At 31.9% G+C, this 72089-nt stretch overlaps 1 protein-coding gene and 1 non-coding gene across 2 annotated transcripts; one reads left to right on the plus strand and one right to left on the minus strand.

Annotated features, from left to right (window-relative positions):
• Positions 1 to 14671: 14671 nt before the first annotated feature.
• On the minus strand, positions 14672 to 44756 carry mab-21 (nucleotidyltransferase mab-21). The gene is made up of 2 exons (XM_075302734.1): positions 43599 to 44756; positions 14672 to 19078 (listed from the first exon to the last, which is right to left on the minus strand). Exons 1-2 carry the CDS (start codon positions 44344 to 44346, stop codon positions 18729 to 18731), a joined length of 1098 nt encoding a protein of 365 aa, XP_075158849.1. The 5' UTR covers positions 44347 to 44756; the 3' UTR covers positions 14672 to 18728.
• Positions 19480 to 19551, plus strand: TRNAW-CCA (transfer RNA tryptophan (anticodon CCA)). Its single transcript has one exon. It is a non-coding gene; the product is annotated as a tRNA-Trp (tRNA).
• Positions 44757 to 72089: the final 27333 nt, after the last annotated feature.

The following is a 72089-nucleotide window of genomic DNA, read 5'->3' on the forward strand; positions in this document are numbered from 1 at the left end:
CAAGTCGATAGCTTGTTTCGTTCGGAAGTTAGCGTGATTTCAACAGACGGACGGACGGACGGACATGCTCAGATCGACTCAGAATTTCACCACGACCCAGAATATATATACTTTATGGGGTCTTAGAGCAATATTTCGATGTGTTACAAACGGAATGACAAAGTTAATATACCCCCCATCCTATGATGGAGGGTATAAAAAGTTTACTTGAATCCAAAGATTTTGATCAGTACCAAAATCCTTGAGGGAAGATTTTGGTACTGATTCCGAGCCAAAAATGCGGTGTCTTCAAAATAAAGATCAATACAAAATAACAATATGATAGAGATTTCATTTATAGAATTTTCATACTCTTTTCGCGGTATATTAATGCTATAGTCAAATTGGGCAAATATTTGACAGCAATCAAAAAAGAATCCATCGCCACAGCCAAACCAACAGACATTTTTAGCTCATATTGGACATATAACATCGTTGTACGATTATTTTCCAACAACCGTATCCAGATATTGGGAAAATGGTGATGGAAAAATGTTTGACACCCATTTTGGTCAAATATTTGCCTAGTGTGACCATAGCCTAATAAATCTATACAAATAGAACCAAATGCCAGTTTTAAAATCCAAATTATGAATGTTACTTCGCAGACAAAAACTTTAAATCAAAGATTCTAAATTCTCAAAACAAGTCTTTGCCTATATTTGAAGCGTTTTTTTTTACCCTACACCAAATGATGGGAGGGGGGGGGGGAGTATATTAACTTTGTCATTCCGTTTGTAACACATCGAAATATTGCTCTAAGACCCCATAAAGTGTATATATTCTAGGTCGTGGTGAAATTCTGAGTCGATCTAAGCATGCCCATCCGTCCGTCCGTCTGTTGAAATCACGCTAACTTCCGAACGAAACAAGCTATGTGACTTCAAACTTGGCACAAGTAGTTGTTATTGATGTAGGTCGGATGGTATTGCAAATGGGCCATATCGGTCCACTTTTACGTATATCCCCCATATAAACGGACCCTCAGATTTGGCTTGCGGAGCCTCTAAGAGAAGCATATTTCATCCGATCCGGCTGAAATTTGGTACATGGTGTTAATATATGGTCTCTAACAATTACGCTAAAATTGGTCCACATCGGTCCATAATTATATATAGCCCCCATATAAACCGATCGCCAGATTTGGCTTGCGGAGCCTCAAAGAGAAGCAAATTTCATCCGATCCTACTGAAATTTGGTACATGGTGTTAGTGTATGATCTTTAACAACCATGCAAAAATTGGTCCACATCGGTAAATAATTATAGATAGCCCCCATATAAACCGATCCCCCGATTTGGCTTGTTAGCCTCTAAGAGAAGCACTTTCATCCGATCTGGCTGAAATTTGGTACATGGTTTTAGTGTATGATCTTTAACAACCATGCAAAAATTGGTTCACATCGGTACATAATTATATATAGCCCTCATATAAACCGATCCCCAGATTTAAAATCCAGAGCCTCACGAATGAGCAAAATTCATCCGATGCGGTTGAAATTTGGTACGTGGTGTTAGAATATGGTCTCTGACAACCATGCAGGAATTGGTCCACATCGGTCCATAATTATATATAGCCCCCATATAAACCGATCGACCGATTTGGCTTTCGGAGCCTCTAAGAGAAGCAAATTTCACCCGATCCGCCTGAAATTTGGTACATGGTGTTAGTGTATGATCTTTAACAACCATGCACAAATTGGTCCACATCGGTGCATAATTATATATAGCCCCCTTATAAACCAATCCCCAGATTTGACCTCCGGAGCCTCATGGAAGAGCAAAATTCACACGATCCGGTTGAAATTTGAACCATTTAAACCGATCTCAAGATTTGACCTCCGGAGCTCTTGGAGGAGCAAAATTCATCCGATCCGTTTGAAAATTGGTGAAATTTGGTACATTGCGCTAGTATATGAGCGCTAACAACCATGCCAAAATTGGCCCGTATCGGTCTATAGTTATATATAGCCGACACCCAAAAATAATCTTCCTAAATTTCATTCCTATAGGAAATTTTGTTAGAATTTTATTTCTATAGAAAATTTTGTCAAAATTTTATTGCTATAGAAAATTTTGTCAAAATTTTATTACTATAGAAAATTTTGTCAAAATTTTATAGCTATAGACAATTTTGTCAGAATTTTATTTCTATAGAAAATTTTGTCAAAATTTTATTTCGATAGAAAATTTTGTCAAAATTTTATTTCGATAGAAAATTTTGTCAAAATTTTATTACTATGGAACTTTTATCAAAATTGTATTTCTATAGGAAAAGTTATCAAAATTTTATTACTATGGAAACTTTTATAAAAATTACATTTCTATAGAAAATTTTGTCAGAATTTTATTTCTATAGAAAATTTTGTCAGAACTTTATTATTCCTATCGAAAATTTTGTCAAAATTTTATTCCTATAGAAAATTTTGTCAAAATTGTATTACTATAGAAAATTTTGTCAAAATTGTATTTCTATAGAAAATTTTGTCAAAATTTTATTACTATAGAAAATTTTGTCAAAATTTTATTACTATAGAAACTTTTGTCAAAATTGTATTTCTATAGAAAATTTTGTCAAAATTTTATTTCTATAGAAAATTTTGTCAAAATTTTATTTCTATAGAAAATTTTGTCAAAATTTTATTTCTATAGAAAATGTTGTCAAAATTTTATTTCTATAGAAAATTTTATCAAAATTTAATTACTATAGAAAATTTTGTCAAAATTTTATTTCTATAGAAAATTTTGTCAAAATTTTATTTTTATAGAAAATTTTGTCAAAATTTTAATTCTATAGAAAATTTTGTCAGAATTTTATTTCTATAGAAAATTTTATCAAAATTTTATTACTATAGAAAATTTTGTGAAAATTTTATTTCTATAGAAAATTTTGTCAAAATTTTATTTCTGTAGAAAATTTTATTTCTATAGAAAATTTTGTGAAAATTTATTTCTATAGAAAATTTTGTCAAAATTTTATTTCTATAGAAAATTTTGTCAAAATTTAATTTTTTAAAATGTTGTCAAAATTTTATTTCTATAGAAAATTGTGTCAAAATTTTATTTCTATAGAAAATTTTGTCAAAATTTTATTTCTATAGAAAAATTTGTCAAAATTTTATTTCTATAGAAAATTTTGTCAAACTGAATTATATACTTATTTAATCGGCCTTTTTGGTTTAATATATACACCGTATGGACTAACTTAAAATTAGAAGACGGTGTTAAGAAGTTTTAAGATACCTTGCCATAGGCAAGTGTTACCGCAACCCAATTAATTCGATTGTGGATGACAGTATTTAGTATAAGTTTCTATGCAATCCATGGTGGAGGGTACATAAGATTCGGCCTGGCCGATCTTACGGATGTATATACTTGTTTTTAATTATTATTAAACAATATATAGGTGAAATTTTTTAGTGTAGTGGCAGCTTAAAACAAAAAGTGAATAGAGTTTTCAATCTAAATATTATTGGAAATTTTTACGATTTTTTAACTTCCATAATTCAAATCAAAAAACTTCTCAAATATAGCAAAGAATCAATTTGGTTTGTGCATAAATTTCAAAAACCAAATACTTTTATCAAACAGATCCCGCATAAATTTGTTGTTGCTATTAAAAAAAAAAAAACTTTGTTTGATATATATTTCAAAGGCAAAGCGTTATGGTCATAAAAACAGTCAAATTTCAAAAAATTTATTTAGGACTGAGATTTCAAAGATAAGATAAACACAAGATGGTTGGACAACTGACCAACTTTTGGATGTTGGATTTGTTTGTATGGATTTTCGGTTAATTAAATAATGGAGTCAGGTTGTCTATCGATCTTTGATATCTAATCAAGTAAATCCAGATACCCACAGAGGGGACCTCCTGCTAATCGCGATTACCATAAAATGGTGATAAACGCTCCAATGGATTGGCAACACCGATCAAGTATTAGATGGGCTTTCATACTGAAAAAACAAAACAAAAAAAACATGAAATCTATGGTAATATATGGATTTTCTTAATCAATTACTGGCAAAACAAAAAGTAACCTAATTAACAGAGACATAAATAGTATTGAAGCGAAAACGAATGAACAAAGATCTAGGAAATATGACAAAGCTCTTTGCTAAGGTGAACACAAATACCAGAATGCGGCCTAGTGTTAAAGTAGAGCAATAAAATATTTCCTTTGAAATAAACAATGACAAGCAGCGGGGTTTCTGATGGTCGAGGTGTATAATTGTAGAAAAATTTGCATACCATTAAACTGGAGACATATTATATTTTAGATATTGTTTTTTCCTGCTTTTGCTGAAATCTATAAAAATATCTATAAGAAAATTATAATTATTTTTTTTTTTAGAAATTATTGTTATTGTAACATCATACCCATATCCGGGAATCTATATAATCGGATTAGTGCCACGGTTGCCACTCAAGCCAAAAATGATCTACCAAAATTTTACCAAAAACAACCAAACAAAAATCTTTTTTTTCAAAATTTTATTTCTATAGAAAATTTTGTCAAAACTTTATTTATATAAAAAATTTTGTCAAACTGTTACTTATATAGAAAATGTTGCCAAATTTTTATTTCTAAGAAAATGTTGTCCAAATTTTATTTCTATAGAAAATTTTGTCAAAATTTTATTTCTATAGAAAATTTTGTCGCAACTTTATTTATATAAAAAATTTTGTCAAAATGTTACTTATATAAAAAATTTTGTAAAATTTTTATATCTGTAGAAATTTTTTTGCAAAATTTTATTTCTATAGAATTTTTTTTTCAAAATTTTATTTCTATAGAAAATTTTGTAAAAATTTTATTTCTATAGTATTTTGTCAAAATTTTATTTATATAGAAAATTTTGTCAAAGTTTTATTTATGTAAAATTAAAATTTTTTTTTTTTTATTTCTATAGAAAATTTTTTCAACATTTTATTTCTATAGAAAATTTTTCCAAAATTTTATTTCTATGGAAAATTTTGCCAAAATTTTATTTCTAAGAAAATTTTGTCAAAATTTTATTTCTATAGAAAATTTTGTCGAAATTTTATTTCTGTAGAAAATTTTCTCAAAATTATATTTCTATAGATTTTTTTTTCAAAATTTTATTTTTATAGAAAATTTTGTCAAAATTTTATTTCTATAGAAAATTTGGCCAAAATTTTATTTTTTTAGCAAATTTTGTTAAAATTTTATTTCTATAGATAATTTTGTTAACATTTTATTTCTATAGAACGTTGTCAAGATTTTATTGCTATAGAGAATTTTGTCAAAATGTTACTTATATAGAAAATTTTGTCACATTTTTATTTCTATAGAAAATTTTATTTCTATAGAAATTTTTTGTCAATATATAATTTCCATAGAAAATTTTGTCAAAATTTTATTTCTATAAAAAATTTTGTCAAAATCTTATTTCTAGATACAATTTTGACATAATTTTATTTCTATAGAAAATTTTGTCAAAATTTTATTTCTATAGATAATTTTGTCAAAACTTTATTTCTATAGAAAATGTTGCCAAAATTTTATTTCTATAGAAATTTTCATCAACATTTTATTTCTATAGAAAATTTTGTCAAAATTTTATTTCTATAGAACATTTTGTCAAAATTTTATTTCTATAGAAAATTTGATTTCAAAATTTTATTTCTATAGAAAATTTGATTTCAAAATTTTATTTCTATAGAACATTTTGTCAAAATTTTATTTCTATAGATAATTTTGTAAAAATTGTATTTCTATAGTTAGGTTAGTTACATACAAAAAAATTTTGTTCTGAATCAATCACGAAATTAATTGATCCAATTAATTTTTTAATTGAAATGTCTTCAATCACAGAAATTATAGTATCAATTAAAAAATTAATTGACAGTCAATTAAAAAATTAATTGACAGTCAATTAAAAAATTAATTGATCCAATTAAAAAATTAATTGATACTATTAATTTGTGTGATTGATTTTTATTTCAATTAAAAATTTTGTTGATTCAATTAAATTTTTAATTGAATATTTTTTAAAACTCAATTAAGATTTTAATTGGAAAAATTTTCTTGAAATTTTTTTCTGTGTAGGTTAAGCTTGTGTGACAAGGGACCTCCTTTTTATAGCCGAGTTCGAACGGCGTTCAACATTGCAGTGAAACCACTTAGAGAAGCTTTGAAACCCTCTGAAATATCACCAGCATTACTGAGGTGGGATAATCCAACGCCGAAAAACTTTTTGGTGTTCGGTCGAAGTAGGAATCGAACCCACGACCTTGTGTATGCAAGGGGGGATGCTAACCATTGCACCACGGTGGCTCGGTGGTGCAATGTTTAATGCCAAAATTTTGTTTCTATAGACAAGTTTGCCAACATTTTATTTCTATATAACATGTTTTCAAAATTTTATTTCTAAGAAAATTTTGTCAAAAATTTATTCTATAGAAAATTTTGCCAACATTTTATTTCTAAAAAAAATTTTTTGTCAACATTTTATTTCTATAGAAAAATTGGCCAAATTTTAATATCTATAGAAAATGTTGTCAAAATTTTATTTCTATAGAAAATTTTGCCACAATTTCATTTTTATAGAAAATTTTACCAAAATTTTATTTCTTTTGAAAATTTAGTCAAAATTTTATTTCTATAGTAAATTTTGTCAAATGTTATTTTTTAGAAAATGTTGTCAAATTTTTATTCTATAGAAAATGTTGTCAAAATTTTAATTCTATAGAAAAATTTGCCAACATTTTATTTCTATAGAAAATTTTGTCAAAATTTTATTTCAATAGAAAATTTTGCCAAAATTTTATTTCTATAGAAAATTTTGTCAAAATTTTATTTCTATAGAAAATTTTGTCAAAATTTATTTCTATAAAAAGTTTTGTCAAATGTTATTTGTTGGAAAATTTTGTCAAAATTTTATTCCTGCAGACAATTTTGCCAACATTTACTACTATAGACAATTTTGCCACAATTTTATTTCTATAGAAAATTTTGTCAAAATTTTATTTCTATAGAAAATTTCGTCAATATTTTATTTCTATAGAAAATTTTGTCAAAATTGTATTTCTATAGAAAATTTCGTCAATATTTTATTTCTATAGAAAATTTTGTCAAAATTTTATTTCTATAGAAAATTTTGTCAAAATTGTATTTCTATAGAAAATTTTGTCAAAATTGTATTTCTATAGAAAATTTTGTCAATATTTTATTTCTATAGAAAATTTTTTCAAAATTTTATTTCTATAGAAAATTTCGTCAATATTTTATTTCTATGGAAAATTTTGTCAAAATTTTATTTCTATTGAAAATTTTGTCAAAATGTTATTTCTTTAGAAAATTTTGTCAAGATTTTATTTCTATAAAAAATTTTGTCGAAATTTTATTTCTGTAGAAAATGTGTGAAGTACCTCTCCATTTGTTTGAAAAATCTTCCAAAACATATACAATTCCTCCAATCAACCAAGCAGTAAACAAGCTACCACTTGTGGTATAATTCTACCAACTGTGGCAACGTGATTAGTTCTTGCACCATTTTTCACAGACCTTTCTCAGAATTCCTCTAAAGGAGAAAAGTTGACGCTAAGAATAAAATCTTCGAATAAGATGCCTTCAACAATTATCCGGATTTAACTGATTTCGAAAACAAAAATGCTCTGATCTAAAGCTATAAAGTCATAAAAATAATTTCTTAACTATTGCATTGATTGGCGCCCATTGAAATTTTACATATAATTAAAATTCTTATCACTTCAATCTTGCGCTATATAATCAAAATCACAAATGAAATAAACGAAACTGCCATATATGGCACTAACATTTGAATTTCATAAATTATTTTAACGTTTTCCCCCATTTCATTGTTATTGCTATTTTATGAGCGTAGAAACAGTGGTTTTGATTGCGCATTGATTAGCAATCAACGCGCCATTTGATGGATAGAAGAACAGGTCGGCCATAGTCGCAAAATAATTAAAATTCCAAGCCTATCCATAGATCGTGTAAGGGAAAAAGTCAAAATCAGACGATCATATTATAGGCTACATTAAATCGAAATTGTAAGTGGTAGGGATGTTTTTGGTAACCCGAATAAAAGCGTCGCCAAAAAAGTAGTGAACATGTTCTTTTTGGATCCAGAAGTGGTGCAAAATTGGCGCTTAAGCGATGAATTTAACATGGGCGTGTAATAGGATGTTGCACTTAATTTCCATTACACCTTAAGGTTTGATTCGAATTCAATGTTAAGGATGTGACTTAAAATTTTTATTGATATTTTGCCGAATAAATTTTTTTTTTTTTAAGATTTTTTGTGCATTCTACGCTTGTCTGAAACTTTTGACCTCAAATATTTTCAAAACTTGACAATTTTTCTGGAATAAATTGAGTTTTTTCTAAAAAATTTAAATAATTTATAATTTAAATAATATTATTAATTCCTTCTCTGTTTTTAACCCATTTGAAACAAAAAAGTTAAAATTACTCATTAAAAATATGAAAAATTAAATGAAAAGAGCACCCTGTGTAGTTAAAATAAAGAAATGCTTTTAAAGTTGTGCCTTTAGAATTAGTTCCAAAACTTTTTTTTGATGGGTAAGTTTGAAACATTTAATTGCTTCCACATTAAAAGGTAGTTTTAGGACAAAATTTTCTGTACAAATACAATTTATACCGAATTTCCTATACAAATATAATGTTGACAAAATTTTCTATAGAAATAAAATGTTAAGAAAGTTTTTAGAGAAATAAAATTTTGACAAAATTTTCTATAGAAATAAATTGTTGACAAAATTTTCTATAGAAATAAAATTTTCTATAGAAATAAAAATTTAATAAAATGTTCAATAGAAATACAATTTTGACAAAATAATCTATAGAAATAAAATGTTAAGAAAGTTTTTACAGAAATAAAATTTTCTATAGAAATAAATTGTTGACAAAATTTTCTATAGAAATAAAATTTTGACAAAATTTTCTATAGAAATAAAATGTTGATAAAATGTTCAATAGAAATACAATTTTGACAAAATAATCTATAGAAATAAAATTTGACAAAATTTTCTATAGAAATAAAATTTTCACAAAATTTTCTATAGAAATAAAATTTTGACAACATCTTCTATAGAAAAAAAATTTTGACATAATTTTCTATAGAAAATTTTTCTATAGAAATAAAATTTTGAAACAATTTCTATAGAAATAAAATTTTGACAAAATTTTCTATAGAAATAAAATTTTGACAAAATTTTCTATAGAAATAAAATTTTGACGGAATTTTCTAAAGAAATACAATTTTGACAACATTTTCTATAGAAATAACATTTTGACAAAATTTTCTATAGAAATAAAATTTAATAAAATGCTCAATAGAAATAAAATTTTGACAAAATTTTCTATAGAAATAAAATTTTGACATAATTTTCTATAGAAATAAAATTCTGATCAAAAATTTCTATAGAAATGAAATTTTGATGAAATTTATATAGAAATAAAATGCTGACAAAATTCTCTATAAAAATAAAATTTTTAGAAAAATTTTTATAGAAATAAAATTTTTACAAAATATTCTATAGAAATAAAATTTTGACAAAATTTTCTATAGAAATAAAATTTTGACATAATTTTCTATAGAAATAAAATTTTGGAAAAAATTTTATATAGAAATAAAATGTTGACAACATTTTCTGTAGAAATAAAATTTTGACACAATTTTCGATAGAAATACAATTTTGACATTTTCTATAGAAATAAAATTTTGAAAAAATTTTCTCAAAAATAACATTTGACAAAATTTTCTATAGATATAAATTTTTGACTACATAAATTTTCTATAGAAATAAAATTTTGACAAAATTTTGTATAGAAATAACATTTTGACAAAATTTTCTATAGAAATAAAATTTTAATAAAATATTTAATAGAAATAAAATTTTGACAAAATTTTCTATAGAAATAAAATTTTGACAAAATTTTCTATAGAAATAAAATTTTGACATAATTTTCTATAGAAATAAAATTTTGACAAAATTTTCTATAGAAATAAAATTTTGACATAATTTTCTATAGAAATAAAATTTTGGACAAAATTTTATATAGAAATAAAATGTTGACAAAATTTTCTATAGAAATAAAAGTTTGACACAATTTTCTGTAGAAAAACAATTTTGACAAAATTTTCTATAGAAATAAAATTTTAATAAAATATTTAATAGAAATAAAATTTTGACAAAATATTCTATAGAAATAAAATTTTAACAAAATTTTTTTATAGAAGTAAAATTTTGACAAAATTTTCTATAAAAATAAAATTTTTACATAATTTTCTATAAAAATAAAATTTTGACAAAATTTTCTATAGAAATAAAATTTTTACATAATTTTCTATTGAAATAAAATTTGGGACAAAATTTTATATAGAAATAAAATGTTGAAAAAATTTTCTATAGAAATAAAATTTTGACACAATTTTTGAAAGAAACACAATTTTGAATTTTCTATAGAAATAAAATTTTGACGTAATTTTCTATAGGAATAAAATTTTGACGAAATTTTGTATAGGAATAAAAATTTTTACAAAATTTTATATAGAAATAAAATTTTGACAAAATTTTCGAAAAAGTAAAATTTTGACAAAGATTTCTATAGAAATAAAATTTTGACAAAATTTTCTATAGAAGTAAAATTTTGACAAAATTTTCTATAGTAATAAAATTTTGACAAAATTTTCTATAAAAATAAAATTTTGACAAAATTTTCTATAGAAATAAAATTTTTAGAAAAATTTTATAGAAATAAAATTTTGACAAAATTTTCTATAGAAATAAAATTTTGACAAAATTTTCTATAGAAATTAAATTTTGACACAATTTTCGAAAAAGTAAAATTTTGACAAAGATTTCTATAGAAATAAAATTTTGACAAAATTTTCTATAGAAGTAAAATTTTGACAAAATTTTCTATAGAAATAAAATTTTGACAAAATTTTCTATAGAAATAAAATTTTGACAAAATTTTCTATAGAAATAAAATTTTGACAAAATTTGCTATAGAAATAAAATTTTGACAAAATTTGCTATAGAAATAAAATTTTGACAAAATTTTCTATAGAAATAAAATTTTGACAAAATTTTCCATAGAAATAAAATTTTGACAAAATTTTCTATAGAAATAAAATTTTGACAAAATTTTCTATAGGATTAAAATTTTGACGTAATTTTCTATAAGAATAAAATTTTTTACAAAGTTTTATATAGAAATAAAATTTTGACAAAATTTTCTATAAAAATAAAATTTGGACAAAATTGTCTATAAAAATAAAATTTTTAGAAAAATTTTATAGAAATAAAATGTTGACAAAATTTTCTATAGAAATAAAATTTTGACAAAATTTTCTATAGGATTAAAATTTTGACGTAATTTTCTATAGGAATAAAATTTTTTACAAAATTTTATATAGAAATAAAAGTTTGACAAAATTTTCTATAAAAATAAAATTTGGACAAAATTGTCTATAAAAATAAAATTTTTAGAAAAATTTTATAGAAATTTTATAGAAATAAATGTTGACAAAAATTTCTATAGAAATAAAATTTTGACACAATTTTCGAAAGAAGTACAATTTTGACAAAATTTTCTATAGAAATAAAATTTTGACAATATTTTCTATAGAAGTAAAATTTTGACAAAATTTTCTATAGAAATAAAATTTTGACAATATTTTCTATAGAAATAAAATTTTGACACAATTTTCGAAAGAAATACAATTTTGACAGAATTTTCTATAGAAATAACATTTTAACAAAATTTTCTATAGAAATAAAATTTTTACAAAATTTTCTATAGAAATGAAATTTTGACAACATTTTCCATAGAAATAAAATTTTGACAACATTTTCTATAGAAATAAAATTTTGACAAATTTTCTAGACAAGTGAAATTTTGACAAATTTTCTAGACAAGTGAAATTTTGACAAAATTTTCTATAGAAATACAATTTTGACAAAATTTTCTAAAGAAATAACATTTTGACAAAATTTTCTATAGAAATAAAAATTTTCACAAAATTTTCTATATAAATAAAATTTTAATAAAATGTTCTATAGAAGTAAAATTTTGACCAAAAATTTTTAAAATAACTAAAAAAATATGATCGACAACTTTAAAGAAAGATTTATTTAAATTTAGTAGATTTGTGGTAAAATTTTCTCCAAATTTTGATAGATTAAATTTAGATTTTGACACGACTGGCAGCCGTGGTATGAGCCCGTAAATAAACAGAAGTCGACTGTTCGACACCTGAAGAAGTGGTTGGTTCAAGTGCATGTAAAAATGTATACATTTTAATGATATATTTGTGTCGGTTCTCTAATCCCGAAATATTAAAGGCAACCCTCGTAGATCTAAATAAACCAAACAATCATTTCAAGTAAACCGTTAATTTCAATCCTTGATATTAACAGGTTTACTTAATACAAAATTTTTCGTTGCATATTTTCATATTTTAGTGGCACAAAAGTGTCAATGCTTAAAAATGTGCAAAATTTTCCACTAAAATGGTAGAGCGGTAACACTGGTATATTTTTACCAACCAACCTATAACTCAAACTGAAATTCCAATAAATTTTTGAATAGCAATAACGTTCAATCAATCGATCGATTTGTATAACAATTTGATGAATTAAAACTTCCATTTCATAAATTGCCTTCGATTTGTAATCGTTTTTGTCGCAGTTGAAAAATTTTTCTACAGAAATAAAATGTTGACAAAATTTTCTATAGAAATACAATTTTGACAAAATTTTCTATAGAAATAAAATGTTTAAAATATTTTTATAGAAATAAAATTTTGATAAAATATTCTATAGAAATAAAATTTTGACAAAATTTATATTGAAATAAAATGTTGACAAAATTTATATTGAAATAAAATGTTGACAAAATTTTCTACAGAAATAAAATTTGGACAAAATTTTCTATAGAAATAAAATTTTGACAAAATTTTCTATAGAAATAAAATTTTGACAAAATTTTCTATAGAAATAAAATTTTGATGAAACGTTCAAAAGAAATAAAATTTTGATAAAATGCTCTCTAGAAATAAAAATTCGACAAATTTTTCTATAGAAATAAAATTTCGACAAAATTTTGTATAGAAATAACATTTTGGCAAAATTTTCTATAATAAAATTTTGACAAAATTTTATATAGAAATAAAATTTTGGCAAAATTTTTTTCAGAAATAAATTTTGACAAAATATTCTATAGAAATAAAATTTAAAAAAAAAATCTATAGAAATAAAATGCTCTATAGAAACAAAAATGTGACAAAATTTTCTATATAGGTAACATTTTCACAAAATTTTCTATAGAAATAAAATTTTGAGAAAATTTTCTATAGAAATAAAATTTTGACAAAATTTTCTGTAGAAATAAAAATTTGATAAAATTTTCTTTAGAAATAAAGTTTGGACAAAATTTTCTATAGAAATAAAATTTTCAGAAAAATTTTTATAGATATAAAATCTTGACAAAATGTTCTATAGAAATAAAATTTTGATGAAAGTTTCTGTAGAAATAAAATTTTGACCAAAAACTATTTAAAATAACTAAAAAATATGATCGAAAACTTTAAAAAAAAATTTTTTTGATAGATTATTTTTGACACGACTGGCAACCGTGATATGAGACCGAAAATAAACAAAAGTCTACTGTTCGACACCTGTATACATTTTAATGGAGAATATTTTGATATATTTGTGTCGGTTCTCTAATCCCGAAATATTAAAGGCAACCCTCGTAGATCTAAATAAACCAAACAATCATTTCAAGTAAACCGTTAATTTCAATCCTTGATATTAACAGGTTTACTTAATACAAAATTTTTCGTTGCATATTTTCATATTTTAGTGGCACAAAAATATCAATGCTTAAAAATGTGCAAAATTTTCCACTAAAGTGGTAGAGCGGTAACACTGGTATATTTTTTTACCATCCAACCTATAACTCAAAATGAAATTCCAATAGATTTTTGAATAACAATAACGTTCAATCAATCGATCGATTTGTATAACAATTTGATGAATTAAAACTCCCATTTCATAAATTGCCTTCGATTTGTAATCGTTTTTGTCGCAGTCCCATAAATGTAATCATCATAGCAAATAATTAAATTTCATCGAATGTTCACATTTCAAACCATTTTTTTATGTACACTTTATGACCATTGTTAAATGACTTCGTTCCCGTGTAGGTGGGTGGTTGGGATGAGGGCTGGATACCGTTTGTAGCAGAAATGTTCCAACTGTGAAATAATTTAAATGCTAGACATGACCGTTTGAAGCCATGAAAGACAAGACATGAGACATAACATAACAATGGTAATAAACCACTCAATATGAGACGATAACGAGACAACGATGATAATGATGATTCAAGAAAAAAAAAGCTCCTACACAGCTTTTCCTCCATAAGTGGATGGACTAAATAAATGGATGAATGATGAGCCATTATGGGGGTAAACAAATAAATTATTAAACGTTTAACTCCTCTGGACACGTACATTGGTGCCGCCACCGTCAACGCTAGTCCAACATAAGACGAGTGTCACATGTGTGCTTGTATGTTTGTGATTGAAAATAAAACGCACTTGTTTTAAAATTTTTTCAAAATATTTCCATACGAATATTTATTTTGGTAGTTTTGTAGGGTTTCGCATTTTTTCTGGTCTTTGTTTTTTTTTGTTTGTTTATAATAATCATTATTTTCAATAATATTTCTATGATCTATACAAAGTACTTATGCTTTTTAATTTTTGCAAAATAAATAATAAATCATTCTAATAGTTATAGTAAGCAGTATACGTTTTCTTTTGTTTTTACTTATATGTATTTTTATTATGTATAATTTTTATATATTAATAATTTTGATTTATTTTTGTTATCATTTGCTTTAGTGTTGAGAAAATTTTTGCATCAAAACTTTTCTGAAAAAAAAAAATATCGTATACATTTATTTATTTGGATTCCTATTTAGGATTGGCAAAATATTTCTTTCTTATATTTGAAATAAAAATTAAAATTTGTAAATTTCTTAAATTAAACGTTTGTATATAATTTTATTTATAATTTTAAATTTAATGTTTTTTTTTGACATTTTCTAAATAATAATTTTTGGATTTCATTTACAAGGAAATTTGTTTAGGTAAAACTTATAAATACATTTTCAAACGAGAGCTTCGAACATTTGTTAAGAAAATACAGTGTTGTTATAAAACAGGAGCTTTACATAAAAAAATTAAATAAAATGTAACGAACTCCATGTGAGGTTTTGGCTGAAAATAAGAAAAATGGTTTCAAAAATTTGTTTGTACAACCAGATAAGGAATATGATCACCCCAAACCTATTTCAATGGCATAATGTTAATTTTTCACGGAGAACATGGAACATTTTTGTCTCAAAGAAAAATTTTTTTCTTATCCAACATAATAAAAATGAGAGAAATAATTTCTGAGAAATTACTAGTTAACCTAATGGATAGAAGGTATAGTATTTTTATCATTCCGTTGTATATATTAATAATAAAGGGGACATTGTACGGCCGTCTATAGCAATTACACTGCAGCCATATTTTTTCAATTAAAATTTAAAATTCAATTAAAAATATTAATTGATTAAATTATTTTTTTTTTTTTCATATTAGTATGCCTATTAAATCGAATTTTGAATTTGTATTAACAAAGAAATTAATTTTTCAGCCAAAATAAAAATTAATTGAATTTGAATCAATTACATTTTTAATTGGATCAATTAATTTTTTTATTGGTCAGGCATATTTAAATTCACCCAAAATTTTACTATTTATCCGCCTCCACACCATGTTTTATATAATGTCCCCATAAAGACAAAACTCACAATTTGGTTTCACTAAAATATTGAACAAATCGGAATTTATCTGATATCGAAATTTAACTATATCCAAATACATATGGATATAATTCCCATATTGCAAATTTTGCTTCATATACATCGAGAAGTCGCTACATTTGTCGATTGTTAGAAGTACCTCATACGAGAGTAATTGCCTAGTGCAAGACTTGGTGTTTCCTGGTAAAAATCCACGACTTAGTATTGGCATATCGCCAATAGAAGATAAAATATAAAATATTCTGAGGCAGTAAGCAAAAAGTTTGGGTGGATTTTATCGGATTAGCCACGTTTGCCATCAAGACTCATGACCATCGCGCCAATAAATTCTCGTTAATGTTGAAATTTCAGAACGGACTCTTCTCGATCAACGACTACAGGCAAAAACTAATTTAACGAATTTCAACGCTAGTTTGATGAGCTACGAAGGATACGGATTCAAAAATTCGCGATCTTGTAAACAGCAGTCGATGGGAAGAATTCAAGGATCTTCAACGAAATTAATTGATGACTGCCGCATTTCTTCACTTCGATCAACATAAGAGGTTTTCATCGCAAGAATTTTTTTATAAGCGAAAAAGCGTGATAATATCGGATTTGAAAGCAATTTAATTTAAACTTCTTATTAAGTATGTGTTTTTGGATTATTTTAGAAAAATTTTAGTAGCAAATGTGCTCCGAAGAAGGTTCCATCGGCCTTCCACCATGGCCACCGTTTTATGCGATTTACCAGCAAAAACAACACATTTGTAATACACAAAGAAAAAATACTTTCAACCCCTGAACGAAATTTTAGACAAACGATATTCGCTTTAAATACCCTGCAAAAAAATGTGGAAGTTCTTCTAAAGGCACAACTTTAAAAGCACTTCCAGAAATGTTCTCCCAAAGAAGTTCTTTGTTTTAACTGCACAGGAAGTTCATTTGAGTCAATTTTTTAAAACTCGCTTTTTTCATATTTTTAATGGGAAATTTAAATTTTTTTATTTCAAATTGATTAAAAACAGACCAAGGATTTATAAAATGATACAAAGTACTTAAAATTTAAAATGTTAAATCCATTCTCGAAAACTTGCGAGTTTTTAAAAATACTTGATGTCAACATTTCAGACAAACGTTAGAATGCATTAAAAATCATAAAAAATTAAAATTTAAAATTCGCATAACACCTTAAGAAGTGATGCCAATTCAGTGCAACGGCTGTTGAAATGGTGGACATCCGTCCTATGACAAGCCCATGTTAAATTCATCGCTTCTGCGCCAATTTTGCACCACTTCATGATCCAAAAAGAACATTTTCACTACTTTTTTGGCGACGCTTTTTTTGCTGGGTATATCTTTAATTTCCCTTCGAATTTATAACAAGCATATCGATGAATTTCTTAAATCTATTTTATTTACTTTAAAAAAATCTGTTATTTTAAAAATAAAAGGAAATTTAATTTGTTTAAAATGTTGTTACTGAGAAAAGAAAACTGGTCATTCAGTGTACAGACAGAGTTGTATTCTATTGAACTATTAAGCTGATATGATGTTGATTTATAAAAACGCTAAATTTTTCAAACAAAAAATGACTATTCCACCATGAAATAGAGTTCACACACACAGAGTTTTCTTTTATGGGGAACACAATTTATGAAAAGCAAACTTTTCTATTAACGCAAAAAATTTTTTTTAAATCACTTTTCATAAATGTATGTTTATTGGCTATTATGGAAAATATTTTTTAAGAAAGGGTAATTTTGTTTGTCTAAAATTTCTTTTCGGAGAAAAGTATTTTTGCTTTGGCCGCATACCAAATTCAAGTGGTACAGCGTCATAAATAATCACAGCAGTAAATATTTATTACTATTTGAGCATTTCATACATTAATAATGCAAGATTTCAATTGTTTTCTGTGATTGTTTTTAAACAGCTGATGACCCTGTTTTCTTTTAGTCCGTCTTAGGGTATCCAGTACTAAAAAAAAAAAAACAGCCCTAATTTTCATTTCTCTTAAATTTTGTCTGGGAGTAACGAATTATTCTTTTTCGTGTATTTTTATTCGATTTATAATATGGGTATTTTTACGATTTATATCCGTGTGGTTTACTTTTTAAGCAGCCAAACCATGTATTGAAGTGAGACGAATTTAATAGACGGAAATTAAATTAAATTTGCTTCAGTTCACTTCAATTTAACTTTAGTTTATTTTTAATAAAATATATAAAACTAATTTAAGTTAACCGTTTGTAATGTGAATTTTGCATGAATATCTCAAAGTCTGTATTTTCCCAACAAACGCAACTCTGCTCTCTCGTAAAAGAAATGCTCTCAAGTTGACAATCAAAGAGTTCACAATGGCTCTTCATGTCAACTTAACGGTTCACTGGTTTCTAAAATGTCTTTATAACTTAAATGGCTACTACATCAGACAGTTGTGTGTATTTCTAAAACAAAAAAGAAACTAAAATTTTAACCCATACTACATACAATAAAAAACGTGTACTGTATAAAATACAATACAATTATATAAATCAACTAAATACTACATAAAGTTTAAGTTATAAATTAAATAAGCTTACAGAGATATTTTATGTTTTTTTGCTTTTGTTGTTTTGTTATTTGGGTGATTTGTTTTAACTATTTTACAATTAAACATTACTAACATGTGTTATTAATCTTTGTATATTTATTTGTGGTGGTTGTCAGGTTTTATGTCTTTAAGTTCAGTCCCCTTCTCCCACCCATAAGCAACCATGCAACCACATACACAGACACACTCACTGCAAACAATTGCTGGTCGCTTACAGCTCCTCTAAACATCGCACATTGGTCAGCATGATACGTGTTAAGCGCCAAACTTGTTTGGCGGCATTTTCCAAAGCACCCGGCGATTTACCTTTGAACAAATCCATGTTGGGCAAAAAATAGTGGGGACAACGCCGGCATTGTAGACACGAAATCAATTGCAAAAAGATGCCATTGATGCGATCGGCAATGCAATTCTCTTCCCATTCCATTTCACGTGGATGTTTCTCACACTCATACAACAGTAGAGTCTTCAGGTGATATGAGGTGACAGGATTGCCGGGTAAATCCAAATGACGATCACGCAGGGTTTTCAAAATACTTAAGCATCGTCGTCGACTGGCACCTGAAATTATAATGGAGAGGTAATTTCAATTAATATTTATAGCAATAAATTGGACACATTCAAATAAATGAAATGTAAATAAAACCCATATTCATATAAACAAATATTGCACATAAGCCAGTAGAGAATGAAACCTCCTATCCCCACTTCCCTCTGTGATGTGGTTTGATTTTTATTGAAATTATACCCTTACTCACTTAGCTAAATAAAACAAAAACAAATCAAACATTGCTCACTACAAAATTCTGTTACTCTCCCTCTCTACACCATACCATTCTCATTGTATAGAATTCTATTTTTAATCACTAATATGAGAACCCAATCGTTGTTTTTTTTCTGGTTTGTGTGTTGTATTCTTGTGGTGGATTTATATACAGCATTTGGTTAACGGTATTTTAAGAGACTCCGTGGCGCAACGGTAGCGCGTCTGACTCCAGATCAGAAGGTTGCGTGTTCAAATCACGTCGGGGTCAAAATTGATTTTTTTAATATATATATTTTTTTGTTTTTAATTTTTAGCAATATTTTTTTTTACCTAACAAAAATCTCAATTTGGTATATTATAGATTTTTTATTGTATAAAAAAAAAAGAAAATCTTTTATCTGAAAAAAAAAAATAAAATTATATTGAAATTATGTAATTTAATTCTTTGTATTCTCATAAAAAAAATTAACAAATACTAAAGAAAAAAATACATTTTCGCCACAATGTCTCTGTAGTTCATTTTCATTATTTTTGGATGGAAATTTCAGTACTATAGTTATTTTTTCAATATGGGAACAATGTTAAAAATTAAATGCAGTTTGAATAATTTAGAATTCATATTTTAAATGGATTCATTTTGTTTCTTTCGACAATAATCATTGACACGACAATAATAATCTTTGATATGGAAATATTTTCAAATAAGATTAAGGTTATAATAGGAAAATTAATAGGAACACAGAAATTTCCAATTAAAAATTTGATTGATGTTCAAATCGTACGCAATTAAACAAATAATTAATACTATTAACTTTATAATCAAATTAAAAATAAAGTGAATTAAGAAAATGATTGCGATAATTAATATTTTTAATTAAAATATTAATTATCCCAATTAACATTTTCATTAAATAAAAAAAAATATTTCCAAAAACAAAATAAAATATTTCCAATAAAAAAAAAATACTCCCAATATTTCCAATATTTCCTTTTATAATGTATAGATAAATATAGATTAAAACATATTGTTAATATCTCTGATGAAAAATTTTATTTGTAGCAATATCTAAAAGATAAAATCTCATTGAAGCATTGTAATTATATTGAGAAATAAAGACGAATTCAAAAAATTGAAAAAAAATTCCAAAAAAAAAAACAGTTTTCATCGGAAAACTCAGAAGAAAGTAAAATTACAAAAAAATTATTGAAACTAAATGAAAAATAATTATAACTAAATAAGAAACAATTGAGTGTCTCGTTTAAAATATCAACTAAATTTTTACTTGAATTAATTGAAAGTGCCGGAAGAAATCCATTAATTTTTTAATCAAGTTTATTATTTTTTAGCAATTTCAATTGATTTCGTGATTGAATCAGAAAAACAAAAAATGTTGTGAAAGTACAAACTGTTATGAGAAAACTATTTAATCTAAAAGTAAAATAATTACAAATAAATAAATTATAATACAATCAATTATTGATTGCTTCAATTAAAACAAATTGAATTAGTTGTTAATTAATAATTAATTAATTGGAATTATCGAAGATATTAAATAATGTTTAATCGATTAAAGCAACTTCAATTACAAACTTAATGGGATCAATTAATTTCGTGATTGAGTGAGAAACAAATTTGTTCTATGTATATTTGAATTTTTTATGTTTAATTCAAAAATTCAATATTATTTCTTTAAATCAAACTTATTTTCAATAAGAAGTTAGCCCAAAATGAATCATCTCCCCCCGCCAGATCTATACTAAAAGCAATGGAAATTCGAGTTAGCCGTCGACGATACATATGTCGGACTTGTGAGAATTGATATATGACACAAAAAAAAAAAAATTCTGATTCAATCATGAAATTAATTGATCCAATTAATTTTTTAATTGAAATGTCTTCAATCACAGAAATGATAGTATCAATTAAAAAATTAATTGACAGTCAATTAAAAAATTAATTGATACTATTAATTTGTGTGATTGATTTTTAACTCAATTAAAACATTTGTTGAATCAATTAATTTTAATTGAATATTTTTTAAAACGTAATTAAGATTTTAATTGGAAAAATTTTTAGTGAATTTTTTTTTCTGTGTGGCCCCGACGCCCCTTGGAAGAGCAAAATTCACCAGATTTGACCTTCGGAGCCCCTTGGAAGAGCAAAATTCACCCGATCCGGTTGAAATTTGGTACGTGGTGTTCGCATATGGTCTCTAACAACCATGAAAAAATTGATCCATAAAAATTGGTCTTAATTATATATAACCCCCATTTAAACCGATCCTTAGATTTGACTTCCGGAGCTCTTGTAGGAGCAAAATTCATCCGATCCGGTTGAAATTAGGTACGTGGTGAAATTTGGTACATTGGGCTAGTACTTGGCCGTTAACAACCATGCCAAAATTGGTCCGTATCGGTCTATAGTTATATATAGCCGATCCACAAAAATAATCTACCAAAATTTTATTTCTATAGAAAATTTTGTCAAAATTTTATTACTATAGAAAATGTTGTCAGAATTGTATTTTATAAAAAATTTTGTCAACATTTTATTTCAGTAGAAAATTTTGTCAAAATTTTATTACTATACAAAATTTTGTCAAGATTTTATTTCTATAGAAAAATTTGTCAAAATTTTATTGCTATAGAAAGTTTTGTCAAAATTTTATTTCTATTAAAAATTTTGTCAAACTGAATTATATACGTATTTAGCCGACCTTTTTATACCCTGCACCACACTGTGGAACAGGATATTATAAGTTAGTGCATATGTTTGCAACACCCAGAAGGAGACGAGATAAACATATGGTGTCTTTGGTAAAAATGCTCAGGGTGGGCTCCTGAGTCGATATAGCCATGTCCGTCTGTCCGTGAACACATTTTTGTAATCAAAGTCTAGGTCGCAGTTTTAGTCCAATCGACTTCAAATTTGGCGCAAGTATGTGTTTTGGCTCAGAATAGATCCCTATTGATTTTGGAAGAAATCGGTTCAGATTTAGATATAGCTCCCATATATATATTTCGCCCGATATGGACTTATATGGCCCCAGAAGCCAAAGTTTTGCCCTAATTTGCTTAAAATTTTGCACAAGAAGAACAATTAGTACTATAGTCATGCTAACCATTGCACCACGGAGCCCGCCTTGCATACACAAGGTCGTGGGTTCGATTCTTGCTTCGACCGAACCCCAAAAAGTTTTTCTGCGGTGGGATAATCCACCGCAGAAAAACTTTTTGGTAGTAATGCTGGTGACATTTCTGAGGGTTTCAAAAGCTTCTCTAGGTGGTTTCAATGCAATGTGGAACGCCGTTCGGACTCGGCTATAAAAAGGAGGTCCCTTGTCATTGAGCTTAACGTGGAATCGGGCAGCACTCAGTGATAAGAGAGAAGTTCACCACTGTGCTATCACAATGGACTGTATAGTATAAGTGAGCCTGATGCATCGGGCTGCCACCTAACCAAAGCTAACCTAAGATTGCCAAATTTTATTGAAATCGGTTCAGATTTAGATATAGCTCCCATATATATCTTTCGCCCGATATGCACTAATACGCTCCCAGAAGCCAGAGTTTTACCGCAATTTGGTTGAAATTTTGCACAGGGAGTAGAATTAGCATTGTAGCTATGCGTGCCCAATTTGGTTGAAATCGGTTCAGATTTAGATATAGCTCCCATATATATGTTTTTCTGATTTCGACAAAAATGGTCAACAAATGGTAACATTTTCCCTTTTAAAATCGCCTCTGCTTAGTCGAAAACTTGTAAAAAGGACTGTAATTTTCCTTATCATCAAATACATATATATCGAGCGATAATCATAAAAAAACTTTTGCAAAGTTTCTTTAAAATTACTTTAAATGTTTCCCATATATTTTTTTACTAACATTGTGTTCCACCCTAGTGCATTAGCCGACTTAAATTTTGAGTCTATAGATTTTGTAGAAGTCTATCAAATTCTGTCCAGATCGAGTGATATTTAAATGTATGTATTTGGGACAAACCTTTATATATAGCCCCCAACATATTTGATGGATGTGATATGGTATCGAAATGGTATGGTGATATGGTATGGTCGGCCCCGCCCGACTTTAGACTTTCCTTACTTGTTTTTGTTTAATATATACCCCGTATGGACTAACTTACAATTGAGAAGACGATGTTAAGAAGTTTTAAGATATTTTGCCATCAGCAAGTGTTGCCGCAACCCAATTACTTCGATTGTGGATGACAGTCTTTGGTACAAGTTTCTATGCAATCCATGGTGGAGAGCACATAAGATTCGGCCTGGCCGAATTTACGGCCGTATATACTTGTTTATATTAGATTTCACCACAACTACGAATTATGTAAGGAATAAGGGAATCAGTGGAAATTTTAATTTCTTATTGCAATCTCTCCCAACACCATATATTTAAAACATTTTTTAAGATAAGATTTCCTTTTGCAGTGTTAGTGGGATTTACCCCCAAAAATTGCATGAATAAAATCATCACATGATAGGCGAGGGTATTTTTTTTGTTTGCACATAAAATTTATTGCAGTCTATGGAACACTGTGCGTCACACTCTATATTCTAGAGTCTAGAATCTATCATAGCCAACATGTATATAGTGGTCAGCCATATTTAGTCACACGGCTTTATTTCTGGTAGATCCCCAATATAGAAGAAATACAGCAAAAGTGAACTGTTTAGACTGTAGATCGTTGTATCAACTTGCAAATGATTTCATTTATCAGTGATTACTTTTGAAAGAAAATTGAAAGCAACCCCTCGAAAATATGAAAATGGAATGGTCATTAAGGGGAGATGGGAAAGTTTTAGCTAAAAATATTGATATTGATAATATTTATAACTCAAGTATGAGGTTAAAAATAGCAGTATTACCCTTCTAAATCAGGGCAATTTGCAGAAAACAAAACAAAATATTCACGTATGTCAGATTAAAAATACTTTGGGGTCTAGCATTAAATTGGACTAAGCAACTGTTGAAGTATTTTATTCGTAATCATAAGTGTTGATTTAATTAAGAAACCTAAACACAACTAGCACGATTTGTCATATAATAGATAGAGTAAGCAACAAATAAAAATTAATTATGCATTTGCAGTACTCGTATGTGTTTGTTATACCCTCCACCATAGGATGGGGGTATATTAACTTTGTCATTCCGTTTGTAACACATCGAAATATTGCTCTAAGACCCCATAAAGTATATATATTCTGGGTCGTGGTGAAATTCTGAGTCGATCTGAGCATGTCCGTCCGTCCGTCCGTCTGTTGAAATCACGCTAACTTCCGAACGAAACAAGCTATCGACTTGAAACTTGGCACAAGTAGTTGTTATTGATGTAGGTCGGTATTGGTATTGAAAATGGGCCATATCGATCCACTTTTACGTATAGCCCCCATATAAACGGACCCCCAAATTTGGCTTGCAATTGCTCTAAGAGAAGCAAATTTCATCCGATCCGGCTGAAATTTGGTACATGGTGTTATGATATGGTCTCTAACAACCATGCAAAAATTGGTCCATATCGGTCCACTTTTACGTATAGCCCCCATACAAACGGACCCCCAAGTTTGGCTTGCGATTGCTCTAAGAGAAGCAAATTTCATCCGATCCGGCTGAAATTTGGTACATGGTGTTAGTATATGGTCTCTACCAACCATGCAAAAATTGGTCCACATCGGTCCATAATTATATATAGCACCCATAAAAACCGATCCCCCGATTTGGCTTGCGGAGCCTCTAAGAGAAGAAAATTTCATCCGATCCGGCTGAAATTTGGACCATGGTGTTGGTATATGCTCTCTAATGACCATGCAAAAATTGGTCCACATCGGCCCATAATTATATATAGCCCCCATATAAACCGATCCCCAGATTTGACCTCCGGAGCCTCTTAGAGGAGCAAAAGTCATCCGACCCGATTGAAATTCGGTCCGTGGTGTTAGTATATTGTCTCTAACAACCATGCCAAAATTGGTCCATATCGGTCCATAATTATATATAGCCCCCATATAAGCCGATCCCCAGATTTGACCTCCGGAGCCTCTTAGAGGAGCAAAATTCATCCGATCCGGGTGAAATTGTGTACGTGGTGTTAGTATATGGTCTCTAACAACCATGCAAGAATTGGTCCATATCGGTCCATAATTATATATAGCCCCAATATAAATCGATCCCCAGATTTGTCCTCCGGAGCCTCTTGGAGGAGCAAAATTCATCCGATCCGGTTGAAATTTGGTACGTGGTGTTAGTATATGGTCTCCAACAAACACGCAAGAATTGGTCCGTATCGGTCCATAATTATATATAGCCCCCATATAAATCGATCCCCAGATTTGTCCTCCGGAGCCTCTTGGTGGAGCAAAACTCATCCGATCCGATTGAAATTTGGAACATGTTGTTAGAATGTGGTCTCTAACAAACACGCAAGAATTGGTCCATAATTATATATAGCCCCATATGTACCGTTCCCCAGATTTGATCTCCAGAGCCTCTTAGAGGAGCAAAATTCATCCAATCCGGTTGAAATTTGCAACGTGGTGTTAGTATAAGGCCGCTAATAACCATGCCAAAATTGGTCCATATCGGTCTATAGTTATTTATAAGCGATCCCCAATCACACAAAAATTAGTCCTTATCGGTTCATAATCATGGTTGCCACTCGAGCCACAAATAATATACCGAAATTTTATTTTTATAGAAAACATTGTCAAAATGTTATTTCTATAGAAAATTTTGTAAAAATTTTATTTCTATTGAAAATTTTGTCAAAATTTTATTTCTATAGAAAATTTTTCCAAATTTTACTTTTATAGAAAATGTTGTCAAAATATTATTTTGTCAAAATTTTATTTCTATAGAAACTTTAAACTTAATTATATACGTAGTTAATTAGTTTAATATATACCACGTATGGACTATGTGGTATATATTACGGTGTTAGGAAGTTTTGAGATACCTTGCCATCGGCAAGTGTTACCGCAACACAAGTAATTCGATTGTGGATGACAGTCTTCAGTAGAAGTTTCTACGCAATCCATGGTGGAGGGTACATAATCTTCGGCCTGGCCGAACTTACGGCCGTATATACTTGTTTTTATATTGAATTTATAAATTCTAAACAAAATGACTTGATTTTGCATTAGCCATTCAAGCACCATTTGTGCAATAGTGATAGCCACCTTATAACGACCGAAAAATGTGACATTAACACACAAATTAAATTCGACTGACATGAGAATAAAAATCCAAAGCAGAAGAGCGAACAGCTGGCAAAAAGAACCATATTGACCATAAAGAAAACAAGTTTGTTTCTGTTTTTTTCTTCTTCTTCATCTTTTGTCCAGATTCTCTTATGCGGCTCTAACAAATCACTGTATCGTTTTATAATTCTTCGAAACGATTTCAAACATTTCTTTTCGTTTTAAATGAATGATCAGACACAGAATTCAATCGATATCAGTGTAATCTTCTTTATTCGTTGTCGTTTAGATTACATTTGAATGTTTCACACAGATTTATGAGGACATTTCATGTTAAACTCCCTATCATCTTCCCCCCGAAAATGATTCAAATTCGATATTGGAAGAGCGAAACAAAACAAAAATCCCAATTCCTCATTGAGATTTAAGTTTATCTTTTGTTGATAATCAGTCTTTAATCAGTGGGACAGGTATAAAATATCTTCAATTTTTTTTTGGTATACATATATTTCGAGGACGATGAATGACATTAGGGGTATTATTGTTTGATTGCCTAAGTTGAATTGAATTCATTATTAATTAAGAAAATTATTTTGTATTTATCAATATTTTCAAGGTATCTGTTATCCCTCTAGATAATGGAACGTGGAGAGGTTGCAAAAAATTTGGTTTAAGTATAAGGATTACCGAATGATATACAGTTCACACGCGGTAACGTGAACACCGCTTCACATGAACATGCTTTTTCTTAACAGGTTGGCTGATAAGTCCCCGGTCTAACAAAGAAAAACACATTTTTTTTGTCAAAATTGGTTTTTATTATTCAACATAGTTCCCTTCAAGAGCGATACAACGATTATAACGACCTTCCAATTTTTTGATACCATTTTGGTAGTACTCCATCGGTTTTGCCTCAAAATAGGCATCAGTTTCGGCGTTCACCTCTTCATTGCAGCCAAATTTTTTCCCTGCTAGCATCCTTTTGAAGTGAGAATACGGTGGGTGGGGAAGCAATCTGAAGCCCAATTCATGAATTTTTGTCATCGTTCTCAATGACTTGTGGCACGGTGCGTTGTCTTGGTGGAACAACACTTTTTTCTTCTTCATATGGGACCGTTTTGCCGCGATTTCGACATTCAAACGCTCCACTAACGCCATATAATAGTCACTGATGATGGTTTTTCCCTTCTCAAGATAATCGATAAAAATTATTCCATGCGCATCCCAAAAAACAGAGGCCATTACTTTGCCAGCGGACTTTTGAGTCTTTCCACGCTTCGGAGACGGTTCACCGGTCGCTGTCCACTCAGCCGACTGTCGATTGGACTCAGGAGTGTAGTGATGGAGCCATGTTTCATCCATTGTCACATATCGACGGAAAAACTCGGGTGTATTACGAGTTAACAGCTGCAAACACCGTTCAGAATCATCAACATTTTGTTATTTTTGGTCAAATGTGAGCTCGCGCGGCATCCATTTTGCACAAAGCTTCCGCATATCCAAATATTGATGAATGATATGACCAACACGTTCCTTTGATATGCTATCTTTAAGGTCTCTGCTATCTCGATCAACTTCATTTTACGGTCATTCAAAATCATTTTGTGGATTTTTTGATGTTTTCGTCGGTAACCACCTCTTTCGGGCGTCCACTGCGTTCACCGTCCTCCGTGCTCATTTCACCATGCTTGAATTTCGCATACCAATCAATTATTGTTGATTTCCCTGGGGCAGAGTCCGGAAACTCATTATAAGCCAAGTTTTTGCTTCCACCGTATTTTCCCCTTCAGAAAACAGTATTTGTAATACTCCCGAGTATGGCAATGTTTTGTTCTGAAATTCGCTGAAGTTCGTTAACGTGAACGCTCTTGGTTTTAATTGGTTCATGTTACCGCGAGTGCACCGCAAATATAGACCAACTCGGTTGATGGACATCAGAATTGATTTTTTGGGTTGTTTTGTAATGCTTTTAGAACTTTTTTATACCCACCACCATAGAATGGTGATGGGGCATAATAAGTTTGTCATTCCGTTTGTAACACATCGAAATATCGATTTCCGACTATATAAAGTATATATATTCTTGATCAGGGAGAAATTCTAAGACGATATAAGCATGTCCGTCCGTCTGTCTGTTGTAATCAATCTACAGCCTTCAATAATGGTGCCATCGTCGTGAAATTTGGCACAGATTCGTTGTTTGTTTGCAGTCAGGTCAAGTTCGAAGATGGGCTATATCGGTCCAAGTTTTGATATAGTCCCCATATAAACCGACCTCCCGATTTGGGGTCTTGGGCTTATAAAAACCGTAGTTTTTATCCAATTTACCTGAGGTAAATTGGATAGAGGTATTTTATGACCATCAAAAGGTGTGCCGAAAATGGTGCCAATCGGTCCATGTTTTGCTATAGACCCCGGTTTTCCGATTGTGCTTCTTGGGCGTCTAGAAACTGCATTTTTTAGCCGATTTGCCTGAAATTGAAAATCTAAAGGTATTTTAGGACCACAAATTGGTATGTCGAAAATGGGGTATATCGGCCCATTTTTTGGTATAGCCTCCATATAAACCGATCTCCCTATTTTACTTTTTGGGCGTCTAGAATCTGTATGTACAATCCGATTTGCCTGAAATTGCAAATCTAGAGGTATTTTGGGACCATAAAGAGGTGTGTCAAAAATGGCCCTTATAGGTCCATATTTTGGTATTGCCCCCATATAGGTTGGTCTCCTGATTTTACTTCTTGAATTCGTAGTTTTTACCATATTTGTCTGAAATTGCAGTTCTAGAGTTATTTGAGGACCATAAAGAGGTTTGTCGAAAATGGTCCGTATCGGTCCATGTTTTGGTATAGACCCCATATAGACCGATCTCCCAAATTTACTTCTTGGGCTTCTAGAATCCGTAGTTTTTATCCAATTTGTCTGAATTTGGAATTCTAGAGTTATTTGAGGACCATTAAGAGGTGTCGAAAATGGTGAGTATTGGTTCATGTTTTGGTATAGCCCCCATATAGACCTACCTCCCGAATTCATATCTTGGGCTGCTGGAATCTGTAGTTTTTCTCCACTTTGTCTGAAATTGGAAACCTAGGTATTTTAGGACAGCAAATATATCAGTAGAATATGGTGTGTATCAAGCCATGTTTTTGTATAGCCCCGATATAGACCGATCTCCCGATTTAAATCCTTGGGCTTCTAGAAACCGTAGTTTTTAAACCCTTAAAAAAATCGCTTCTTTAACATATGTTCCAAACATATTTTGCAGGAAGCATATATATTATTGGATACTGCCGCAACATTAATATGTTTGTTTTATGTGAACATATTATATGTTTGGAAGTTTTTTGAGCCCAAAAATATTATATGCTTTGAAGAATTTTTCGCAAAGACGATTGTGCTAATTCCCTAACATACTCGTAATTTTCACATCCACGAAATATTTTAGTTTTTGGCATCTTTTTCTGTAATACAAATAATGTTGAAGAAATTATTCACTTTTATAATTTTTTTAATTTTACCTTTCGCGTGCACGGAGAACCGAACCGAGGACCATACAGTTTGTAAGCCAACACACTATCCACTGGGCTACGTAGCTGTTATGGTCACCAGCAGATAATTATCGTTATAAGTTACATTTATATAGCATAGTTTGCAGCGCCCACGAACCCATGCAAACATACCATTATTTAACAGAAACATACATTTGTTTGCCACGTGGAGCAGTGGTTAGCATGTCTGCCTTGCATGCAAAGGGTCGTGGGTTCAATCCCTGCTCCGACCGAACACTTCTTAATTTACACATTTATATTTATACTATATTAAATTTTTATAATGAAACTTCGAAATGTGGGTTATTAAAGATTTATAGTCAGTAACAGTGCTTGATATAAACGAAATTGACTGATTTTTTGATAAAATATTATTTTTTTATTGCAAAAATAACAATTTTGTAACAAAAAACAGTTTTTGGTACAAAACTTTAAAATTTGGAAGGAATTCAAAAACTCTAACAAAAGAAGAAGGTGGAGTCGAGTATAAACATATATAAATAATTTTATAATATAAACATAAATTTATTTAGGCGTGAACAGTTTTTTACTAGCATTTAACACCATCGCTCTAAAATGCCTTTTATTTATCTTTAATAATTAATTTTAAAGAAAATAAACTTTTTAAATTGTTTTAGCTGCAAAACTCGAACTTAATGCCCGCTTTTATATTTGAAGGTGTCCGTCAACTCCTCATGGACTACTCATTAATAAAGAGGAACTAAACTTTGTTTTTATACATTTTACTGTATAATTTTTCACTATTTCCTCCGTATTTCATTTTACTGTCCCAACTCTAAAAAGAGTATAGTGCCCTTTCGTTATTTTTATGAAGACCACTGATTTCTTTTAACGAACCAAGAAAAAAATTGTGCTCATAATGCCAAAATGATAAACAAACCACATGTCCACACATACATAAAATGCTGCTCTCAAGGCGAATACATATGCTGTTTGTTTTTCAAATGTCTATTCTCTTGGTTCCGAATGTCTATTCTCTTTATTCAAATTAAATAATATTTCGAATTAAGCATATCAAATTTTTGGCCTTATCATAAAACAGTTTTCCGAAACAACATACAAGCGGTTTCACAGAAATTGCTCTCTTTTCTTTCTCTCGCTGCGTTATGTTGATATCTTTCGTCAACCTTCCCGGTTTCCATCTCTGTTTCTTTCTCTATACTTTCTCTCTGTCGCTCTCTGAATGAAATATCACAACATATATATGTTTACTCGAAATTTGTAAATTTATATATGTTTACATTCACACATATTATTTTTATGAAACATTCATGCCTCAAACATAATATATTGTAACATATTAACATAGGTGTCCCAAACATTTAGTGTTAGTTTAGAAACATTACATGTTTGCACTTAAATATATTGTGTTTAAAAATTGTGCCCGAAACAAATTTTGTTTATATCGGAACATATGAAAAACATATTTTTCTAACAGTGTAGAAAAGCGTTGGACTAAGTGTATTGAAGTTTCAGGAGATTATATTGAACAAGTATATACGGCCGTAAGTTCGGCCAGGCCGAATCTTATGTACCTTCCACCATGGATTGCGTAGAAACTTCTACGAAAGACTGTCATCCATAAATTTCAACTCACATGGTTGTTAAATATCATATAAAGGGTGATTCTTTTGAGGTTAGGATTTTCATGCATTAGTATTTGACAGATCACGTGGGATTTCAGACATGGTGTCAAAGAGAAAGATGCTCAGTATGCTTTGACATTTCATCATGAATAGACTTACTAACGAGCAACGCTTGCAAATCATTGAATTTTATTACCAAAATCAGTGTTCGGTTCGAAATGTGTTTCGCGCTTTACGTCCGATTTATGGTCTACATAATCGACCAAGTGAGCAAACAATTAATGCGATTGTGACCAAGTTTCGCACTCAGTTTACTTTATTGGACATTAAACCAACCACACGAATGCGTACATTGCGTACAGAAGAGAATATTGCGTCTGTTTCTGAGAGTGTTGCTGAAGACCGTGAAATGTCGATTCGTCGCCGTTCGCAGCAATTGGGTTTGTGTTATTCGACCACATGGAAGATTTTACGCACAGATCTTGGTGTAAAACCGTATAAAATACAGCTCGTGCAAGAACTGAAGCCGAACGATCTGCCACAACGTCGAATTTTCAGTGAATGGGCCCTAGAAAAGTTGGCAGAAAATCCGCTTTTTTATCGACAAATTTTGTTCAGCGATGAGGCTCATTTCTGGTTGAATGGCTACGTAAATAAGCAAAATTGCCGCATTTGGAGTGAAGAGCAACCAGAAGCCGTTCAAGAACTGCCCATGCATCCCGAAAAATGCACTGTTTGGTGTGGTTTGTACGCTGGTGGAATCATTGGACCGTATTTTTTCAAAGATGCTGTTGGACGCAACGTTACGGTGAATGGCGATCGCTATCGTTCGATGCTAACAAACTTTTTGTTGCCAAAAATGGAAGAACTGAACTTGGTTGACATGTGGTTTCAACAAGATGGCGCTACATGCCACACAGCTCGCGATTCTATGGCCATTTTGAGGGAAAACTTCGGAGAACAATTCATCTCAAGAAATGGACCGGTAAGTTGGCCACCAAGATCATGCGATTTGACGCCTTTAGACTATTTTTTGTGGGGCTACGTCAAGTCTAAAGTCTACAGAAATAAGCCAGCAACTATTCCAGCTTTGGAAGACAACATTTCCGAAGAAATTCGGGCTATTCCGGCCGAAATGCTCGAAAAAGTTGCCCAAAATTGGACTTTCCGAATGGACCACCTAAGACGCAGCCGCGGTCAACATTTAAATGAAATTATCTTCAAAAAGTAAATGTCATGGACCAATCTAACGTTTCAAATAAAGAACCGATGAGATTTTGCAAATTTTATGCGTTTTTTTTTTTTAAAGTTATCAAGCTCTTAACAAATCACCCTTTACTACCACCACGTACCAAATTTCAACCAGATCGGATGAATTTTGCTTCTCCAAAAGGCACCGGAGGTCAAATCTGGGGATCGGTTTATATGGGAGCTATATATTATTATGGACTGATAGGAACCAATTCCTGCATGGTTGTTGGATACTCTATACTAACATCACGTACCAAATTTGAACCGAATGGGAAGAATTTTGCTCTTCCAAGGTGCTCCGGAGGTCAAATCTGGGGATCGGTTTATATGGGGCCTATATATAATTACGGACCGATATCGACCAATTTTTGCATGGGTTTTTGAGGCCATATATTAACATCACGTACCAAATTTCAACTGCATCAGATAAATTTTGGTCTTCCAACAGGCTCCGAAGGTCAAATCTGGTGATCGGTTTATATGGGGGCTATATATAATTATGGACCGATATGGACCAATTTTTGCATGGTTGTTAGAGATCATATACTAACACCATGTACCAAATTTCAGCTAGATCAGATGAAATATGCTTCTCTTAGAGGCTCCGCAAGCCAAATCGGGGGATCAGTTTATATGGGGGCTATATATAATTATGGACCGATGTGAACCAATTTTTGCATGGTTGTTAGAGATCATATACTAACACCATGTACCAAATTTCAGCCGGATCGGATGAAATTTGCTTCTTTTAGAGGCTCCGCAAGCCAAATCGGGGGATCGGTTTATATGGGGGCTATATATAATAATGGACCGATATGGACCAATTTTTGCGTGGTTGTTAGAGACCATATACTAACACCATGTACCAAATTTCAGCCGCATCGGATGAAAATTGCTTCTCTTAGAGGCCTCGCAAGCCAAATTTGGGGGTCCGTTTATATGGGGGCTATACGAAAAAGTGGACCGATATGGCCCATTTGCAATACCATCCGACCTACATCAAAACCAACTACTTGTACCAAGTTTCAAGTCGATAGCTTGTTTCGTTCGGAAGTTAGCGTGATTTCAACAGACGGACATGCTCAGATCGACTCAGAATTTCACCACGACCCAGAATATATATACTTTAGGGGGTCTTAGAACAATATTTCGATGTGTTACAAACGGAATGACAAAGTTAATATACCCCTCCATCCTATGGTGGAGGGTATAAAAATAAAAATATTTTTGAAAAACTAACTATTCTCTTTCATTGATAGGCTAAGAAGTTTCCAAACCGCCCTCGTATATATGGCGTCCATGTTAACCATTGCAACCCGGTACCTCTTTTTTCATTACAATACACCTAATCAATATGGCTCCTAGATTATAATGTTGCTATAATAAAAAATCACCGCTACCTTGATTTTCCAAACAAAAAACTCTATGAAATCATAAGATCGTTGTATCAAATTTAGATCGAAAATTCACTATTACCTCATAGACCCTATAGAGCGAGTGTATATCAAAAACGCATATCTATTTGTACTTCGGTAGATGGGTTTAAGTTTGTCACTCAAAATCTATTATCGCTCGAATTCACATTTAATTTATAAGTCATTATATCAATCGGCGTTTAAAGCCCTCAAATAAATCAATTATGGTTAAGTGTGTCACTGATTAGTGCCAATAAAAACGACAGGCGTAAGTAACGACTGACCAAGCAACCCCACACACACACACAAGATCCAACAAATCGAACGAGTCATTCTATTCTATATTTCATTCTATATCGATTTTTGAGATTTTTCTATTTTGTGGCGAGGGAGATTTCACGCGTACCCTATAATTCACTCAGCACCACTAGTAGGTGTTTTAGGTGTTTTAATAGCCCGGAGACTTAGTATTATGGAAAATCATGAGTATAACATTTCCATAGCCATATCCAGCTGGGGGGCTATTGTAATTGATTTTGTTTTGTCCATATCGGTGCGTCCGTCCGTCCTGCCATTTGTCATCTGTTTTTGGAACCTCTTCTTTTGTTTTTAATCCATGATGATTTCTAATGATGTTGTTGCTAGTTTACAGTCTATCTACGTCTAGCATGGGTATTTAGTTGATTATTTTTGGGGGGTATTTGTAGTTGTCTAAAGTGGACACCTTAATTTGTGATCACTTGTTTTTTTACGATTAAATTGTAGAGGAAATGGACGCACCTGATAAGTCATCATCAGTGTTTAGGCGATAACTAACGCCACTTATTAGAACAACATGTGAACCCATTACATTGAGTGTATTTATTTTCAAATACAATAATGACCGTTGTATCAGCGAAATTGTAAGCGTAATAGCAATACTTTTTTACTTAAGCAGACTGTCACTACCGAGTTAAGCTCAATGTTAAAAACTTTAATATAGATAAAAACAATTTAATTTTGAGGGCCTACCTCAATTAGTTATTAAGCTATATGGGTTTGGTCTAAAAATTTGATTCTTGAATTATGACCAAATGCGCTATTTGGCCTATAACATATGTCGAAGTGTGAGAAAAGATAAAAAATAACAAGTATATACGGCCGTAAGTTCGGCCAGGCCGAATCTTATGTACCCTCCACCATGGATTGCGTAGGAACTTCTACTAAAGGCTGTCATCCACAATCGAATTACTTGGGTTGCGATAACACTTGCCGATGGCAAGGTATCGTAAAACTTTTTAACACTGTCTTCTAAATTGTAAGTTAGTCCATAAGGGGTATATATTAAACAAAAAAAGGCCGATTAAGTACGTATATAATTCAGTTTGACAAAATTTTCTATAGAAATAAAAACTTGACAAAATTTTCTATAGAAATAAAATGTTGACAAAATTTTCTATGGAAGTAAAATGTTGACAAAATTTTATATAGCAATAAAATTTTGACAAAATTTTCTATAGAAATAAAATGTTGACAAAATTTTCTATAGAAATAAAATGTTGACAAAATGTTCTATAGAAATAAAATGTTGACATAATTGTCTATAGAAATAAAATGTTGACAAAATTTTCTACAGAAATAATTTTCTACAGAAATAATTTTTTTACAAAATTTTCTATAGAAATAAAATTTTGACAAAATTTTCTATGGTAATAAAATGTTGACAAACATTGCTATAGAAATAAACTTTTTACAAAACTTTCTATAGAAATGAAATTTTGACAAAACTTTCTATAGTAATAAAATTTGACAATTTTTACATGGCTGTTAGAGGCCATATACTAACGAAATGTACCAAATTTCAACCGCATCGGATGACTTTTGCTCCTCCAAGAGGCTCCGGAGGTCAAATCTGGGGATCGGTTTATATGGGAGCTATATATAATTATGGACCGATATGGACCAATTTTTGCATGGTTGTTAGAGACCATATACTAACACCGCGTACTAAATTTGAATTGGATCGGATGAATTTTGCTCATCCAAGAGGCTCCAGAGTTGAAATCTGGGGATCGGTTTATATGGGAGCTATATATAATTATGGACCGATATGGACCAATTTTTGCATGCTTGTTAGAGACCGTATACTAACATCAGGTACCCAATTTCAAACGGATCGGATGAATTTTGCCCCTCCAAGAGGCTCCGGAGGTCAAATCTGGGGATCGGCTTATATGGGAGCTATATATAATTATGGACCGATATGGACCAGTTTTTGCATGGTTGTTAGAGACCATATACTAACACCACGTACCAAATTTCAATCGGGTAGGATGAAGTTTGCTCCTCCAAGAGGCTCCGGAGGTCAAATCTGGGGATCGGTTTATATGGGAGCTATATATATTTATGGACCGATATGGACCAATTTTTGCATGGTTGTTAGAGACCGTATACTAACATCAGGTACCAAATTTCAACCGGATCGGATGAATTTTGCCCCTCCAAGAGGCTCCGGAGATCAAATCTGGGAATCGGTTTATATGGGGGCTATATATAATTATGGACCGATATGGGCCAATTTTTGCATGGTTGTTAGAGACCGTATACTTAGACCACGTACCAAATTTCAACCGGATCGGATGAATTTTGCTGCTCCGGAAGGCTCCGCAAGCCAAATTTGGGGATCGGTTTATATGGGGGCTATACGTAAACGTGGGCCGATATGGCCCATTTTCAATACCATCCGACCTACATCAATAACAACTACTTGTGCCAAGTTTCAAGTCGATAGCTTGTTTCGTTCGGAAGTTAGCGTGATTTCCACAGACGGACGGACAGCCGGACAGACGGACAGACGGACGGACGGACGGACATGCTTAGATCGACTCAGAATTTCACCACGACCCAGAATATATATACTTTATGGGGTCTTAGAGCAATATTTCGATGTGTTACAAACGGAATGACAAAGTTAATATACCCCCATCCTATGGTGGAGGGTATAAAAATAATAGAGACTTGCAATAGAAAAAATTTCTCAAAATTGCATATTTTGCGTTGATTGTTAAAGAAGTTTATAAAAATACATTTTAGTGCCCACCAATATGGAAAATATTTACAGAGTATTGAGATCGTAGCCTCTACTTAAAAAAAAAACATAGATAAATAAATTGAAACTAAGCGGGGAGTAAAAGTTTGGTGTCGTTTTCGTATGTCCTGTGTAGTGGGCATCGATACTCAAAGGGTTAATATTATTCTATTGGTCATCTCCACAAGTTACCATTATACCAATTAAGTGGCGAAATTCCCTCTGCCTAAAACATTTCCATAATTACTGAAAAAAATTTCCAATATTCATAAATTAGTTCAAGATACTGAAAAAAAGCATGACCGGTTCCAAAGATTATGTCTTTGCTGTAATTATTTTGGGATTGATTCCGAGCTAAAGAAGCGGAGAAATGAAGTAAGGATACATTTAACACATAAATCTCTTTAAAATTTCAGTTTTGCCAACTTGATTCTACAAAGAAAAAAACGACTTCATTACATGAAAGAAATGCGTTTTCTATTCTAAACAAAATTGGCATTCGTTTTTGACGGACATGAAGTCTTTGACTTCACGACAGTAATTTTTTTTCAGTGCAATAGGACGTGTCCTATACAGTGTATACAGGGATTCTTATCACAATAGGTCGAAAAAGAGCGGAAATTACTCTTAAAAATTCATGCAAAAACGACTCGATAACATAGTGAACGAGACGGATTTAGTGGATGGGATAGGAACACGATTTAATTGAATTTAAAGAATATTTTAATCGAAAACAGCATGTGATTCTATATTAAGCTTCCCACAAACAATTTCTAAATAAGATGTTATGGATCGCGTACTAAACTAATGCGAACCATTACAGCCATGGTCGAAACTTCAGACAATCTACCAACATTTGGAGAAAATCGTACCAGAAATTACCAAAAAATATTATTTTGCAAAAAGTTTTGTAAAACTTTTTTCTATAGAAAATTTTTTCAAAATTTTATTTCATTCGTTTTGTTTTGTTATTGTTAGTTTTGTTCTTTAAGCATTGTTGTTGTTTTTTGATTTCAGCTTAAAACCATGTATTGACTAAACTACAAGTGTAGCTTAACCAACAGAGGAAAAGAATGTTTGTCAAATTTATCTGTTGGTTAAGTTACACTGAAATCAAAAAACAACAAATTTTATTTCTATAGAAAATTTTGTAAAAAATATTTCTACATTTCTATTACTTCTATAGAAAATTTTGTCAACATTTTATTTTTATAGAAAATTTTGTCAAAATTTTATACTATAGAAAATTTTGTCAGAAGTTTATTCAATAGAAAATTTTGTCAAATTTATATTTCTATTGAAAATTTTCTCAATATTTTATTTCTATAAAAAATTTTGCGAAAATTTTATTTCTATTGAAAATTTTCTAAATATTTTATTTCTAAAGAAAATTTTTTCATAATTTTATTTCTATAGAAAATTTTGTCAAATTTTTATTTTTATAGAAAATTTTGTCAGAAGTTTATTCTATAGAAAATTTTGTCAAATTTATATTTCTATTGAAAATTTTCTCAATATTTTATTTCTATAAAAAATTTTGCGAAAATTTTATTTCTATTGAAAATTTTCTAAATATTTTATTTCTAAAGAAAATTTTTTTCATAATTTTATTTCTATAGAAAATTTTGTCAAATTTTTATTTTCATAGGAAATTTTGTCAAAAATTTATTTTTATTTATCTACAGTCTAAAGGTGCTCTTGACAATAATCTTCCAATGGAATTTTTGTTGAAATTAGTGAAAAATACGTTTCACTCCAAAAAATACCTTTTTTTGTACTTTCTTAAAAATTGTATTTTCCATCCCTGATACACACACTGATAGTAATAAAAATTCATGGAAACGAATTCGTAAATATAATGATTTTTTGTCATTATTATTCGGAATTTTCTAGTAAATCATACATTTCGTACTATTAACGAAAATTTTCATTGTATTCATAAAAATGTTTTTTTTTTTTTTTTAACAAAAAATATCGTTGACTCAATTTTAATTTAGTTTTAAACAATAGTGCACACCGTAGAAAAGGCTTTAATATTATTAAATTGAGCCAACGAAATAATTTCATAAATATAATGCAATTTTTCGTTAATGCAATGACTTTTTTATTTAATAATGAAACCGTTCGTCCACTCAAAAAAGTGAACCATATATGGCACAGGGTTGGCCTGTCGCAAACTGTGACTTTTGCGACATACGTTTACGATGCTATAATAATACGTATGTCGCAAAAAACGGAAACCTAATGTAGAAAACCTAATTTTGAATAAAAGAAATCGTGAATATTTTTTTATTTAATTTAGTTTGGCTCCTCGAAAAGGCAAACAAATTGGCTCTAAAAAGCAAAAAGTGATTTTATAAAATTCTCTCTAAACAGCTGTTAACTTATACAAGACTTAAGTAGTGGTTTTCCTTTCTTCCAGTTTCTGCAGAAATTTGTGAAAGGTTAATTACTTGTATCTTTCGCCCGATATGGATTTAATTGGCTCTAGAGTCTAGAATTTTTTCTTCAAATTTTGTACAAAGAGTACATTGGATGGTCAAATATGCTAAAGTTTGTTTAAATCGGTTCAGATTTATCTCCCATATATATCTTTCGCCCGATTTAGATTTATGTAACAACCGGAGACCACATTTTCATTTCGGTTTACTTGAAATTTTTTATTTTTGGCTTTAGCTTTATATTTGCCATATTTTTTACTTCATTGTGTTTCGTTTCGTTAAATTTAAAATCTAGAGATTTTGTAAAAGTTTAAAAAATGTTTCTTCAAATCGATTCTGATTGAAATATTTGTATATGGGAATGTGAACCTTTTCTTGTAGAAAATACTTAAAGCTATTTGCCTGTTTGTCTTAAGCGCTAGGCTTTTCATTTGTTGTCGATAAATCCCTCAGGTTGTTCCATATATATCTCAGTATCTAAATCTTATCTTATATGGCGATAAGCTGTTTTGATATCATGTTGATGCACACAGAGTTTCATTTCAACTGCTAAGACAAGTGCAACTCGTAGTGTTGAGAGCCAAGTTACTGGCGAAAATATCTCCGTATAATTCACGCCATATTTTTGGCAGTGTTGCCAACTCCGCAAGGCCAAAAAGCACCGAAAATATATTATAAATTCTAACATACCACCTTCCACCACAAAATCGAAAATTAAATGCTACTAATAAAAAAAAAAAAAAAAAAAAAAAAAAAACTTCCGAAGATGTATTATAGAACTTTTGTGAATTGAATTTTAAGAAGTGGGCATTAAGATCGAGTTTAGCTGCTAAAATAGTCATTTTTTCACAATTACTTTTCTTTAATAATTCATTTTAAGGAATAAAAACTTTGTGAAAATTTGCTTTTGGCCATTATAATAAAATTTGCAGTAAATATCCATAATTTTATGCCTTTTTTACTGATATAGTTTTCACTTTAGCGGCAAAACTCGAACTTAGTACTCACCATTATGAACCGCTATTCAAGTATACACTTTCATCAGTTTTAATGCTTTCGTCGAATTCATTTTGATCAGTGATGTATTTCAACTTTCAAAATATTAATATATGGAAGGAGTCTATTGCTTATTTCAGTTGTGCGTGCTTTTGCGAATTTAATACAAACGTTTTTAATGACATCTTTACCAAATTCAAAAATTCGACACTCATCGCTCGACTTTCCTACAGAGTACCCTAAATAACAATATTAATTAAAAAATAATCAATACCAACTTCATAACAATCAAATTCTATATTTGGCAATAAATTTGAGTTTCTTCGGCTCTTGAAAGTCTAATCCTAATTTTTATATCAATTAAACTTAATACTGTTCAAAATGAAAAAAAGCACCAAAAGCACTAAATGAATATGCCAGAAAGGACCAAGTTGGTGCTTTTTTTGAAAAGGCACCAAAATTGCAATTTGGTGGTTTTTAGAAATCAAAAAGCACTAAATTTGGTGCTAAAAGCACCAAATTTTGGGTATAATTCACGCCATTTAGCAACTAGTCTGGATTTATATTTCTCTATTTCACCATTCTTGTTTCTTTTTATGCTGAAAACCCATTTACTTTTGATTGTCGGCGTATTATTTGGTTTGTGAACGAGAATCCATGTTCCTCGAGATACATGGGAACTGTATTCAGAATTTATGGATTCTAACCACTTGTCTTTATCCTTTCTCGTTAAAATTTCTGACATGCAAGATGGCAGATCTTCTTCACCATTTTTAAAGGATTCCTCGTTTTGCAAGAGTTTATTATATTCTCATTTTTCAGACCTTAGGTTAGGTTAGGTTAGGTGACAGCCCGATGTATCAGGCTCGCTTAGACTATTCAGTCCATTGTGATACCACATTGGTGAACTTCTCCCGCTGAGTGCTGCCCGATTGCATGTTAAGCTCAATGACAAGGGGCCTCCTTTTTATAGCCGAGTCCGAACCGCGTTCCACATTGCAGTGAAACCACTTAGAGAAGCTTTGAAACTCTCAGAAATGTCACCAGCATTACTGAGGTGGGATAATCCACCGCTGAAAAACTTGTTGGTGTTCGGTCGAAGCAGGAATCGAACCCACGACCTTGTGTATGCAAGGCGGGCATGCTAACCATTGCACCACGGTGGCTTTCAGACCTTAGTAATTTGAAATCCACTTCTTCATGCTCAGAATCCTCTATTTGATCGGATTGTTGAAGTTGGTGAAAATTTTGAATAGTGTAGTTGTAAGGTGAACAGGTTCCAGGTTTCCTTCATCTTCAAAAGTTACCAGATCTAATTCCGTTGAATTTCTTGGAGAATTAAATATTTTATAATCAATATCGCTATGCAGAAGTACTTTTCTCGACAAATTTTACATTACGACTTCTAAAAATCTGATGATGATTCTCGGTATCCAACATTCTGTAGGCTTTGGATTCGTTGCAATAACTAATAAATATGCATTATTTTCCTCTTGATTGACATTTTGTTTTGCCAGGTCGTTTATCCAGAACATGAGCCTTGCACCCAAATGTTCGCATATGGGATGGCGTTTAGCCGAACTCCATTTTTCAATTGGGTTCATGTTGTCGAGTGCACGAGAAGAGCATCTATTTCTAATGTAAACTGACGTACTTAGGGCTTCTGACAAAAGATACTCAGGCAAATCTGATTCAATTAGAAGGCATCGCGCCATTCCCTGTATTGTCCTATTAGCTCTCTCTGCGAACTCATTTTGTTGCGGAGTGTACTCAACAGAAAATTGTCTTTTTATCCCAAGAGTTTCCAAACACACATTAAATTCTTTGCTAACACCTTTATATAGCTCCCAACAAATTTGAAGGAGTTGAGATGTTATCATAAATTTTGGTGTACATAGTGGTGAAGGATATAATATAGTCGGCCCCGCCCGACTTTAGACTTTACTAACTTATTTTTTATTAAATAACCAAGCATTTGAATCTGGCATTGAAAATGTTCATGGACTATACTATGTATTTTGAAGAAGAAGGTCTCTCCAAGACATGCATTCTGAACGCATCCGCCGCTTCTTCAGGTGTCAAAAACGTTGACCTCTCATTTTATTTGTTACGTACGGGAATAAAAGAAAGTCATTGTCGGATCACTCTGCCCGATCCGATAATCGGTCTATTACAATTTTTTATGGAGTAAATTCTCAAACATTTGAAAAAACTACACTGAAAGAGGAAATGTCTATTCTAATGATGAATTGAAGGTTTCTTTTGACTCAAACAAGTTTTTTTAAAGGCACCTAAAAACAATTAGAGGCAAGCATGCCAAATTCAAGTTTATTTGCTTTTAAATTAAATACTAAGTAACAACTGAACAACAAATTTCGTTTGTTTAATATTGCGTAAATTCTCAAAAATTTGAAAAAAACTACACTGAAAGAAAAACTGTCTATTCTGATGGACGAATTAAAGGTTTCTTTGACTCAAACAAGTTTTTTTTAAGGCACCTAAAAACAATTAGAGGCAAGCAAGCATGCCAGTTGCTTTTAAATTAAATACTATGTAACAACTGAACAACAAATTTCATTTGTCTAATATTTCGGAATTTAGGAATAGGAACGTATTTTTTCTTTGTGTGTATCAACTACCCTGTTTACTCTGTTTTCATAAAATTGGGAATACTTTTTCTTTCGATAAAAAAATAAATTTGCTTAAACCCAACTACCGTCGGTAAATCCAACCTAAATAGTTCCCATTTTAACGAAATCCTATATTCGCAACTTACCTTGCAGCAAACGATTTTCAGCATCTGTGAAACTCAACACCCAAGCATCTCCCTCCATGGCAGAATTTTTACCCTGTAACGCCACACATTCTTTGGAAAGCATATCGAATCCTTCAGTCTTAACTTCAGCCACAATATTTGGATGGGGCCATGGTATACCAGGTATAGGCCAATGTGATGCCGATCTCGGCCATAGACCGGCACATTTGAAAGCTGGGGTAATTTGCACAACAATCCTCTCGCGTATGCGCAACTTAACCTCGGTGGTATCAGCAATCATTTTCACAATATCACGATAGGCACATTTATCACAAGCCTGGGCCACCAATGTTTGAAAGCGGGAACGAATTTTGCGAGCCGATAAATATCCAGAGGCTGTTATAAATTCGACCCACAATGACATGGAACGTTTACGGCCATCGCTTAATTTGAGAACAGCACAACCGGGTAGTGTACCATCATCGACAAAATTCAGGACACCCATTTGATTGAGGTAAATAATGATTTCGAATTCTGTGGGCGATATAACTTCGAGACCCTCGAAACGGCCATTGTAATCGTTAAGGGAGGAAATAAAACGGGGCTCTTGAACCTCAACCTCTTTGAGGACATCCTGAACAATTCGACAGACTTCAAGAATTTGTTTGTGAATTTGAGCTTTGCGAGTCTGAACACGATCTGCACAATATTTATTCATTTGATAGACCATTTTTGATTGGGCCGCTATCATATCCGACGGCACCAGCATGATGGTGTGAGCTGTTTTTTGTTGACTTTTTTTTTTTACAAGAGAATAATCCTAATAGGAACTTTGAAACACTTTGTGAATATTTTTGTTGGTATTTTTTCTCTTTCTTTTACTATTTAGGCCATATAAAATGTGTTTTATTTTGTTACTTTTTCACTTGTTTATCTTTTCAATTTGTTTTAACAAATTTGAGGTAAATTCTATTTTGTGCGTATTAAATTTTCTCAACACTCTTTGCTAAATGTTGCTTAAGGCGATTAAATACAAAACTTTTTTTCTTCTTTGACCAAAAACACTACGATGACGACGAGTTTGAACCAGAAAAACAAACAAAACACGCGACGTCACACACAATTACTTCTTCACCACGTTCACGCGTCGTCAAGTTCTAAATGTTGACTGAGTTTCGTTTGGTTAACTTACCGCAAGAAGACGGCCGAAGACGACAATGCAGACGACGACGACGCCGGTAACGAGGTTGGCGACGGCCACAGCTCTACCACAATGGTTCTTTGCTTTTTCTCTTCTCCTTCATTGCCTGTGTGTGTGCATGCTCTGTGTTTCTTTGCTGCTGCAGACTTCTTGTTGCCTTTTCCATTTCTTAGAGAGACCCTAAGGGTGTGTTAGTGTATTTAGCTCTGGCTCTTTATTTAACCACTCACTGGGCAAAGTGCTTCTGTTTAAACAACAATTCCCAACAAATGGGTGGGGGACCAATGACTGCATATACACACAATGAAACTTCCTACATACATTTCTCTCTTTAACTGAAAACCAGGTGGCCATATTGATTTTAACTGACCGTTAGGGTGTGTAAAAGAGATAGCATTGCATCCCCATTGAAATGGGAGTGAATTGGCATTGTTTGTGGTTGTATCATCATTGTCGTTGTCGTCAACAGCGGGTGGTGGTGGTTGTTTGTATTGTTGTGTTATTCATTTACTTTAATGGCTGTATTTTGTATTTATTTTGCTGGCTATTCTCTTGTTTTTGTGTTTTTATTTTGACTCGTGCCGCTCTTTATAATGGGTGAGAGTTTGTTTGCTTGTGTTTATCTATGAGAATTTGTTTTTTTCTGTTTCTGGAGTTTATTGGGTGGTGGTGTTGGATTGGTTTGCAATTCGTTGTGGTTTGTGGTATTTTTTTGGTATGGTGGGCTATATGCTTGGCGGCAGATAGCGATGGCGCTTAAACTGTGCGGTTTATTAAAGTGTCTTTCTTTTTTATACCCTTCACCACTACTGTGGTACAGGGTATAATAAGTTTGTGCATTTGTATGTAACGCCAAGAAGGAAAAGTCTGAGACTCATCGTTTAGTATACCGATCGTCTTAGAATTAAATTCTGAGTCGATTTAGCGATGTCCGTCTGTCTGTCTGTCCGTCTGTCTGTCTGTTGATGTATTTTTGTGTGCAAAGTACAGCTCGCAGTTTTAGTCCGATTGTCCTAAAATTTGGTACAGGGTCCTGTTTCGGCTCAAAGACGATCCCTATTGATTTTGGAAAAAATCGGTTCAGATTTAGATATAGCTGCCATATATATTTTTCACCGATCTGGTCATAATTGGCGTGTATATCAACCGATCTTCCTCAAATTCCGTACGTCCGAATATTTTATGAGTCTCGAAAAACTTGCAAAATATCAGCCAAATCGGTTCAGATTTAGATATAGCTCCCATATATGGCTTTCGCCCGATTTACACTCATTTGCCCACAGAGGCCAATTTTTTGCTCCGATTTAGTTGAAATTTTGCACAGGGAGTAGAATTAGCATTGTAGCTATGCGTGTCAAATTTGGTTGAAATCGGTTCAGATTTAGATATAGCTCCCATATATAGCTTTCGCCCGATTTACACTCAAATGACCACAGAGGCAAATTTTTTGCTCCGATTTAGTTGAAATTTTGCACAGGGAGTATAATTAGCATTGTAGCTATGCGTGCCAAATTTGGTTGAAATCGGTTCAAATTTAGATATAGCTCCCATATATATGTTTTTCTGATTTCGACAAAAATGGTCAAAATACCAACATTTTCCTTGTAAAATCGCCACTGCTTAGTCGAAAAGTTGTAAAAATGACTCTAATTGTCCTAAAATTTGGTATAGGGTCCTGTTTCGGCTCAAAGACGATCCCTATTGATTTTGGAAAAAATTGGTTCAGATTTAGATATAGCTGCCATATATATTTTTCACTGATCTGGTCATAATTGGCGTATATATCAACCGATCTTCCTCAAATTCCGTACATCCAAATATTTTATGAGTCTCGAAAAACTTGCAAAATATCAGCTAAATCGGTTCAGATTTAGATATAGCTCCCATATATAGCTTTCGCCCGATTTACACTCATATGACCACAGAGGCCAATTTTTTGCCCCGATTTAGTTGAAATTTTGCACAGGGAGTAGAATTAGCATTGTAGCTATGTGTGCCAAATTTGGTTGAAATCGGTTCAGATTTAGATATAACTCCCATATATAGCTTTCGCCCGATTTACACTCAAATGACCACAGAGGCAAATTTTTTGCTCCGATTTAGTTGAAATTTTGCACAGGGAGTATAATTAGCATTGTAGCTATGCGTGCCAAATTTGGTTGAAATCGGTTCAGATTTGGATATAGCTCCCATATATAGCTTTCGCCCGATTTACACTCATATGACCACAGAGGCCAATTTTTTGCCCCGATTTAGTTGAAATTTTTCACAGGGAGTAGAATTAGCATTGTAGCTATGCGTGCCAAATTTGGTTGAAATCGGTTCAGATTTAGATATATCTCCCATATATAGCTTTCGCCCGATTTACACTCATATGACCGTAGAGGCCAATTTTTAACTCCGATTTAGTTGAAATTTTACACAGTAGAATTAGCATTATGGCTATGCGTGCCAAATTTGGTTGAAATCGGTTCAGATTTAGATATAGCTCCCATATATATGTTTTTCTGATTTCGACAAAAATGGTCAAAATACCAACATTTTCCTTGTAAAATCGCCACTGCTTAGTCGAAAAGTTGTAAAAATGACTCTAATTTTCCTAAACTTCTAATGCATATATATCGAGCGATAAATCATAAATAAACTTTTGCGAAGTTTTCTTAAAATTGGTCCAGATTTAAATGTTTCCCATATTTTTTTACTAACATTGTGTTCCACCCTAGTGCATTAGCCGACTTAAATTTTGAGACTATAGATTTTGTAGAAGTCTATCAAATTCTGTCCAGAACGAGTGATATTTAAATGTATATATTTGGGACAAACCTTTATATATAGCCCCAACATATTTGACGGATGAGATATGGTATCGAAAATTTAGATCTACAAATTGGTGCAGGGTATAATATAGTCGGCCCCGCCCGACCTTAGACTTTCCTTACTTGTTTTTATTTACATTAGAGCTTTAATCTGTGTGTATATGGAGAAACAAATATCAAATATTGTTAGGTTAGGTTAGGTTATGTGGCAGCCCGATGTATCAAGCTCACTTAGACTATTCAGTCCATTGTGATACCACAGTGGTGAACTTCTCTCTTATCACTGAGGGCTGCCCGATTCCATGTTAAGCTCAATGACAAGGGACCTCCTTTTTATAGCCGAGTCCGAACGGCGTTCCACATTCCAGTGAAACCACTTAGAGAAGCTTTGAAACCCTCAGAAATGTCACCAGCATTACTGAGGTGGGATAATCCACCGCTGAAAAACTTTTTGGTGTTCGGTCGTAGCAGGAATCGAACCCACGACCTTGTGTATGCAAGGCGGGCATGTTAACCATTGCACCACGGTGGCTCCCAAATATTATGTCCATGAGAAAGAATTTTTGTTAAATTTTAATGGAAAATTTTAAATTTATAAAAGGATTTAAAAGATTGAGGATATTAAAGTTGTAATATATACCAAAACTAAAAATAAATAAGTATATATGGCCGTAAGTCCGGCCAGGCCGAATCTCATGTACCCTCCACCATAAAAAACAGTGAACCCACCAGGAAGAAAACTTTTGATTAATTTTAGAAAATTTTGAATATTTTTAGAAATTTTTAACTAAACAGTATTACAAGCGCTGGCATCGCGCCGATATCACAAAAATAAGTAAATATTTTTCGACAAATTCAAGAAAATTTATTAGACATAAATATTTTTTTCACTTTTTAAAGAAAATTTTGTAGTTTGAAGGAAAAAATTGGGTTCAAAATTGCAAGAATGTCTTTAGTGACATACGAAGTTCATCATGGACGCTTTTGTAGTAAAATTTACAAATTTGAAGAAATAATGAACTATTTTATGGCAAATACGAATTTAGTAAATCCTATCCTTAACTTGTGTATAATTTTTTCCTGTCTTTTAGTTCATTTAACTAACGTACGCAAAAAATTATTAGAGTAAATGAAACTTTCACCAAATATAATAAGTTCATGAACTAAAATATAGTTAAATTGGCTTTAGTGAAATAGTGAGTTCACTTTTTTTTGAGTGAGAAACTTCTACTAAAGATTGTCATCCACAATCGAATTACGTGGGTTGCTGTAACACTTGCCGATGGCAAAGTATCTTAAAACTTCTAAACATCGTCTTCTAAATTGTAAGTTAGTCCATACGGGCTATAGAACTAAAATTTTGACAAAATTTTCTATAGAAATAAAATTTTGACAAAATTTTCTATAGAAATAAAATTTTGACAAAATTTTCTATAGAAATAAAATTTTGACAAAAATTTTCTATAGAAATAATATTTTAACAAAATTGTCTATAGAAATAAAATTTTGACAAAATTTTCTATAGAAATAACATTTTGAAAAAATTTTCTATAGAAATAAAATGTTTACAAAATTTTCTAGAGAAATAAAATTTTGACAAAATTTTCGATAGAAATAAAATTTTGACAAAATTTTCTATAGAAATAAAATTTTGACAAAATGTTCTATAGAAATAAAATTTTGACAAAATTTTCGATAGAAATAAAATTTTGACAAAATTTTCTATACAAATAAAATTTTGACAAAATCTTCTATAGAAATAAAATGTTGACAAAATGTTCTATAGAAATAATATTTTGACAAAATTTTCGATAGAAATAAAATGTTGACAAAATTTTCTATAGAAATAAAATTTTGACAAAATGTTCTATAGAAATAAAATTTTCGATAGAAATAAAATTTTGAGAAAATTTTCTACAGAAATAAAATTTTTACAAAATGTTCTATAGAAATAAAATGTTGACAAAATTTTCTATAGAAATAAAATTTTGACTAAATCTTCTATACAAATAAAATTTTGACACAGCTTACTACAGTAATAAAATTTGGACAAAATTTTCTATAGAAATTTTGGTAGATTATTTTTGGCGATTTGGACCAAGTTTTGTGTGATTGGTCATCGGCTATAATAACTATAGACCGATATGGACCAATTTTTGCAGGGCTGTTAGCGGCCCTAGCTAGCGCACAGTACCAAATTTGAACCGAATCGGATGAATTTTGCTCCTCCAAGGGGCTCCGGTCAAATCTGGAGATCGATTTATATGGGGGCTATATATAATTATGGACCGATATGTACCAATTTTTGCATCGTAGTTAGAGACTATATACTAACAGCACGTACCAAGTTTCAACCGGAACGGATGAATTTTGCTCCTCTAAGACGATATGGAGCAATTTTTGTATGGTTGTTAGTGACCATATACTAACACCACGTACCAAATTTCAATTCCAGAGGTCAAATCGGAGGATCGGTTTATATGGGGGCTATACGTAAAAGTGGACCGATATGGCCCATTTGCAATGCCATCTGACCTACATCAATAAGAACTACTTGTGTCAAGTTTCAAGTCAATAGCTTATTTCGTTCGGAAGCTAGCGTGATTTGAACAGACGGACTGACGGACGGACATGCTTAGATCGACTCAGAATTTCGCCAGGACCCAGAATATATATACTTTATGGGGTCTTAGAGCAACTATCCAATAAAAAATTGGACCAAAACTTTGCAATATAGACATTTCACAAAAAATGGGTATTCGCCATCATCTCTTAACCTACACTGACAATTTTCTCCTAGAACTTCTTGGTATAAATGAAAATTTCTTAAATTGCTAAGTTTTGGTTATTTTTTTGTTCATTTAACTAACGCACGCAAAAAATTATTAAAGTCAAGTAAAGTTTCTAAAAACATAATAATTCCATAAACTAAAATTTAATTAAATTGGCTTTACATATGGGGTTAACTTTTTTTAGTAGCATTTTTTCAGATGTCCATATCAGTTATATCTCAAAAAAGTTTTTCTTTAACATACGTTTAGTTTTTTTTTTTTTTTGTTTTGATTTTATGAGAAGGAAGATATTTGTAAATGGTTGTTAAAAATCGAGAAAAGGCAGACAATTGTACAACACCTTATCGAAAACTATAAAAATGTAATACAATTTAGTTAGTTTATTTTTTTGCATACAAAAGCGGGATTTCAAATGTAAAAAATGAGATTTCGAGTTTTGGTAAAATTTGCAAATTTTAGGGAAATTCGAACTATTTTGTGGGAAATTAAAATTTAGTAAAATTGTGTACTTCGTTTGTGTAAAACTTTTTTCAAGTTTTATTGACCTGATATGTAAGATTATGCAACCTAAATTATAGAACATGTAATTTGCACAACATTAAGGACAAATTTCTTTAAATTAATCCAATTTTAATGAAAACAAAGTTCACAATTTTTGATTTAAATAATTTCTTCTTTAAATTTGTATGTCTTTGAAGTAATACATACAACATTTTCCTTAAATTAAATAAAAACATTTTTTATTAAAAAAATAATCTTTAAATTAGCCGAGATATTGAATCTTTGGATTAAATATAACAAGTATATACGGCTGTATGTTCGGCCAGGCCGAAGCTTATGTACCCTCCACCATGGACTGCGTAGAAACTTCTTCTAAACACTGCCATCCACAATCGAATTACTTGAGTTGGGGTAACGCTTGCCGATGGCAATGTATCTTAAAACCTCCTAACCACTTCTTCTAAATTGTAAGTGAGTCCATAGTGGTATATATTAAATCAAAAAATATAAAAATAAACTTTTGAAAAAATGTTCTATAGAAATAAAATTTTGGTAGAAGTCAAATCTGGAGAACGGTTTATATGGGGGTTATATATAATTATGGACCGATATGCACCAATTCTGCTACGGTTGTTAGAGATCATATACTAATACCATGTTCAAATTTCAACCGGATCGGATGAAATTTGCTTCTCTTAGAGGCTCCCCAAGCCAAATCTGGGGATCGGTTTATATGGGGGCTATATATAATTATGAACCGAGTGGACCAATTTTTGCATGGTTTTTAGAGACCATATACCAAAACCATGTACCAAATTTCAGCCGGATCGGATGAAATATGCTTCTCTTAGAGGCTCCGCAATCCAAATAGGGGGATCGATTTATATGGGGGCTATATATAATTATGGACCGATGTGGACCAATTTTTGTATGGTTGTTAGATACCATATACCAACACCATGTAAAAAATTTCAGCCGGATCGGATGAAATATGCTTCTCTTAGAGGCTCCGCAATCCAAATCGGGGGATCGGTTTATATGGGGGCTATATATAATTATGAATCGATGTGGACCAATTTTTGCATCGTTGTTAGAGACCATATACCAAAACCATGTACCAAATTTCAGCCGGATTGGATGAAATTTGTTTCTCTTTGAGGCTCCGCAAGCCAAATCTGGGGATCGGTTTATATGGGGGCTATATATAATTATGGACCGATGTGGACCAATTTTCGCACGGTAGTTAGAGACCATATACCAACACCATGTACCAAATTTCAGCAAGATCGAATGAAATTCGCTTCTCTTTGAAGCTCCGCAAGCAAAATCTGGTGATCGGTTTATATGGGGCCTATATATAATTATGGACCGATGTAGACCAATTTGTACACGGTTAGGTTAGGTTAGGTTATGTGGCAACACGATGTATCAGGCTCACTTAGACTATTCAGTCCATTGTTATACCACAGTGGTGAACTTCTCTCTTATCACTGAGTGCTGCCCGATTCCATGTTAAGCTCAATGACAAGGGACCTCCTTTTTATAGCCGAGTCCGAACGGCGTTCCACATTCCAGTGAAACCACTTAGAGAAGCTTTGAAACCCTCAGAAATGTCACCAGCATTACTGAGGTCGGATAGTCCACCGCTGAAAAATTTCTTGGTGTTCGGTCGTAGCAGGAATCGAACCCACGACCTTGTGTATGCATGGCGGTTATGCTAACCATTGCACCACGGTGGCTCCGTTAGTTAGAGACCATGCAAATGGTAGTTAGAGACCATGTACAAAATTTCAGCCAGATCGGATGAAATATGCTTCTCTTAGAGGCTCCGCAATCCAAATCTGGGGGTCCGTTTATATGGGGGCTATACGTAATAGTGAACCGCTATGGCCCATTTGCAATACCATCCGACCTACATCAATAACAACTACTTGTGCCAAGTTTCAAGTCAATAGCTTGTTTCGTTCGGAAGTTAGCGTGATTTCAACAGACGGACGGACATGCTTAGATCGACTCAGAATTTCACCAGGACCCAGAATATAAATACTTTATGGGGTCTTAGAGCAATATTTCGATGTGTTACAAACGGAATGACAAAGTTAATATACCCCCATCCTATGGTGGAGGGTATAAAAAGGCCATAAAGAAATGGGCCGCAGTCAAAATGACGAAGGATGACATTAGTGTACAAAAAATAAGGATGACTTACCAGGGTTAAGGATTTTTGTATAGATTCCGAGACAAACATATGGATTCTTTAAAATAAAGGCATTTTTAGGGACTTATCTAGGATTAAATCTAGGATCATTAAAATTATCCCCCATGTTCTGGTTTACGAATTCACAAAAAGCTAAATTTTTATTTGTAAATGTGATGTGTTCTTAGGTTAAAGTTAGGTTAAAGTGGCAGCCCGATTAAGATTCAGGCTCACTTAGACTATTCAGTCTATTGTGATGTGTTCTTATCTTAAATCTAAAGTTTTAATACATCAATAAAGACGATTTCTTTAAATCAAAAGGAAAATTTTCCTTAGTTCACAGCCATACGACTAAATTTAATGAAAAAACTTTTCGGACAAGATTATAAACTTTCTTTTAATTAAAAATTCCATAATTAAAAAAAAAATTGTCTTTAAAATTGTGTAAATTGCGTATCCTTAAATTCAGGTTGAATAAGCTTGGCATTAGGTTAACATTTCAGGTTACATTCAATATTTGGCATTACTACCATCTGGCATCTCTACTATAAAAGGCAAGTATTTATGTTTATTTTGCACTTGGGTGTTTTTTGCCCATTTTGCCACCACAAATCGAAAAATGAATGAATTCATTAACCATAAATTACCGCAAATAGTCTCCGCCCTTTTTGTCGCCTGAGGCACACTTCTACAACAATTCAAGCAGTAGCATACCAAGGAAAAACAAACAAAACTTCACATAGATAAACACTAACACATACTCACTTATATTCTTCAAAAGCAAATGTTAGCTCTCAACACTCTCTTGAAAAAGAGGCAACAGCAAAAGGCAAAACCAACCACCACAAAACCAACAAAGGCATTCACAAAGCAAACAGTAGCAGTGGTGTTGTGTTGTGTACACAAAGAAACCACGCTCTTTACCACCCATCTAAACACAAAAAAAAAAACAAATAAAGGAAACTGAGAACAAAAGAGCTAACCAACATAATGCGGCAATTCATAATCATCTTGAATAACAAACCCACACACGCATACACACATACATCTGCTTTTATGATACCATCCTTGAATTTGCAAAATTGTTGGTAAGGTGGGTATGTTCGGGGGTATACTATAACTATTCTGTTGTACTCTTGATGTTTATCTGGCGTTAATATTTTTTTTTTGAAATGGTGTGAAAGAAGGAAGTCCTCCTGTGCCCCTTTAGCAAAGGAATAAAATTGAAAAGGAGAAGTTGGTCCTTCTATGTGAATTTATTTTATTGTATTTCTTTAGAGTTTTCATTGTTGTTTTAATGATTTTTGTTTTATATATAGCGTTGTCAGTCGTCCTATTGGCGAGACGTGGTGATTTGAGAGCCCAACTCATGTGGTGTTTGTTTACAGACCGAGCTTCCGTTCCGTTCTTAATGTTCTTCAAATATTTTCCGTGTTTTTCATGACTTTTAGTTGTCAATGGGGGATATGGGAAGGGGGAGACCTAGAATTTCTTGGAAGGGATGTTTAATTTCATTATTTGAGTCTGAGTGTGTTTTTCTATATTAGTTTTTTTTTTCCTTGTTGGAGCTGGAGTAGACCCAAAGGATATAATTTATGTTTCCTTTATGTTTATTTGTGGGGGTCATAATTAATGATGGCTTCTCATGAAATATTGCAGAATATTGAAAATGAATTACATTTATTATGTGATTGTAGATTCAGTTGGATTTTGTTGTGAGTATTAGAGGAAACTTAATGGGCATGGAATTAAAGCATAAAGGCACGTATAAAGTTTCCATTAACGCGCAAAAAAAATGAGAGTTTCTTCTTTTACTATAATAATTAATTTTAAAGAAAAAAACCCCTTTTTGAACATTTCACTGAAAAAAAATATTATCCTAATATGAAAGGTTATGGAACCTAAATTTTACACAATATTAAGGACAAATTTTAATTAAAAGAAAGAAAGAAAGTTTATATTCTTTGATTTCAAGATTTTCTTCTTTAGGAGTGTTTGATATTCGAGTCCCTTTCTCAAAATCGCATGTCGCAGTGAGGCAAATTATAGTAAATAAAAACATATTTGATTGAAAGAAACAATCTTTAAATTTACTGGGATTAAAGATAAAAAAGGTTCAAATATAGGCTTAGCCTTGTATTGGGGATTTTGCATTTTTGGTTTAACTTTTTTTTTTGAAATTAAGAAAACATTTTTATTTGTATTTATTTTTAAACTGAAAATTTTTTATACATGAATAACTTTAATCATATTTACATCGCAAAAAGAAAATGAAAATTCGATAGTTTAGGTCCGTATCCTAATTTTAATTATATAGAGCCTAGATTTAAAGACAATTAACTCCCCAAAAGTTGTCTTTAGTTTAAAGAAGCCTAATCTCTGGCTCGGAATCATTACCAAAATCCTTAATGGTTCCCTTAAGTATTTTGGTATCTGCACCCAGAGAAGGAATATGATCACCTCAAAAATGTTTTAGGAGCAAAATGTTGTTTTTGGACGATGAACATGTAACATGTTTGTCGCAACCATGTTTTGTTCTCGAAAATTATTTACCTGATTTCGACAATCACGTATATGTTTTCCGAGAAAAGAACATGATTGCGACAAAAATGTTACATGTTTACCGTCCAAAAATAACACTTTGCTCTTGAAACATGTTTGAGGTGATCATATTCCTTCTCTGCGTGTTTGGATCCAAATAAACTTATTTTAATGTAGAGGCGTTCAGAAGCAAAGTAGACTGAAAGTTTCGTATTTTTCGTTGATTGTTAAAGAGTTGTATATAATTGAAATTTACCGCGACGTAATAATTAAAGATCGTCAGTCTTTCGACTCAATTTACGAATCGATCCATGTTTTTGTCTTCATATTAAGGAAAATGCTGGTCAGCCAGGCAGCGCATTCGAAGCCCTACCCTACCTACGAAATAAGTTTTTACGGGTTTGCAATATGTGGCCATACCCAGCTTGTTCCACAAAATAAACAATATACACTAAAAAAACAATGAACCCACCAGGAAGAAAAAATTTGGTTAATTTTATAAAATTGAAATTATTTTTAGAATATTTCACCTAACCAATATTACAAACTTCGACATCTCGCCGATATCATAAAAATAAGTAAATATTTTTCGACAACTTCAAGAAAGTTTATTAGACATTATTATTTTTTTTTCACTTGTTAAAGAAAATTTTGTAGTTTGAAGGAAAAAAATTGGAGTTCAAAATTGCAAGAATGTCTTTAGTACTATATGAAGTTCAAGATGGGCGCATTTCTAGTAAAATTTACAAATTTAAATAACATTTTGTCAAAATTTTATTTCTATGGAAAATTTTGTCAAAATTTTATTTCTATAGAAAATTTTGTCAAAATTTTATTTCTATAGAAAATTTTGTCAAAATTTTATTTCTATAGAAAATTTTGTCAAAATTTTATTTCTATAGAAAATTTTGTCAGAAATTCTATTTCTATAGAAAATGTCTATATACATTTTATATCTATAGACATTTTTGCCAAAATTTTATTTCTATAAAAAATTTTGAAAAAATTGTATTTCTATAGAGAATTTTCTTAAAATTTTATTTCTATAGAGAATTTTGTTAAAATTTTATTTCTATAGAAAATTTTGTTAAAATTTTATTTCTATAGAAAATTTTGTCAAAAAAATTATTTTTATAGAAAATTTTGTCAAAATGTTATTTCTATAGAAAATTGTGTCAAAAAATTTATTTCTATAGATTTTGATATAACTCCCATATATATGTTTCGCCCGATTTTTCCAAATTTGGCCACGCACAGAAAAAACATGTTTGAACATGGTTTGCCGCATCCATTTAATGCTTATCTAGAGTATGTAATTGTCGCGAAAATCATGTATTTTGTCTTTGTAAAAATAATTTTCGAGCGGAGAAAAATATATGTTGGCAATAAGCATTTAAATGGTTCTCAAATGCCGCAAACATGTTCTATTATTTAAATGATAGAATTCGAGACCATTAAATGGTCGGGAAAATCATGTACCTGACCATTCCATTTTTTTAATTTTTGCAGGGAAAATAGTATTTTTATAGGTTACGTATAGAAATGTCTAGAACCATTACATGGCCAATACCATAGAAGATTAAAGTACGCCAACTTTAAGTAAGATCGGACGAAGACAAAATACATGATTTTCGCGACAATTACATACTCTATATAAGCATTAAATGGATGCGGCAAACCATGTCCAAACATGTTTTTTCTGTGCGTGGCCAAATTTGGAAAAATCGGGCGAAACATATATATGGGAGTTATATCAAAATCTTAACCGATTTCCATGAAATTTTGCACATACAGTTAGTATTCTAAAGGACTCGATCTAGCCAACATTGAGTAAGATCGGTTGGTACATAAGGGTTTTACGGCAAAATTTGGCAAAATCGGGCGATACATATAAATGGGAGCTATATCTAAATCTGAACAGATTTCGATGATTTTTTGCACATTTTGTTAGTACAACAAAAGATTAGAGTAAGCCAAGTGTGAGTAAGATCGGTTATTAAATAAGGGTTTTATGACTAAAATTGGTAAAATCGGGCGATACATATATATGGGAGCTATATCTAAATTTGATCTGATTCCTTTCAAATTCAACAGCATTCGTCCTTGTGTCCAAGAAACATCCTGTACCAAATTTCATCAAAATCGGTTAATAATTGCGACCGTAATCCTGTGAACAAAAAATACATGGACAGACGGACGGACACAAAGTCGACATTCTGAGTCGATTGGTATATATTTTATGGAGTCTAAAATCAATACTTCTAGTAGGCACTTTTTTTTGACGGATCAAAGTTATTAACAGGTTGGCTGATAAGTCCCCGGTCCGACACATAGATGGCGTCGCTAGTATTAAATGCATATTATTTTTATATAGTACCAACCTTCAAATGATTCGTGTCAAAATTTGACGTCTGTAAGTCAATTAGTTTGTGAGATAGAGCGTCTTTTGTGAAGCAACTTTTGTTATTGTAAAAAAAAAAATGGAAAAAAAGGAATTTTGGTGTTTTGATAAAATACTGTTTTCTGAAGGGAAAAAATAAGGTGGAAGCAAAAACTTGGCTTGATAATGAGTTTCCGTACACTGCCCCAGGGAAATCAACAATAGTTGATTGGTATGTAAAATTCAAGCGTGGTGAAATGAGCACGGAGGACGATGAACCCAGTGGACGCCCGAAAGAGGTGGTTACCGACGAAAACATCAAAAAAATCCACAAAATGATTTTGAATTTGATATCAAAGGAACGTGTTGGTCATATCATTCATCAATATTTGGATATGCGGAAGCTCTGTGCAAAATGGGTGCCGCGCGAGCTCACATTTGACCAAAAACAACAACGTGTTGATGATTCTGAGCGGTGTTTGCAGCTGTTAACTCGTAGTACACCCGAGTTTTTCCGTCGATATGTGACAATGCATGAAACATGGCTCCATCACTACACTCCTGAGTCCAATCGACAGTCGACTGAGTGGACAGCGACCGTTGAACCGTCTCCGAAGCGTGGAAAGACTCAAAAGTCCGCTGGCAAAGTAATGGCCTCTGTTTTTTGGGATGCGCATGGAATAATTTTTATCGATTATCTTGAGAAGGGAAAAACCATCAACAGTGACTATGTATATGGCGTTATTGGAGCGTTTGAAGGTCGAAATCGCGGCAAACGGCCCCATATGAAGAAGAAAAAAGTGTTGTTCCACCTAGACAACGCACCGTGCCACAAGTCATTGAGAACGATGGCAAAAATTCATGAATTGGGCTTCGAATTGCTTCCCCACCCACCGTATTCTCCAGATCTGGCCCCCAGCGACTTTTTCTTGTTCTCAGACCTCAAAAGGATGCTCGCAGGGGAAAAATTTGGCTGCAATGAAGAAGTGATCGCCGAAACTGAGGCCTATTTTGAGGCAAAACCGAAGGAGTATTACCAAAATGGTATCAAAAAATTGGAAGGTCGTTATATTCGTTGTATCGATCTTGAAGGGAACTATGTTGAATAATAAAAACGAATTTTGAAAAAAAAATGTGTTTTTCTTTGTTAGACCGGGGACTTATCAGCCAACCTGTTATACCCTGACCACTATGTGGTTTAGAGTCAGATAATGAAGCCGCCGAGTCGCGTCGCCGATTTTAGCCGTCGCCGACCCGTTTTTAGCAGTCGATGCCGCCGCCGAATACGTCGACTCATCTCGACTCAAATTTAGCCGCCAATTAATCTAAAATATTGATTTATATCCGAAAAATTTTAAAATATTTGTTATAGTTTTTGCCAAAATTTTGAACTTTCCACTTTCAATCAATTAGTATCAAGTTGATATAATAGTTTTACAAAAAATTAGCTCAAAAAATTTGAATGAAATGTAAATTTGATTGTAAGATTGGTTGAACAACTAATCTCATTACAATTCGGAAAACTTCAAATTGATTTTATAATATAAAATTTTGCGCCGCCGAACTGACAATTGTTTATCGCCTTAGCCGTCAAGCCGCCGTCGCCGTAGGCAAAAATTTAGTGTTAGCCGCCGACAAAAATGGGTCGGCTTCATTCTCTGTTTAGGGTGTATAACAAAAAAAAACTATACAAAGACAGCAAAAATTTATTTTAGCCATTGACACCCCAAGCTATTACCAATCCATAGGTGTTAAAAATATATCCATTTTCTTATTGGATTCAACAAATTATCCAATGAAAGCTTCTTATCGCATAGGTGATATTGAGCATTTTGCGACCAAATCCATTGTGACCGGCCATTAAAATTGGTCATTTGACAAATGATTGCTTTTTAGGTTCCATATGGTAGTTTATGATTTCAATCAAGCATACATATGCTATAGCAACAATATCTATTTGCCGTCTTAGTTGGGTCTTTGGCAAGTGTCCCAAGCTCAGCTATTTTATCTTTTCTATTTTTCATGGTCTTTTGAACATCTCTATAGATGATTATTTCAATTCTAGCTTTCCTCTGCAATTCTTCGTGCGTCGTTCATTATGGCCAAAGAAAAATATTTACTTTTACAGGCATCATTTATTAAAGACAAATTTTCTAAGTCATTAGCGACACCTTTACTTGTTCACTCTTTGGATAAAGTGGTGATGGTGGTGGTGGTGCTAGTGGATAGTTGGTTGTTTAGGAATATATACTCGTAATCTTTACAATAAATTTGAAAATTATGCATTTCCCAGATAACCCCAGGCATATAAAAATTGGCCTGCATATTTCTTTCTCTCAGCTCCATTGCTGGGATCGAAACACCTTAACCTACTGTTTTGGTAAGGTCTTGTTAGTTTGTGATGGCTAACATCATTCAGGCGGCTTAAAGTCTATTTGGAAACAAAAAAAAAAAATGGTAGGGACCAACAGAAGTAGCAGACAGATGATCCCTTTCCAAACTATAACTATACAAAAAATAAATGCATTAAGATAATTTTAATTAGCACCTTTAACATTATAATTTTAGGAATGGTGGATTGCATTTTTGTTGGAATTGTCTAAAGGTTAGCTCTTGTCTTTTACTCGTTTTCCTTTCATTCGTTTCCTTCACAATTATGCAAATTTTTATTTATCTTGAAAAAGGGGTTTGTTTCTTTTCTCAAGTTCATGATAAATATTTTTCCATGAGACCTATGAATTTTTCTTTACCAATTATATCATTTCGTTTTGGGTTGTTTTGTGGCCTCTTTGTCACTTTGGTGTTCCTTTTTCGTTTTTGTCAAGTAATCATTTTTATGTGTCACTAAATGTGGGAAACTATTGGGGATTATCATTTAAAACATTGGATTAATGACATTTGCTATCTCTTGTAATTGATTTTTCATGCTAAGAGCAAGAGCCATGAGAGGCCGACTTGTAGTATGGAGAAATAAGAAGATATATGTTAGAGATAAATAGTAAAACTAAAAGAAAAACATCTTAATTCCCCAATTATTAATCACAGACTCATTGATGCTGTGGCGTGAGGTAATAATAGAGTTTTCGATAGTTTTTCAATATTTTAGGTGATGAGCTGTTTGTTAAAATCTTTATAAAAATGATTAAAACGATTTGAAAGAGGAAATTATATTTTTCTTAGCCTTTGGTTTATGACGAATACAAGAGAAACAAGTATATACGGCCGTAAGTTCGGCCAGGCCGAAGCTTGTGTACCTTCCACCATGGATTGCGTAGAAACTTCTATTGAAGACTGTCATCCACAATCGAATTACTTGACAACAATTTCTGTAAGAGTAAAATTTGGACAAAATTTTCTATAGAAATAAGATTTTAACAAAAATTTTTTATAGAAATAAAATTTTGTCAAAATTTTCTAAAGAAATAAGATTTAAAAAAATTTTTTTTATGGAAATAAAATTTTGACAAAATTTTCAATAGAATTAAATTTTTACAACATTCTCTATAGAATTGAAATTTTGACAACATTTTCTATAGAAATAAAATTTTCCATTCGTTTTGTTTTGTTATTGTTGGTTTTGTTCTTTAAGCATTGTTGTTGTTTTTTTTATTTAAGCTTAAAACCATACATTGACTAAACTACACGTGTAGCTTAACCAACAGAGGAAAAGAAGAATTTTGACAAAATTTTCTATAGAAATAAAATTTGACAAAATTTTCTATAGGAATAAAATTTTGACAAAATTTTCTATAGAAAAAAATTTTGGAAGATTATTTTTGGCTCGAGTGGCAACCATGATTATGAACCGATAATCATGGTTGTGTGATTGGGGATCGGCTATATATAACTATAGACCGATATGGACCAATTTTGGCATGGTTATTAGCGGCCATATACTAACACCACGTTGCAAACTTTAACCGGATCGGATGAATTTTGCTCCTCCAAGAGGCTCCGGAGATCAAATCTGGGGAACGGTTTATATGGGGCCTATATAATTATGGACCGATATGGACCAATTTTTGCATGGTTGTTACTCGCAAAAAAATAACTCTTTCCTCCCAAACGAAATTTTAGACAAACAAAGTTCGTTTCTCATTTGCTTTTCGTTGAAAGGAAGTGTATTTGGAAGAAAAGTATATACTTTTTGTGATAAACGTTTATTCTTTTCCAGGATGTAAAAACAATTTCATAAAGACTAACTCCAAAAAAAATTTTCTGGCTAATTGCATTTTCCCTCACATCTTTCTCACTTCCACGAAGTTTTTTAGTTCTTAGCACTTTTTCTGTAATACAAACAATGTAGAAGAAATTATACGATTTTATAAATTTTTAAAATTTTGTTTACCTTTCGGCTGGACGGAGAATCGAACCGCGGACCATGCAGTTTGTAAGCCAACACACTATCCACTGAGCTATGTAGCCGTTATTGTCATCAATAGCTAACTATCCATATAAGTTATATTTATATAGCATAGCTTGCGGCGCCCACGAGCTGATTAAAGAAACTTTATTTAACAGAAACAAACATTTAGTTGGGCACCGTGGAGCAGTGGTTGCTACGTCCGACTTGCATGCCAAGGGTCTTGGGTTCGATCCCTGGTTCGACCAAAGTTTTTTTTTTTTACATATATCCAGATATAATCGAAAGATTCAAAAAAAATTTTCAACATTACATTCTACTATATTAAATTTTTACTATGAACTGTAAAATGTGTCTTATTAAAAACCTAAAAGAACAGTGTTTGATATAAACGAAATGGACTGTGATGTTGGTTCAAAAATAACTTTTTTTATTAAAAAAATAAACATTTTGTAACAAACGAATTTTTTTGGTGATGAAAGTGTATACTTTTCGAGGCAATTCAAAAAACTCTAACAAAAGAAAAACGTTTTCGGTACACGTTTTCCAAACGTTTTTTTTCTTTGCGTGTAGAGACCATATAACACCACGTACCAAATTTCAACCTAATGGGATGCATTTTGCTCCTCCATGAGGCTCCGGAGGACAAATCTGGGGATCGGTTTATATGGGGGGGCTATATATAATTATGGACCGATATGGACCAATTCTTGCATGGTTGTTAGAGACCATATACTAACATCACGTACCAAATTTCAACCGAATCGGATGAATTTTTCTCCTGCAAGAGGCTTCGGAGTTCAAATCTGGGGATCGGTTTATATGGGGGCTATATATACTTATGAACCGATGTGGACCAATTTTTGCATGGTTGTTAGAGACCATATACTAACATCACGTACCAAATTTCAATAGGATCGGATGAAATTTGCTTCTCTTAGAGGCCACGCAAGCCAAATCGGGGGATCGGTTTATATGGGGGCTATATATAATTATGGAGCGATGTGGACCAAGTTTTGCATGGTTCTTAGAGATCATATACTAACACCACGTACCAAATTTCAACTGGATCGGATGAATTTTGCTCCTATAAGAGGCTCCGGAGGTCAAATCTGGGGATCGGTTTATATGGGGGCTATATATAATTATGGACCGATATGGACCAATTTTTGCATGGTTGTTAGAGACCATATACTTACACCATGTACCAAATTTCAGCCAAATCGGATAAAATATGCTACTCTTATAGGCTCCGCAAGCCAAATCTGGGGGTCCATTTATATGGGGCTATACGTAAATGTGGACCGATATGGCCCATTTGCAATACGATCCGACCTACATCAATATCAACTAATTGTGCCAAATTTGAAGTCGATGGCTTGTTTCATTCGAAAGTTTGCGTGATTTCAACAGACGGACGGACGTACGGACAGACATGCTTAGATCGACTCAGAATTTCATCACGACCCAGAATATATATACTTTATGGGGTCTTAGAGCAATATTTCCATGTGTTACAAACGGAATGATAAAGTTAATATACCCACCATCCTATGGTGGAGGATATAAAAATTGACTCAAATGAACTAATTGTGCATTTAAAAAACATAACAGTTTTGGGAGGACATTTTTGAACTGCTTTTCAAGTTGTGCCATTAGAAGAACTTCCAAATTTTTTTGCTGGGTAATTCTGGCGTGGAATGGGTTTTCTGTTTTTCAAAACAAATCTGAAATAATCTAACACCATCACACAGTTTGGGTAGGCTGTACTGGATTTTCCAATCGAACAAAAATTTTCGAGGTGTAAAACATAAATTGTGCAACACTTTTTAACCAATCGCAATCACACTATCTCGTCTAAACGTGTAAGAAAATCCGATGAAATAACGTCTTTCCTATGATTTGAAACTCTAATTAATGTTGAAAATTTTTTCAATTAATAAATTAATTGATACGATTAACTTTTTAGTCCAGATAGAAACATTAAGTTAATTAAGTCAATGATTGAAAATTTAATTTTTTTAATGAACAAATTAATTGATACAATTAACTTTTTTATTATACTAACTCAATTAAAATAAATGTTGTATTTTTGTAACTAAACTAAGACAAGTAAGGAAAGTCTAAAGTCGGGCGGGGCCGACTATATTATACCCTGCACCACTTTGTAGATCTAAATTTTCGATACCATATCACATCCGTCAAATGTGTTGGGGGCTATAAATAAAGGTTTGTCCCAAATACATACATTTAAATATCCCTTGATCTGGACAGAATTTGATAGACTTCTACAAAATCTATAGACTCAAAATTTAAGTCGGCTAATGCACTAGGGTGGAACACAATGTTAGTAAAAAAACAAGTATATACAGCACTAAGTTCGGCCGGGCCGAATCTTAAATACCCACCACCATGAACCAAATATTAGGGTTTCCTTTGAAATTTCAGGAGGGCTTGAGGACTTGAGGACACTTCCCGAAGATAAATTTAAAGATTTCACCTATGAGGACTATATCAGATTCTGGATTTATAAGAACCATTTTTGTTTGAGTTTTAGAGGAATCATTAACATCTCTTGTAAGTGTGCAAGAAAATTATAAAATAACGTCTTAATTTGAAATCTTAAATCTGTGGAAGTAAAATCTGGAAATTTTACATTGAGTTTCAAGCAATTTTCATGATCAGTGCGCCTCCTACACCGTCAAGAAGTGAAGTCGTTCTATATGGAGGCATTATCAAATGGACCGATAAAAACTTAATCCGATACACGTTTTTGTGAGCCTAAAATATCAGAATATTTACAAATTCAGGCAAATTAGATAAAAACTACGGTTTCTAGAAACCCAAGGAGTTAAATCGGGAGATCGTTCTTATGGGGGCTATACTAAAATATGGACCGATACTGACCGTTTTCGGCATACCTCTTTATGACCCGAAAATACCTCTAGATTTCCAATTTCAGGCAAATAGGATAAAAACTTCGGATTCTAGAAGCCCAAGAAGTAAAATCGGGAAATCGGTCTATATGGGGGCTATACCAAAATATGGACCGATACTCACCATTTTCGGCACACCTCTTATGGTCCTAAAATACCTCTAGATATCCAATTTCAGACAAATTGGATAGAAACTACGGTTTCTATAAGCCCAATACCCAAAATCGGGAGGTCGTTTTATATGGGGGCTATACCAAAACATGGACCGATACTCAAAATTTTTGGCACACGTATTTGTGGTCCTACAATACCTCTAGATTTCTAATTTCAGGTAAATTGAATAAAAACTGCGGTTTCTATAAGCCAAAGAAGTAAAATCGGGAGATAGGTCTATATGGGGGCTATACCAAAATATGGACTGATACTCACAATTTTTGGCACACCTCTTTATGGTCATAAAATACCTCTAGATTTCAATTTTCAGGGAAATTGGATAAAAACTACGATTTCTATAAGCCCAAGACCCCAAATCGGGAGGTCGGTTTATATGGGGACTATATAAAAACCTGGACCGATATAGCCCATCTTCGAACTTGACCTGCCTGCAGACAAAAGACGAGTTTGTGCAAAATTTCAGCACGATTGCTTCATTATTGAAGACTGTAGCGTGATTACAACAGACAGATAGACAGACGGACAGACGGACATCGTTATATCGTCTTAGAATTTCTCCCTGATCAAGAATATATACTTTATATAGTCGGAAATCGATATTTCGATGTGTTACAAACGGAATGACAAACTTATTATACCCCCATCACCATTCTATGGTGGTGGGTATAAAAATATGGGAAACATTTAAATCTGAAGCAATTTTAAGGAAACTTCGCAAAATTTTATTTATGATTTATCGCTCGATATATATGTATTAAAAGGATAGAAAATATAGTCATTTTTACAACTTTTCGACTAAGCAGTGACGATTTTACAAGGAAAATGTTGGTATTTTGACCATTTTTGTCGAAATCAGAAAAACATATATATGGGAGATATATCCAAATCTGAACCGATTTCAACCAAATTTGGAACGCATAGCTACAATGCTAATTCTACTCCCTGTGCAAAATTTCAACTAAATCGGACCAAAAATTGGCCTCTGTGGTCATATGAGTGTAAATCGGGCGAAAGCTATATATGGGAGATATATCTAAATCTGAACCGATTGCAACCAAATTTGGCACGCATAGCTACAATGCCAATTCTACTCCCTGTGCAAAATTTCAACTAAATCGAAGCAAAAAATTGGCCTCTGTTGGCAAATGAGTGTAAATCGGGCGAAAGCTAAATCAATAAAATCAATAAAATTTGGTACACTTGACTATAGTACTAATTGTTCTTCTTGTGCAAAATTTTAAGCAAATTAGTATAAAACTCTGGCTTCTGTGGCCATATAAGTCCATATCGGGTGAAATATATATATGGGAGCTATATCTAAATCTGAACCGATTTCTTCCAAAATCAACAGAGTTCTACTCTGAGCCAAAACACATACTTGTCCCAAATTTGAAGTTGATTGGACTAAAACTGCGACCTAGGCTTTGATTACAAAAATGTGTTCACGGACAGACGGACATGGCTAAATCGACTCACTACTTTTTAGGCGAGGATTTTTTTGCTGGGACATTAAAAATCACAAAAAAAATTATTTATTTGACATAATATCACACTCTGTCTTGTGACAAGCCCGGATCTAAAAAGAACATGTTCACTACTTTTCAGCGATGCTTTGTTTGCTGGTAAGTTCATGGAAGTTAGAAACACAATCAATTATAAAGGAACTGATACAATTAACATTTACGTGGTGTACGTATATAGTCTCTAATAACCATGCAAAAATTGGTCCATATGGGGCTATATATAATTATGGACTGATATGAACCAATTCTTGCATGGTTGTTGGATACCATATACTAACATCACGTACCAAATTCCAACCGAATCGGATGAATTTTGCTCCTCCAAGGGGCTCCGGAGGTCAAATCTGTGGATCGGTTTATAAGGGGGCTATTTATATTATGGACCAATTTTTGCATGGGTGTTTGAGGCCACATATAAATTTTTGCATAGTTGTTAAAGACCATATGTACCAAATTTCAGCGGGATCGGATGAAATTTGCTCCGCAAGCCAAAACTGGTGATCGGTTTATATGGGGGCTATATATAATTATGGACCGATGTGGACTAAGTTTTGCATGGTTGTTAGATACCATATACTAAAACCATGTACCAAATTTTAGCCGGATTGGATGAAATTGGCTTCTCTTAGAGGATTCGCAAGCCAAATCTGGGGGTCCGTTTATATGGGGGCTATACGTAAAAGTGAACCGATATGGCCCATTTGCAATACCATCCGACCTACATCAATAACAACTACTTGTGCCAAGTTTCAAGTCGATAGCTTGTTTCGTTCGGAAGTTAGCGTGATTTCAACAGACTGACTGACGGACATGCTTTGATCGACTCAGAATTTCACCACGACCCAGAATACGTTATGGGGTCTTAGAGCAATATTTCGATGTGTTACAAACGGAATGACAAAGTTAATATACCCCAGTATAATGGTGATTAATATACCCCCGTATGGTGGTGGAAAAAGGAAGATTTTATTAAGCTATGAAAAATTTCGAAAAAAAAAATAAATTTAACTACAAACAAATGTTTTTTTTGCTATAAAAAATAGTTAAATTTAACGTTAGTTTAACTGCGGTTTTTTTTTCGGTGTGCTTTAATATCATCAATTGCATGTGGTTAGTCATAGTACCTGTAGTAACATTCAAAAAAAATGAACCCTATATGGTACACAGAAAAAAATTTCAAGAAAATTTTTCCAATTAAAATTTTAATTTAATTCTATTTTATTTTATGAAATTATTATGTTTTGAGATATTTTCCATGACTTTAATAAGTTTTTGCGTACGTTAGTTAAGTGAATTAAAAAAGTGGAAAAGAATTATATACAAATAAACAATTTATTAAATTTTTAATAAATTCGTGCCTCCCATTAAATAGTTCAGAATTTCTTAAAATTTGTAAATTTTGACAATAAACTACGTATGAGCCACCATGGTGCAATGGTTAGCATGCCCGCCTTGCATACACAAGGTCGTGGATTCGATTCCTGTTTCGACCGAACACCAAAAAGTTTTTCAGCGGTGGATTATCCCACCTTAGTAACGTCGGTGACATTTCTGAGGATTTCAAAACTTCTCTACGTGTGGAACGCCGTTCGGACTCGGCTATAAAAAGGAGGTCCCTTGTCATTGAGCTTAACATGGAATCGGGCAGCACTCAGTGATAAGAGAGAAGTTCAACAATGTGGTATCACAATGGACTGAATAGTCTAAGTGAGCCTGATACATCGGGCTGCCACCTAACCTAACCTAACTACGTATGACACTAAATAAATTTTTGAACTCCAATTGTTTTCTTTCAAAGTACGATTTTTTTTAACAAGTGAAAAAAATTAATTATATCTAATGATTTATCTTGAATTTGTCGTAAAATGTTTACCTTTATTTGACATCGGCGTTTGTAATACAGCTTACTTCAAATTTTCTATAATTAACCAATATTTTCTAAATTCTAAAATGAACGAAAATTTTCCTTCCTGGTACGTTCACTTTTCAGTGTAAACATTGTCCGACATTACCTTTTTCGTACTTGTCGTATTTGAACCTTCCTCATTTTAGCTTTTCCCCATTGTGCACAGCACTTTTACACTCTCCTTGGTCGTGATCTTTGTGTGATATCAGATTGTGGGCCATTCTAATCTACTCCAAAGCAATCGGTAGCATTTAGACCTTTTGTTTAAGTGTCTCTTTCAGAAAAGCAACATCTACTAATTAAATCATTATTTTAAAGAAATGAATAAAAAAAAATTGAGGGATTTTTTTTTTGAAAATCTATAGACCCACAGGTTTTACGACTTTATTTGACTTTCAACATGACTGCCAATTCTTATCGCCTTTAACAAATCTGAAAGACCTACTGTTAAGGACCAAGGCATGGACCACAATGGGTCAAAAACAAAAAATGGTCTTCCTTTAATTGGATGAAAATAAAAACAACAGAGGAAGAAAAAAAGAACGTCAAGGAAATGAGCTGAAAACAATTAAATGAAGCTTTTTAATAACAGTTGCGGTAAGAAGTCGGCCAAGTCTGCCACTACATTTCTGATTATAATCTCCATGTTGCAAAGTGGGCAGGATGTAGTAGCAACAACAGCTGCCTTTTGTGACATAAAAATTACTTAGAGTTCATGTCCAGTGTCGTGAAACAGGGAGAGAGAGAGAGAGCGTACAAAGCGAAAGTCTCAACAAATTCATTAAATTGAAACAATTCAAGTAATTTTCAAACTTGCCTTAAACATGAACTACTCCAAAAAAGAAACAAAAAGATATTTATCGAATATCGAACTCTAAAGAAAAACAAAAGAAAACAAAGAATACAAATAATTAAGAGATCTAAGAGACCACAACAAATGAAGGTTATAACAAAATAAGTCATAATGTTGGCCAAGCAAAAGATCATCAATGAACTGATCCTCTTTCAAATCCTCTTAACCTTGACCTAAGCTACTTAAATCTTTATTGACATAAGTCTACAAGCAAGAACAAACACACACACACACAGACAGACAGTGAAAACTCATCATTTTTAAAAAAAAATGAGGATTAATTTCCTTATGGGCAAACTCAACCACACAACTGGTGTTTATTACCTCACTCCATCATCATCGATGAAAAAGTGATTCATTCTTTTCATTTTGCGGTGACAGTCATTGACAGCAGAAGTTCATTCATTGGTGGTCGATATGAACCGCAGATTATGCAGGTCATGATCGATCATTTTGATGGCACTTGCCTTATGTTTCCCCAATGATCTTCACTGAAGTCGATAGTTTTTTCTTTTTGGTTACAGTATTTCAAAACATTAATTGGTCTTCTTCAATGAAAATGATCACAGTATTAAAGGCATAGTCTTGTTTTATCACCAAAAAAAAAAAAAAAACAAAACAAACAAAAAAATTGTATTAAAATTGATCACAGGAATTTTCACCAAAAAGGAAATATTTTGAAAAATGTTCCCCTAGTCCACGAAAATTTGTATTTTTATAGCCTCCACCATAGGATGGGGGTATATTAACTTTGTCATTCCGTTTGTAACACATCGAAATATTGTTTTAAGACCCCATAAAGTATATATATTCTGGGTCGCGGTGAAATTCTGAGTCAATCTAAGCATGTCCGTCCGTCTGTCTGTTGAAATCTCTATAACATTCGAACGAAACAAGCTATCGACTTGAAACTTGGCTTAAGTAGTTGTTATTGATGTAGGTCGGATGGTATTGCAAATAGGCCATATAGGACCACTTTTACGTATAGCCTCCATATAAACCGACCCCCAGATTTGATTTGCGGATCCTCTTAGAGAAGCAAATTTCATCCAATCCGGTTGAAATTTGGTACGTGGAGTTAGTATATGGTCTCTAACAACCATCCTAAAAATTGGTCCATATCGGTCCATAATTATATATAGCCCCCATATAAATCGACCGCCAGATTTGACTTGCCGAGCCTCTTACAGAAGCAAATTTCATCCGATCCTGTTGAAATTTGGTACGTGGTATTAGTACATGGTCTCTAAAAACCATGCAAAAAGTGGTTCATATCGGTCTATATTAGTTATATATAGCCGATCCCCAATCACACAAAAATTGGACCATATCCCAACAATAATCTAACAACATTTTATTTCTATAGAAAATTTTGTCAAAATTTTATTACTATAGAAAATTTTGTCAGAATTTTAATTTTATAAAAAAATTTGCCAAAATTTTAATTCTATACAAAATTTTGTCAATATATTATTTCTAAAGAAAATTTTATTTTTATAGAAAATTTTGTCAAAATTTTATTTCTATAGATAATTTTGTAAAAATGTTATTTCTATAGACAAATTTTGTCAAAATTTTATTTCTATAGAAAATTTTGTCAATTTTTGTATTTCTATAGACAAATTTTGTCAAAATTTTATTTCTATAGAAAATTTTGTCAAAATTTTATTTCTATAGAAAATTTTGTCAAATTTTTATACCCAACACCATAGAATGGTGACGGGGTTTGTCATTCCGTTTGTAACTCATGGAAATATCGATTTCCGACTATATAAAGTATATATATTCTTGATCAGGGAGAAATTCTAAGACGATATAACGATGTCCGTCTGTCCGTCTGTCTGTCTGTTGTAATCACGCTACAGTCTTCAATAATGAAGCAATCGTGCTGAAATTTTGCACAAACTCGTCTTTTGTCTGCAGGCAGGTCAACTTCGAAGATGGGCTACATCGGTACAGGTTTTGATATAGTCCCCATATAAACCGACCTCCCGATTTGGGGTCTTTGTCTTATAGAAATCGTAGTTTTTATCCAATTTGTCTGAAATTGGAAATCTAGAGGTATTGTAGGACCACAAATACGTGTGCCAAAAATTGTGAGTATCGGTCCATGTTTTGGTATGGTCCCCATATAAAACGAACTCCCGATTTGGTGTCGTGGGCTTATAGAAACCGTAGTTTTTATCCAATTTGTCTGAAATTGGAAATCTAGAGGTATTTTAGGACCATAAAGAGGTGTGCCGAAAATGGTGAGTACCGGTCCATATTTTGGTATAGCCCTCATATAGCCCTCATATAGGCCGATTTCCCGATTTTACTTCTTGGGCTT

This window comes from Haematobia irritans, chromosome 3 (assembly GCF_050003625.1).
Source record: "Haematobia irritans isolate KBUSLIRL chromosome 3, ASM5000362v1, whole genome shotgun sequence".
Classification (NCBI taxonomy): Eukaryota; Metazoa; Arthropoda; class Insecta; order Diptera; family Muscidae; genus Haematobia; species Haematobia irritans.

Bases quoted from the DNA above. Each gene is read 5' to 3' on its own strand.
- mab-21 (XM_075302734.1), bottom strand. From the start codon at position 44,346: ATGCTGGTGCCGTCGGATATGATAGCGGCCCAATCAAAAATGGTCTAT. The intron at 19,079-43,598 runs GTAAGTTGCGAA...TTATAATTTCAG, and splicing joins TGAAAATCGTTTGCTGCAAG to GTGCCAGTCGACGACGATGC.